A 72,089-nucleotide genomic window follows, 5' to 3' on the forward strand; every position below is an offset into this window, starting at 1 on the left:
AGGAAAGCAGCCACTGTATCGAATATTAGAGAGTGCTGTAAAGGTCAAAGGTCAAGCTGACGCTTGTCTTTACAGCAGGGGAAGGAGAGCTGGTTTACTTCCTTCACTTTAGAGGGAGGAGGCAGCCCCAGGTAACCGAGAACGTCACTGACGAGTCATTGAGCCACAGCAAACCTCAGGGTTCATAAGCTTTAAATTTAAAGGTTAAATTTAGGGCATCGTTGCCTTGGACAAAAAAGTTTTCCCCCCAAAAAATTATGCTTGATATGACAGAACATTGGGCAGCCTGGTGGTGCTGAGGGTAGCATTATCGTCTCGCAGGAAGAAGGTCCTCCCCCATGTCCATGTGGGTTTCCTGAAGGTACACCGTTTTCTCTCCACAGTCCAAAGACACCAGGTTTGGTTAGCTGGAGAGTCGAAATTGCCTGCAGATATGAGTTTGTGAGTGAATAGTGTGTGTGCCCTGCAGGTCCAGGGTGTATTCCTGGCTCTCGCTCAATGCATGCTGGGATAGTCTCCAGCAACCCCCCCCCTCACTCACACACACACACATACACACACCCTCCTGACCAGGAATAAGCAGGTTAGATAATGGGTGGATGGATGGATAGGCAAAATATTCCAGAACCATCCATCCATCAATACGCATAACCCATTTAAATAAAACACGCATGCACACACTTTCTGAGCTTATGATGGGACCAGATGTGCATTTACAAAAATGGGTTTCAGGTTAACTGCTACACAGGTCACTGTTGGGGGGTGTGGTGAGGGATGGGGGGTGGGTGAATTAATTAACTCAGTCCACAGAAACCCAGTGCTCATCAAGTCAGCTACCAACACCAAACCCAACAATTTACCGTCCCTAACTCAGGAACAAATACATATATATATTTTTTTTAATATTAAAGATTTTATTCAACACAGTCACAAGCTGCTTTCTAAGCACGTGCTACTGCAGTTTAGCACCTGACTTTCCAGACGCTGTGATCATGTCAGGGTGGTCGAAGAGAGAGAGAGAGAGGAGAGAGGGGGGGGGAGGGGGGAGAGAAGGGGGAGAGGAGAGAGGGGGGGTGGGAGAGAAAAGGAGAGAGGGGTGAGAGAGAGAGAGAGCGGGAGAAAGAAGAGGAGAGAGACAGAGAGAATCCTATTACTCCCATATGGAACCGTAGTGCGGCGATAAGCGAGGTCAGTTAGCGGAGCAGCTAAGCTCGCCCATTATTGGCTCCGTCATCAGGCTTAACCACCAGGGCTTTCATATACGTTTCCAGGGAGTTAAGCTCTGTGAAAAAAGGTGTGTTTAAGAACTGAATGATGTGTAAAAAAAAAAAGAGAAAAAAAAACATCTAAATTATACCCACTGTGAATCTTCGGCAGGTGGGGCAAGAGGAAACTTCCTGTGCTGACGGTGAAGAGAACCTTGGGTGGGAGGGCAGGGGGCGCAAAACTGAAACCTCCCGTAATTCTGCGGTGTTACCCTGCAGTTAATAACATTTATTAAAGTCACAGTCGTGACTGTGCCGGAGCGCTTTTCGATCGCCCCGGTGCCGTTCCTCATGCCATAACCACCACCCGATTCTTCGCCTCTTGCATTCAGAAAAAGACACCAAAATGCAACCACCTGCTGGAAAATAAAAGCCCTTCTGCCAGAGCCGCTGGGAATATTTATGTCCCGGAATTTATGTCGTTTAACAGCGTCTGGTTTAATGCCCTGCCGCAGGAAGCATTTTGACGGAGAAAAATGAAAAATAAATTTTGAATTCCCTGCCCGACTTGTGACGCGAAGTGCCGTCCTGATTTGGGGCTGTCTGGAAGATTGATGGCAAACCGAGAGCAAACTGACCTTAAAACATGCAGTTATGATATATCGGGTGTCATATGATGGAGGTGTACAATTTGCATTTGTAAGGAAGTACCAGAGACAGCTCTCTGGGTAGCTGGTAAGTTTTCAAAAAGTATTGGAGACTTTAAGGCAAGCTTATTACTCTCCTGGGTCCATCATGGAAGAAATCGAGTTAAAATTGGTCCCCGATTTAAGCTTGTCTTATTACCACATGCAGCCATAAGGTAGAACATCTAGGTTTCCTCTCACACACCCCCCTCCCCCTCCACCTTCACCCCCCCCCCCCCCCCCCCCAACTACATCTCTCATTGCTCTGTTTAATTGGGACACAGTACATTGGATCCTACTGGACTCCACTAGAGTTTAATTAACATTGAACATTCTACTGTGTACACACAATCTTAAATTAGTTAAACTCTTTTTGCGATGCCGTCCGAGGGGAACTCTACAGCTCTACGGCTCATTCTGTACGCCGCAGGCTTCATTATCCAGCGCCTGAGTAAAATTTGCGGCCTTGATTGTGCAAAGGTAGAACCGCGGCTAGCGCGTTCAAAAAGCTACCCCCTCCTGGGGGGGACTGTGTCGTAACCAGCGAAATTAAAACAAACCCGGCGTCGCATTGAAAGCCGCCGTACCCCTGGCCCGTTTCCCGCGGCGACGGCTGGACCCCGTGGCGGCTGAACCCGGCGGCCCGTACCGCGCGACGCCTGGCGTGGGGCGGAGCCTCCGCGGGCGGAGCTGAAGGGAGCCGGAGGGCTAATTAAGAGAACCTGTCCGGAACATTCCGCGGTTCACTTTTATTTCCCCTGCCGTAGCCGGCGGCAACGGTTTGCCAATTACTGCCACAGGCCGGGCCCGCGCTCCCTTTCCACGCGGCCAATGGGAGAGAGTCCAGCGCTGCTCTGCCAAAGAGCTCTTGGCGGTTAATGAACAGACTAGTTCTACAGCTCTACAGGAATGCGAAGGCTGAGACCAGTACTCCGACTAGGCCTGAGGAGTTCTCTCGCCTTGTCTCCTTGGCAGTCTGTTTCACCATGCAAAGTGGCTTTTTTTTTCGGACATCCCAAGCAGTCCAATCCTTCACAGTACCGTCGGACCTGAAGGACACGCCAGATGGAGCGTGTGCGTTTAGGCGTCCTCCTCAACCCGGGAAGCGAGGGGACTTCGAGAAAAAAAAGCAAAGACTTTCACGCCGAGCGAACAGACGGAGCCTGTGTGTGTGTGAGAGAGCACTTTGCAGGGTCTGCGAATTCCGCTCTCCAGAGAGAGAGAGAGACAGCAGGTCTCCTTACACGGCCTGTGAATTTCCGCATGTGACCTTATACCCAGAATACCATCTGAGCACTTGGGCTATCGCAAAATGGCCGAAAAAGATGGCAGAGACTTAAGAATTGCCCGAGGAGGTTCAATGTCTGCATGTGCAATTACATATATCTGTAAAAATGTTCAAACGTATTTTCACAGGCAAACAGATTGGCAAATAACAGACAATCCTGTGACCGGGTCAAGCTGACAGAGTTATAACCACAATATCATGTCACTGAGGTTATGACGCAGTGATAAAAAGCTTTGTCTCTCGTATGAAGTGTTCACCGGTGGCGTGGAGGGGTGGTACAGAAGGTGACAGATTTCCAAAATGTCAGCAGGAAAGAAGTCACGTCTCTCAAAGGGAGAGCTTGAGTCCTTCAAGCACAAAGCATATGGAGAGTCTTGGGTGGGGTTGGCCTTTTAAGGGGTAATCAAGGACTGACCCTTTAAAAGCCATTACCCAACTTCACTCACAGAAAAAGAAAAAAAAAAAAACCTATTAATTATTGAACGGGTGGTGAATAAAATTCAGGGGAGTGAAATGTGAAATGCCCCCCCCGCCCCCCACTACCCCTCCCCACCCTTCCTTCACCGCAGTTTAGCCAAATGTCAGCAGCCTCAACTTTGTTTATTACTGGTGTCGTCACACGCTTGTGCCAGTACTCTTTTGTTGGGGCCTTCCGAAAATATCAATATTAGAATTTCTGTCTCCTCTCTCCCTCACTCTCTTTTTTCCACTCTCAATTGACCACCCCCCGCCCCCCGCTGAAATTATATTATGTTACATTATATGCGCTGGAAACGAGGTGATTAGACCTAATAGGCCGCTATAAGGAGGTGGACAAGTGCCAACTTGGGTGGGCCAAATTAAGCCATTTATGTTCCTTTCATATATTCACTGCCATATAATGCTTGGAATAACATTCCATTTTGAAAATCGGTCGTTGCCTTTTTGTCAAGCTGCCAAAAGTTCACCCGCAGTCCCATAATTATTTACCCAAAGCTCACAGCGAATGAAGTCGCAGAGCTGGTTCACTGTGCAGGCGATGCAGCCGTACCCCACTTGCGTACCCCAGAACGGTAAAGACCGGTCTGAACTGGATTCCCTCAATTCCACATGGACCCGAGTCAAATATTTAAAACACTAGAACGCCTCGTGCTGCAGATCTGCTAAACGTGCTAGCACGTTTGCTAAAACGTGCTAACACATTTGCTAAAACGTGCTAGCACATTTGCTAAAACGTGCTAACACATTTTGAAAGGGGGGTATTTAATTTGACCCAGTGAGGGAACATTAACAGGAGTTGAGCCGTAAAAAAAAAAAAGGGCCCCTAGTGCAGTTATCCCACTACGGTGGCCGATGCATGTGTGTGTGCAGGTGAATACCATCAGTCTGTCACCTGACTGCTGCATTCCACAGTGGATTAAGGACAGTGAATTTCCTGGGCTCTGGCTCACCATCGATCACTCCTTGAATCAGAAAGCCCGAATCCAGTGGGTTTGGGACTTTGTAATATTCTACGTACGCTTGGTAGAGCAACCCTCATTCTTTAAGGTATAAGGTATCACTAATTTGTGATTACAGCGTTCGTAACTGGACATTCTAAATGCTGATGTAACAATCGCTACTGGTAACTGAAAGCAATGGCGTTCTAGATGACTGACTTATAATTTTGACAAAGAAAACATTCCAAAAAACAGCCCATTCTTGAAAGGGTTTGAAACAGGTAATGTCTGTGAAAAAGAACTATTAAATTTGATAAGATTTTTTTCTTTTTTCTTTTGTGAAATGTAATTGCATCCAAGTGGAAGCAATAGAAAAAAGCAAGTTGGCTGAATTTTCTCTTTTAACAGCCATTTGAGCAATAATAATTACATTAAAATGTTTTTGTCCACCCCCTCTTCTCTTTTGAAGAAGTAAAGGACATCTGTTACAACAGTCAGTGTTTACACCGGAGACTGATCTGCAGATGGTGCAGTATCATTATAAAGGCCGGGTGTTTCTCACAGAATATACTGGATGAAGTCATGGAAGAGTCACGGCAAAGTGACTGAAAATCACAGAAGACTGAAAAAAAAGTGACAGAAATCATGGAGGGTTTTTAAAAAAAAAAAAAAACCATGAATGTATTAAATTAAATAAAATCTGTTTTGGTACAACATGTACATTGTGAGGTTTGAGTCATTGATGGAACGCTTGCTGTTACTGACAGTATTACTGTAACGGGGGAAGGGGCACTCAGCACCAACACTGTCGACAGGAGCCGTCAAACATCTGATTGCAACAGATGACAAGGACAGGAATCTTGATCCCACGCAATCCAGATTCTCTGTACATTATCGCAATTCGTTTCTCCCAGCTGTTGGCAATACGGTTAACCCTTTAAAGGGTGATCACAAATACCTCAAATACGTGATTGGAATGTTCTTAACTGAACACTGACTGAGAATTTTGAGGAAAAAAAAAACATTCAAAAAACCATAATCTCTAAGGGCTTAAATTAGAGTCAACTGCCAACTCTAAGTACAACATTATCCAGCCTTACCTTCTCTCAGTATTAGGCCCCTCTCCCATGACACGTTTCATGTTGAACCACCATGTTTGTCATGTCGCATTAAACCTTTCCTGGTCGGGGAATCATAGGCTATTACCAAGAGGAACATGTGTAACGTTCCGGGGGCTTTCAGGAAGATTTAGGGGCCATCACAGGAGGGACAACGTCAATGTTGTGCCTGAGGAAAACCATAAATCATTTTAGAATTAAGGGGGGGCGGGGGGGGACATCAGTCAGGCAATCCAACGTCAAGACAATTTTCACAGGCAATTCAAGCAAAGCCATGTAGACAGCGGGTTACTAGGGTTTGAGGCAATGGGTAGGAGTGACCGTATTACCAAGGAGGATGAGGATGTAACAAGGATGAAGATGAAAAATCCCATCACTTCAGGGGAAATGCTGTATATAACCACTGCACTGAGGAAATTCGAGGAAATAAAACATTAGTTTATGGAGGGGTGGTAATATAATACTAGGGGTAAATGGCCCATCTTTATACTTTACTTTTTGGGTCAGGCTTATTGTCCATAAGCTTCAGAAAACTGAAATTAAGCATCTGAGACATGGTGGAATTCAATTGCACTGGACGAGTGACACAATTTTTCTTGTTTTGGCTCTGTACTCCGGCACACTGGACTTGCTACTGAAACAATGAATATGAGGCGGGTTAACATGCAGACTGTCAGCTGTAATATGAGGTTATTTACATCCATACCGGGTGATCCGTGTAGGAATTACATAATCTCCCATTTTAGGGAAGCAAAAGTGATGGGGAAAAAATTAGCTGTATTATTTCAAATTGGCTGTTTTATTTTAAATCCAATGTGCTGGAGTACCGAGCCAAAACAGAAATTATGTCATTCTCCCAGTGCTTTTGCATGTTAACAGTAGCCTCAGGCTGTGGGCAGACAAAAGTATGGACTCATTACTGTATCCATAACTGATAATAAACCCAGGAAACCTAAGAGGTACACAACTAACGATTTAGAGATTTTTTTTCCAGCTCACAAGATTCTCTCCAAATGCCCATCAAGTGTTGGAAATTAGCAGTAGCTATAAATATGTGTACAATGCATCGGACATTGCCCCAGCAACTGTTTTTGTACTTGTACTTTTGAAATAAACAAAATAAACAGTAACTGTAAATCTCCCACACAACAGGTGGTGTAACAGTTTATATTTCCTTCAGAGAGTGTTTATGTCATTACTGTTAATATTAACTTGAACAAATTGTTTTAACGGTTGTTTTAATTGTGACTACTTGACCCTCTATCACATGGTTGTGCAAACGCAACTGTGCAAATAATTAATTCGATATTTCAACACACACACACTCACGGTCACATGCACACACTCGCACGCACACATGCACACACACAAAGACACCATGGCTACAACCCATGTGCAAATTACGATAATAAAGTAGAGAATATTCACTTAAAACACTCCACTGGTTAAAATCTAAGAGAACCTGCAAAACTAGCTCTGACGATGATGATAATAATAATTATAATAATAATAATAATAATAATGTGATGGGTAGGAACGAGCCATGCAGATTGCAATGGCCAGTTTTATCCCCCTGCATGCAGGGCTAATCTGGTAAATTTCCATCTGAAATATAGGAATTTGGGAGCAAAAGGTAGGCGGTAAGCTGTCGGCAGGGAATTTAAATCGAATTATTATCCTTATGTAATCCTTTAAAAAGCTGACAGGATGTCGAGTCAATACTGATGTGTATCTAATGTGCGTTTATAAGCAATACTGGATTCATGAGAGAGATTAAGATTGTAGTTTATATTTGGACTTGGCCTCAAATATACTTAGAGTGAGGAAAAGCTTTTGACACCTCAAACATTATGGATGACAGTGCTGGTTGCAAAGCAAAAGTTTATCATGCTTTTGGTGTACATAAATCACAAGAAACTGAGAGAAGCTACCATTAGATTTATGGACGGTCATTGACATTCTCAGGCATCCTCCTGCCCAACTCAAAGCAGAAAAGGTCAAATCGCTGGTATCTGTCACAGAAGTCCATGGCTATTTGGACTTAGCTTGGGCTAAGTCAGAGGAAAAGGGAAATCCTTGCTGACTAAGCCAAGTGAAGGGCTTAGCACAATTCTATCTGGTCAGCCCTGGTCAGGTTCTATCTTTTTTCATTACTGTAAGCAGGACTTTTGTCAAAGTGTTTACCACCGAATATAGGTTTCTTTATATGCTTTTTTGTAAACATCTGCAGTCCGAGGTATGCGTTATGTAATGTGGGCAAATCGTGAGGAGCATTTCATAACTGAAGATTTCGCTCCCATCTGTTTCCTGTCCTCATCTGTTCAACGCCTCAGGTAGTGATGCTGAAGATCCAGCCAAGCATGCCTGACAAGGAGAAAAAAAAAATCTAAAGCCTTGTCCTTTTCCCACAAAGTCAGTCTTTCCACGGTCAGCATACGTCCATATTTGGGTGGTCTATCAGACATGTGGGTATGCTTTGATCATTAAATATCAATAAGATTGACGTACACACGTAGGCCAGCAGTCGATCTTGAAAACCTCTTTGGGTCTCTGGGAGAGGTTCGAATGATGAAGCAGGCCAGAACAGATATGGAGGTCCAGGAAGTTGCTGGAAAATTCCACTAATTGCAAAAGAGAGATTAGAAAGAGAGGGCGAGTGGCGAAGTCTGGGTTTCCAGTCTCTGCAAACCTTCCATTTTGAGACTCATCTCTACCAATTGGGCGATCCAAACAATTAAGTTGCAGCTTCGGGCATTTTATTTTATTTTTTCCTGTTTCTTATTCTTGATCTCTTTGCAGCTGATATGGCCGTTTTCCACGCCCGAACATTGTTTGAAAGGCATGAGGGCCCGTTCTCTGATGCATGAATGACAGGTTACCCCCACGATTATCGCGTCACATGTTTAAATGGAGATGGAAATAAATGCCCTTGAGGATTAAAAAAAAAAAAAAAATATTAAAGATCAGTGTTTGACAATGAACCCAATGTAAAGTGATTAGATACACCCTTGAAAAGCAGATATAAATGCTTAGCGTGTCCAGCTAACACTTCCAGAATTAAATTTCTCCCAGGATGATCCCACTATAGGTGCCTCTCTGGGTGTAATGCTAGAGGGCTAGATTTGAGTATCCATGCCTAATAACATTGTCGTCCCATAAACCTTTTAGCCACAGGGTGACTACTTCCACTGTAAAAAGTGAGAAAGAAATAGGATCGTCTGCTGACTACAGACAGAGTATGTCATACAGGGAGCACTGATCTACAAAACCTTCTTCCGGCTATTTATTTATTTATTCATAAAAAATATATATTATTCTAAATTGTTTGTGGGAAGACATATTCCAAACAACTATACTTCCAAGTTAAACGAGGATGAGCATAGCAACCTTGTGTGGTCATTTAAAATAGGACTCTGCAGCCAGGATATCAAGGATGCACACAGAGGATGTGCAGAATGCTTTTAAATTAATAGCACTCTTGTAATGATTTTCCTGGAAGTCAATCATGCCAATAAAGGACACTGCGGTAGCGAAGTCATGCTCGTCAAATTGAACTTCAATACGAGCTTCTCAAAAAGCCACTTTATTTCATATTAGATTGTCTCCAAGCACACACAAAACACACCGTGTTCCAGTGTATGGATATGCCCTCAGAATTATATTGACTTGTACACTGACTTCTGGCTATGATGTCATGTCTTCATATACATTCAGTGAGCATTCAAAACATTGCCGCTTGTAAAAATTTGGTGGGGCTATTAAAAATTTCAGTTAAAAAAAGGTCTGACCCCCACTATGACCCCCACTGTCTCCCTCTTGTATGAAATCTTATAACCTGAAAAAACTGAACATCCTCTTTGATGTGGGAATTATTGTAATTCTTTTAATTGTCAAGGTTTTCCCTTTTCAAATTCTTCACAGGCTTTAGTGAACTTAAATGGAGTGACCTGTAGGTCATTGACTTTAAAGTTTAAAGACATTAAAGTTAAATATTCAGTCCGTTTCTTTTTTTTTAATGCTTCATATCTATTAAGTAAAATTAAGTGCAATTAGACCCAGTGCTGGTTTCCCAGAGACTGTTACCAAGCGTAAAAGTGTATAAGGGTGTAAAAGGTGAATGACGTACAGTGTGTTGCGTTAAATTGGTTCTGTTCAAGATTCACCTGAATTACATAGAAGCCAAGCCTGGACACTGCCAGGTGGACCAGCATTTATAAGGCACTGTTCCAGGGTGTGGATGGACCCCAAGAGCTGGGTCCAACAGTCCTGCTGGACACCACATACCTGGCTGTAGAGCAGGGATCACAAACAAATCATGGAGGGCTGCTGTGTCTGCTGGTGTTTTTGATGTGTTCCTGCACTTAAGTGCTTAATCTGAGTCATTGATTGGCTAAAGAGTCTGCACAGCTTGTTTCCGAGGCCTAAACTTAGCTGCTGATTGAAAGGAAATCACAGAAAACCCAGCAGACACTGCAGCCTTCCGGGACTGAACTTAGAGGCCCCTGCTGTAGAGTCACCCAGGTGGGAAAGAAGTCCGTTAACCTGGATGACCTTGCCTCGTCGCTCACCACTGACCCCTGCTGGCGAAACGTGTGTCCACAGCCTGCTGATTCAAACTGCCCTGAAGTGTCTTCTGCCAACGGGTGCCTGTTCAAGCTCAGTCTGTGGACTGTGGTGTGAAAAGAAGCAGCGAGGAGGAGAGTGTGTGCTTGTCCGCACACTAATTTAATAGCGGTGAATACGGTTGGGTATTCCGAACTGAAAAAAGGGGTAAATAAGTGAGAAGCCTGGTCTGAGCGCAGATACCAAGCACTGTACATTGGTAGTGTTAGAAGGGAAACAACATCAGTTGATTCAGTCCACCTTTCGCAAAGAGGTCAAAACATGTGCTGATTTTTTACAGAGTACAGAGGAAACTGACTAGGGAAAGGGTGTGAGATTTTCTATCCAAATCCCCAGGACTGAAGTGAAAGGCCCACTGAATACAGCCGCGGAATGTCTAACATTTCACACACAAAAAAAAACGTATAAGACTCCCACTATGCCTTCTGTGTGAAATCCGCCGTTTGGATCTGATCCCCCGCAGCTACGGCCGTAACCGACATCCGTTCGCTCTCCTGCTAGGAACGAGGTTCCGTTCCTTTTCTGCGCTAATTAAACACTTTTCGTGGCGGCTTTAAAGGAATGGCCGTCCTCAATGAAGCAGCGGGAGGGCCCACATTTTTTTTTTCTTCATTCATTCATTGATTTATTCATTTATTTATTTATTTTAACGGTCCTGAAACGCACGGCGTTCAGGCTGCGACAGAACGACGGTTGAATTATCGCTAAGGTACAGCTGAAAACATGTTTAATGTATCATTCATTTGAAAGAGCAAAAACAATGTTAGACAACATAACCTTTATAAGTACAGTTGCTTTGTTGCACGGATTTGATTTGTAAGCATCACCCCCATTATCTATTGGTATTTCCGAAATCCTGAAATCTATTGGTATTTCTGCGAAGAGTACCGAGGGATTTAAAGTTGTTTTCCATTGCACAGATTCATATTCTGCCAGTAGCCTATCGGTCTTTATTTTCCGGGAAAAATTGATTATGTAGTTGAGTTTTTGAAGCGCGAAAGCACGCATGGAGGTTGGTTATTCCAGTAATCGGCAGCGACGGATGTCCATTTTACCTGCCTTTCCTTCCATCAACGAAGAGATGGAATATAAAAAGTTTTAAGGCATTGACGGCGATTTCGCTCGATGCCTGTGAAACGGGCATGGATTTTTCTGTCAGGAGTCTTTTAACCTCTTAAGGCACAAGCCAAATTTTGCCAATCCTTGCCCATTTAGGGGGTACCCTATTTAAAGCTTTATAACTCCAGACGTGAACACCACAGAGACTTGAAAATGGCTTAAATGAAGCAAGACATTTGTACAATTTACAATACTAACACAGATTAGTTTATATTCATAATTTTGGAAGAAATAAAGTGCCACAAATGCAATTGTTTTGACAAAAAATCCAAAATAAATTTGCACTTTTTAAGTTCGCAATGAAATACTGCGAGATTGAATATATGCAGGAGGTTAAACTATACATGTGCTAGGTCAAAAACTTCTTGACCACAAGTTCATAAAATCTAAGGGTGGATATGTAGAACTACTATAGATGTATGAAGCAAAAACTAAGCAGTGTACCCAGCATCTCCAAATCTATCCAAAATGTCTAAATTATGCATTGCTGTAAATCATAACATATCCATGTATTTCACTACAAATCAACTGTTTTGACTCAAGAAAATCACTGTTGCATAATTTTCAAATGGGAATTACAAGCTTTCAGTCAGTACAGTGGTCTAAAATAGCTAGGTGTCCAGAAACATATCCAAAATCTCTCCAAAATTGAATAAAATGTTTTTGTCCATTATAAAGCATATAAATGAGCCCCTTATGAGGGTTTAAGATGAAACATTGCTATCAGATTAAAAAAATAATGCAAAAACATTGTCACACAATGCGGTACAGTACCTAAATGTGTAATAATTAACTCGTGTGTATTTCTATACTCTGTACTCTCGTATGTTTTCTTGTATGGGGATGAGACAACATGAAAACAATTTTCACCCGTCCACCACGTTTTGGCAATGTTCCAGCTCTGACGTCATCACTGTTGCGTGCTTCACAAAAACTATTACACTTCCGTCTAACGCTTACATTACAGTGTGAAATATTTACATTATATAACACCACTAACCTATTTAAAAATACTCAATTTCAAAAAGAACGTATATAACCGAAATATTTTGAACGATAATACTTACATAGCAATGGTGAAATCTCCTCTATGTTCAGTAGATAGAGACAGAGAGACAGTATCAATTATATTGTTCTATTCGCTTCTGTTTTGCTCCAGAAACGATGTCAGCTAGGTCTATCAGCAAACATATGGCTTAGCTATGTTCAGAAGTCCTCAATAATAATAGTATTTTCCAAGAAATTACGAAATATCCTTGAACATGTTTCGTTAGGTGCATCGTATTTGTCTGCTAACAGAGTGTGATTGCGTAAGTGAATGCTATGCTAAGAATATTTTCTGTTACGCTGACCTATAAAACGCTATTCCGAAAGCAGAATTAGACATGTTATACATCGTTAGAAAGCTTATACTCTCGCCTACCGAATAAATGAATTGTAAATCTAGTCAGACTGTACTAAAAAGGGCGACGACGCCGTAAACAACAGGTGTGGTGTTACGCACAGCTATTTTGGAAGATACCCAGGCGTCACAGATGCGCCTGTATTTCCCAAACGGATTGTCCAAGACAATATATGACCACGCAGTCTCAAAAGGGACATCTCTACACGTAAAACCAACAGTAAGGTTTTATATTTATTCAATATTTAGTCCCAGATATTGACTGTAGAATGACATGGTATCATTTTAAAAAACTTTTTCTCGTTTATTTCGTTATTCAGTGAGCAGCGTTTTCACTGCTGTATAGGCATATCTTAGGGCTATTGTCGGGTTTATCTTGTTGCTATGACGGAATACGATTTTTTAGTGGTGAAAGAATATTTTTATGAATGCCAAGATAGACAATATTGTCCATTATGTCAAGGTTGGGGGGTGTTTTTTAGATGAGACTGCAGGGAGGGGGTGTGTGTTAAATGAACGACGGGAGCGACAATGGTGGGGCTGCGAAACTCCGTTTTCGGCATAGTTGTCATGTATCGTCTACTAATGAAACTGAAACAACGCGTTTCTGTTTTCATCTCACACTTTGGTTGCAGTAGCACGCGGGCGTGCCCACCACTAGGGGCTGTGCGCTAAGAGGTTAAGGAAGACTCACGGATGAACGCGAACGGCACGCCGGGCCTGGTTTTCTCGATCCTGAGGGAGGAGAACAAAAAAGGGACTAACGTGTCTCTCGGAGACGGGGAAAGGAGAAGAAGCGAGAGAGAGCGCGAGCCTTTGAATAAAATTAGGACACGTCGAACAGACAGACAGACAGCCGCCGCCGCCGCCGCCGGAGTCGTTTCCCGGTTAGCGCTCGGAACGTCTCTCTCTCCGTGTCACGGATTTCCCAAAAAAAAAAAAAAAAAAAACCCCCGCGCGCGTTTCATCCTCGTACCCAGACGTTCAAAAACGGCCCGTGTTAAAGACATGTACGATTTACTGATTACTAACCCGCGGTAGGAACGGCGGGCCCCCGTTTGCACTGCAAGGAATTAGTCACACCCGCGACGCTTCAAGCGCTGAGCTAACGAAACAAAAACATTAATAAATATGTATAGGATTTATGGGACTGCTGCATATGCATGTGTGATGGTAGAGTTCTACCATTCATTGTTCGGGCACTAAATGTGAAAGAAATTTGGAAAACTCAGTAAACGTGCTTATGAACTATGTTTACTGTACTAAGCCGGAAGGACAAAATGAGGAGTGTGAAATTCTAGTTAATTCTTTCTTTCTCCCTTTTATTTTTGGCACGAATACAGTTCATCACTCCTGTTTAGCTTCATCTCAGTGACCAGAAGCTCCAACATCATGTAGGTTGAGGAGAACAGATGGATCAGTACAGACTGGCAATATGGCGGACAAAATTCTCCTTTGGGTTTCGCAGGCCAGCTCTACCAGCAGCAGATGGGACTCCTTTTCTCGAGAATACACAGAAAACCGAAATAAAATTCCATGGAAACCAAGAGGTCGATCGTCTTAGAGCACGGGTGTCCAATCTCATTCAAAACGCTTTTCCTTTCAGCCCAGCACAAAGACGTGTCATTCTACTTGTCAGACTTTGGATTATTTTCGTTGAAGACCATGATTAGTTGAATCATGTGTCATAATGAAAATAATGTAGACGTTCATGTTTTTCCTCTTACATGTTTTCTCCTACGTTTAAAGAAAATTTCCTTTTGATGTGAACTTTGGCGTTTCTAAATAGCTTGAGGCCTGACAGCATGTCTGTGTAATTGATGGTCTACTGATAGTACTGCACTGCTGATTGGTTAAACCACCATGTTGTAAGTCTCAAAAAGACCAATATCAAATCATCCTGTAGTGAGCAGTATAAGAACTTTATTGGCTTGCAGAATTTTGTTATTTATTTATTGAATAAAACAAGCTTGACATCACAGCAATTCCGTTTTCTTTCGTTCTTTGCGTGTCACTACTAAAAAAAAATAAAAAATAAATAAATAAAAAATAAAAAAACGGAAGGATTTTGATTACACGCGGGGTCTTTAACGCGCACGCGGCGGGCCGCACCGCGGGAGACGACACCCACAGACTTCATTAGCCGGAGTGTTGCCTCCTCGCTGCCAGCTGTATCTGCTCTTACTGACTCTGATGTTCCCCATTGATCGCTTCAAAGGCCAGTAGATGCTGTTTAGAGAGCAGACTCTCGTTAGGCCGGACCCTGGGGAGAGGGGGGGGAGGATGGGGGGGGCATGCTGGCTCTACAGAACCAGCGGGTCTCTGAGCCCAACGCTGCGCTTTCAAGACAAAAAGGGCCGGCCTCACGAGAGGCTTCAAAATACCTACAGAGAACGAGCCCCTGCAACCCTAACTACACCCCCATGCATCCACACACACACACACACACACACACACACATACTACACGCACACACACACACTGTACTCCACCCCAAACGTGCACATGCATCCACACACACACACACACACACACACACACAGTCTGTACTACACCCCCAACATGCACATGCACACACACACTGGCACACACATGCACACACACACACACACACACATACTATACACACACACACACACTGTACTCCACCCCAAACGTATACATGTATCCACACACAGGCACACACACACACACATACACGCACACACATGCATGCACACATGCATGCGTACACACATACGCACACACACAGTATGTAATCCACCCCCAACGTACAAATGTATCCACACACAAGCACACACACACACGTGCACGCATGCACACACACACACACAGACAGTGTAGTCAGCAAACTGTGTTTTGATCAATGGTGTCATGACATCAGTCCATTTGACAGAAATATGAAAGCATGCTCTGGGAAAAAGCAAGTTTAGCATAATTCATCACAGATAAATTCCTCCTGCAGTAAAATACAGCTTCAGGGGGGAGAGTTGACATTTCCCTCAAAACAATATAAAACGGTGTTTGCAAACCACGGTTGTCCTCTCCTTCCTTTGCCAAAAAGGATCTGCAGCTGAATGAGAAATTAGAATATTTTTTAGAAAACTGCAGGACGGCTTTCACGTTGTCAGCGTCCCTCAGCATGTAGAAAAAAAAAAAAACCGTGCCCTGAATTCGGAGGGAGGGCCGGATGATCCATTTCCCCTCTCCGCTCGGCGATGACCCGTCTAATCTCGCACGGGACGCCCGGCGCAGGGGACACCGCTGGCGAAGCGGGAAATGACGGATCCCGGTCTCTCACGGCAACGAGCGCAAATATAATAAACCAATGGGAGAAGGCACATTCGCTCCGTCCCAGGGCATTACCGTCGCCCGTCCCAGACGCGCGTCTACAGACAGGAGATAATTCAACCCTGCGTTTACACCACTGTCCTGCATAACATGATCAGGGGGGGGAAGGGGGAGCAGGGATGGGCTGCCTGTAACTGCTGATTTATAAATCGGGGGTGGCCAACCCGGGTCCTGGAGAGCCTCAGGGTCTGCCGGTTTTTGTTTGAACTCTGCACTTAATTGATCAATTAAACAAGTTGATTACACAGTTAACTCACCGCACCTGGTTTCTGGTTTAGTCTAAGTGGTTGTTGTATTTAAGGTGGAAACAAAAGCCAGCACACCCTGTGGCTCCCCATGACCAGGGTAGGCCACCCCCTGTTCTAAATCAAAAAGAACTTAATAGTGACAGAATAATGGGGGAGGAGAGTGAAGGACTACCATTTTTATTGTGTTGACTAGATATACAACAGTATATCTGAGTTGTTTTTAGAACACTTTTCTTTGCTCGTGTTGTTCCCAAAAGGAACAGGTGTGAGCATTTTTTTTTCCAGTCTGACTCAGGTGGAAGGCAGTTCCCCCTCAAGCAGAGGATGTCAACTCTGCAGCGGGGAAAGAAAAAGAAAAAAGAAGAAAAAATAACAGCAGAGCGTAACGGAGATAATTTGAAAGTTAATTTCTCTCGCTCAATATTATTCATGCTTGATTAGCTGAAAAGTGTTGATGCTTTTCTGTCATTTCGTTTTAGTTTTCCTTCATTTTCAATATCTTAAGGCATGTCACAAATCAGCGAAAAATTCTAACATTAGTGCCGTTTCCTCTGATAACTCTTATAAGGAATCAGGGAGGTACTTTGAATTACTGAGGTCGCTTAAGAACACACCTCTTAGCACAGTTCTCAAATGTGGTTCTGAGGATCCCTGTGAATGCTAATTGTTTCTCACAGCAAATTTCTTGCTAAGTCAAGGGCATTGAACATTGAACACTCTCAGGTGTATTTTCTTTCCTTAAATGTGTTAATACAATGCAGTTTGGCTTATTTTCATTTGCATTGTCTTTGAATTCTTTATTATCCACCAAATGTAATTTTAGGCCCAAGGTGTCTACACTTTAACCTATTAGAGGTGAATCAATAGTCATCGATCTATAATTTGATTAAAAATGTTTACCTCTATGTAATCGTTGGCAACACAATAAGCACAATGAAAATAAAGGATTTTTATTCTTCATGGCATGTGATTTTTTTTTTTTTTAATGTGGCTTAAGACAGTAAATCCCTCAAAACACAAAAAAAGCTTCCAATTAAGTAAATTAACATCTTAAAATCTTGTGATTGCAATTGTGGTTGGAACAAAATACACAGGGGGTGGCCCCAGGACTGAGTTTAAGTACCACTGTCTTGGCACACCCTAACAGTTTTATTCCAGTGTGAACAACACTTACTGATGCAGAATGGAAACCAATATGGTCAATCTGTATGGTAATTCAAGGAGAATACCATCAATCAGTGCGTGCCCTCTATATTAAAAGAAGCACCTGCCTTTACGGCCAGGAAGCGATTTTTCATTTCGAGATTAAGACCGCAACCCGTTTTCGCCGCGACCTGAATTTAGCAAGTTCCAGGAACGCGATCGCCTCTGAATTAAACTGAAACTAAGGGGTCAATTGCAATTCAAACGAGATAACAACATGCCAAAGGAGGATTCGAAATTGAGTTCATACCCCTTATCCATTAGAGCAGGGATACTCAAAACTGGCCCTCGAGGCCAGTAGTTTAACCGGTTTTCTTTTCTATCGGAGTTAATTGATCAATTAATGCCCCTGATTGGCCAGAGATTTAACCGACCTGGTGTCCCCTGTTTAACTCAGTCCCTGATTAGAGGGTAAGAATGAAAACCAGGAGGACTGCTGGCCTTGAGGGCCAGATTTGAGTATAGAGTCATCACCCTGTAGAGATGGGGTCCCTAAATCCTGTCCTAGAGGACTGCTGTTTCCGTAGACTCCCCCTTCAAATGAGCTAGTTTCAGTGCCAAGGTGTTCCAGTGCAGAGGACTGCAACCTGGAAAACTGCAGGGTCTAACCTCCCCCACCCCCCTCCCCCATCTCAACCAGCAACCGAATCAGACTCGAGACTGGGGGATGGCGAGTTCCCTGTAATCCACTATAATAAATTAATCCATACAATTCATATTTCATATAGGGAGGATTTCAGACTCTAAACCAGAGTACAATCAAAAGATTTAGCTCGGAAACAATGCAAATTCAAAAAAAAATAAAAATAAATTCAGACAGCCTCAGGCCTGGTTCCCTTCAGTCCTAACAGATCCATTTATGGCAGAGGCTTGTGAAGCAATTGATCTGTCAGTTCTGCCTTTATTTCCTCCATAGAGCCATTCAATGATTTCAGCAGAGAATTAAACTACAGTCACACTCGGCTGATGCCAGAGCTTCATGTCTGTTTCTTACCATTCCCCATTAATTACTCTGAAAAAGATCTGAAAACTCGATTTTAAAACCACAAACAAGCCCACAAGTCATCTTCAGATGAGGCTTGATTCCTGAAACCAGACACAGGATTTCTCAATATCCCATGTCACAGGACCGCTTCCTGTTTTTTAGGATACTTTCTTTTTTTTATTTTTTTAAACTTGCCTCCTGTTCGGTTTATTTGATACATTAAATAAATAAATAGACAAATCCAGGCACTACAAATAGCATTACACCTACAGCAAACTGCAAATTCGAACAGAAAGAAACAACCATGCGTTCTGTGGAAAAAAATAATAAAGTCAGGTTTTCCAAAGTAACACACTTCACTGCTTTTCACATGAAGCTGTGATTCACTGAGCTCAGTTGTGGGCAGGCAAGTCGTCCTCATAAATAATTGTAAACAAGATGCCACATTGCCAAATAGCCTTATATTTTATTCATTTAGTTTACTGACTATTGCAGGCTTGCATGAAGTGGAGTCTAGCGTTTCGGTCTTAATTTCGGTAAGGCCAGGCTGGTCCGTTCAGTGGGCGGGGAGGCCCGGGGTGAACCCTAAGCAGTTCATTGGCTGCCTGTATGTATGTACTCTCATTTTCTGAAAAAATTTCAAATTAGCTTGACTGAGAAGCAGAAGCCATGACAAAAAGAATTAAAACATTCAAGAAGAATCACTGGGCCTGTGAGTTGGGTTTCCAGGGGTTTTCTCATTATTATTAACATTATTATTATTGTTCTTGTTGTTGTTGTTGTTATTAATATTATGCAGTAGCTGGCTGCAGGAAGTGTTAAGTCTGGTGACCTCATCATCTCCAAGACTGACAGCAGGCTTGCACTTCCAGTTATATCTGTCCGGCACCTTTCAAAACCTGCAAAGAAGACGAGGGAAAGGAGGTATGTACCTCGCGACAATTTGTGAGGAACGACAAAGCAACACCGCCCCCCCCCTCCCTCCCTCCCATCCCTCCTCCTCCCCCCTTGCTGCTGTGACAGCAGAGATCTGCGGATGGCTTCGCTCCAGGACTCCGGTAACCGTGGCAATGTTTTGAAGGACAGTTTATACCGCCAGCCGCGGGAACGGGGCGCGTTCGGCCCGACAGCTGCTGTCCGCTGACAAGGCGGGGATTATTCCATAAGACCGAAACGGACGCTGGGAAGCAAAGGTCACTCCGTGCTTCTTCCGCATCCAGACAGGCCCTTCACCGCAGCCTTCTTTCCCGTACAGCCTTCTGTTTTTTTATGCTAATGATTTTTTTTTTTTTTTTTTTTCTCTCCCCCCGCCTACATTTTGAAAGCAGAACTTGCTAACAGACAGGTTTTGCCTGGGCCTAGAGGGCTGAGTTACTTGTTTTCGGAGCAAAATTCTGCCTGAAGCACTCCTACGCTTTTAACCCTTTGAAGACTTTTTCAGATCCACAATGTTTTATCAAGATTTTAGAGTCCGAATTCTAGAACTCCATTGCTCTCAACTACCATTAGCGATTGTAACATCAGCATTAGAATGTTCCGTTAAGAAGATTCTAATCACATATTTATGTTCTTACATTACAGGGTTAATTTCATTGCACCTACTGTTCTGCTCATAGAAGAGTGATGAACACAAAAGCCCTGTGGAACAAAAAGATATTGACTTATCAGGGTGGGAAACTCCAAGCATGCACTGCAATAACGTGAAACATATTTCCTGTTCTCTAGACAGCTTCCCCCCCCAAACCAAATTAATTCCATTAGACAGTGTCTCTGATTGAATACAAGATATTGATCCCCAAAGGGGGAGCCATTTTCCCCCAGAATCTATTCAAATTTCTCATAATTTAACCCAGCACGCCGTCCCCGTTATTAACTAGAGGAAATAATTTTCCAGGTCTCTCAGCCGGGGAGAGGCAGTTTACCGCGAGCCCGCGGTCTTTAAAAGAAAATCGACGGAGCGTTCATCAACGGGAACGGGAAAATTGAGCCTTAATTTGGCCGACGAGGAAGGGATTCCTCAGCACCACGGGGGCCAACTCTGCCATAATCGCTCATCTGCTCTCATGAAGAACCAGGAGGGAGATGAGAGCAGCAACTGAAGTGAGACGCCATGTTTGGGGCCGGCCCTCTTAATAACGGGGAAGGTCACCATCATCATCATCATCATCCTCATCCTCATCATCATCACAAAGGTAACGGAATCAGGAGATAAGGGGTGCCAGGCAGAGCTCACCTGACCACACAAAGCCTCTTAAACCAAGGCCAGATGCACGGGGGAAATGCAAGTTTTCACTGCTCCCATACCGTCAGAACCCACAGACAATGAATTGTGCTTCACACTACACCTCGTGATAAGCAAGAGTCCAGCAAGACTGATGTTACTACTGCAGTTAAGCCTTTGAAGAGCAGGCTATTTGGAATGTTTTTCAATATTCTAAGTCAATGCTTTGTCACCAGTGGTGATTGTTATATCAGCATTAGAATGTTCAGTCAAGAACATTCTAATCACATATGTGTGACCCCACACATGAAGGGGTTGAGAAGTTGCTTTCAGTGCAAACCCCTCCTCAGTGTGCTCAGTACTGTCTACTTCTACCCTCAACTAATAGTACAGTGTGTTCCTGCTGAAGACAGGAAATGGAACCGTTTTGAGGTTTCAGAGGAACCTCCAGGCTCTTGGCTTCCCAGCTGCGTCGTCCGCGATTAACGATGGAGGTCGATGCATTAGCATTCGCCTCATGAAAAAATTATTTGAAAACTGGTAGGTCTTAAAACATGCTGGACTCAATTTGCCAAACGTTTATAGCATACGCTTAGCAGTTATGACATTTTCTTTTTTTGCGAAGAAGCACTTAAAGCAATATATTTCTAATCAACACGATAGTCTTACATCTCTGTAAAAAAAAAAAAAGAAAGGAAAATCACTTACAAATCCTCAGCAGTTCTGAGAAATGCATGCTAGGATTTGCTGTCACCATTTCCAAGAAATTGTGTATCAAGTGGAATTTGCTCAATTTAGGCATTGGGTCCGAATGTTTTAGGATTTAAGCTAACTTTCACAGGTATGGAGTCCAGGTTTCCAGTCAATGTGTTGATATCATAAATACACACACAATTACTATCGGCTGTATTTTATCCATACGTTAACAGCACAGATCACGACTTAAGACTTAAAATGAATTAATTTTTAATAAATTCATCTTTTATGCCAAGGTTACATAACACATAATCACTGTCCTCCTGCATGTGTCCAGTGATTCTAATAAAGCGGTTATTTAAGCAAAATCACAGAGCGCAAAGTGTTCCCTCGGGGGTCCGATTCTTCCGTTCAAACTGAGCTGTGACAGGGGAGGGGGGGGGGAAGAGGGGTTTTCTCACATCAACGAACGGGCACGCCTGTTTGTAACACATCGCTCTCTAGGATTATTTAATCATCATAAAATAACACGCACAGCAGTGGTGCCCATCCTGGAGATCTACTGTGCTGTAGGTGTCCACTCCAACCCTAACAGAGCACATGTAGTAGGCCAAGTGGAGAGTCAGAATTGCCTGTGTGTATGAGTTTGTTAGTCAATCGTGTGTGGGCCCTAAGATGGAGTGTCGGCCTTTCCAGGCTGTTTTCCGGCCTCTTGCCCAATGCATTCTGGGATACGCTCCAGCCCCCCCATCCCTCGCAAGGTATAAGAAAAATAGAAACTGTATGGATGGAAGTTTGTTCATTACCTGTAGACAGTACAGGTCAATCCAGTAATATAATGTTGGAGGTTATTGAATGACTGTAACCTCAAGAAAAAACAACAGATCCAGGTAACTATTTTATTTGCAACCATCATACACATTCATGGGTCTATTGGCACTGTAACACAGGAGCACAGTACAAGGACATTCACTGAGGTGCTCTTCGATTCTTCCTCTTCCTCTAACTCTTCATCCACTTATAAGGAGGTTAGCAAACAGACCTTCTGTGTTTAGGAGCCAATCCACAAGAAAGGACACATTACGCAGTGGTTTTCTTTTCTTTTTTTTGAAAATGCTTACAATCAGTGCAATAAAAGCAAAACCTTCACCTCTGTACACATTGATATGTTCATCCAATTACATCAGAACAATTAAAGAGTAAAAGTAATCAAGCTGTACAGTGCAACGTATTAATAATTAGTCTTGCAAATACTGCACAATGTTGACACACAGGAATTCAAAAACGAATGTATTGAAGACATTGTTTCTTTCCTCTCCAGTTGGGCTTCATATAATTTGATCAAGTCAATTCTGTGTCAGGTAGAGTTACATGTCAGATTACAATGAAGCATTTCTCAATCTTCATACAAAAGTTAACTTGGGAATTTCTGAAAGAAGAAAGTTTGCTACAGCAGTATACAGTATACACACAAATAGTACATCATAGTTTGCTTTATGGCCAGCAAATTACTTTTTAAAATAGTGAACATGAGTCTTGGGACACTACTCTTCAGTTTTTAGAACTAAACCCACCTTTCAAAATGGTCCAATCACTTTTTCCTCCCGTCAATAAAGTTTTCTCACAGAATTTTGTTTTAAATCCCTGTGTTTAACTGCGTAACTCCATCTACATTACCATTAGGACGTCTTTCAATATAGACAAAACAACAATTGTTCCAAGACTTCCACGCAGACATTCGGCGATAAACGCGAAACCAAACCGACAATTAAATCGTATTTAATGAACATAATTGCCTACTCCTGGGTGCAAGTTCGGCAAAGATTTTTAAATGCGGCAGAAGCACGGCGCCTCTTGATTTCTGAGGCCCATTTTCACCGTAGTCGAGCCATTATCCAATCTGAAAATTAAGAGTCGAGCCCGTTTCTGCAAACGCGCTTTCCAGAAACAATGCGATAATCGCAGCGCAGTGGGGCTGCACACTGCGCGCAGATGCAGGATGCGCGGTTTGCGGTTAATTAAGTCACGCTTCCTGCGTAGCGCAGCTAAATGCGCATGAATATGCATGCCTATTTTCTCCCTCTTTTTTAATGGGCAAAACAAGTAAACGGCGCTCCCTATTTAACTCGCATTACGCGTGGCAGCTCCATGTTAAATCGCACGGCCACTGTGGATTCCATTCTGCAATTCCCAGTCACAGTTAATTCCCAAATTAAATTTTTCCAGGGATTCTTCAACTCCTGAAAAACAGGGGCCCTTGCGAACTTCATATCCCACTTTAGCTACAAATCCAACTTATTTTTTAAAATACAGACTGACTCTGAGGCTTCTGTTACTGACCAGTAATTCGCCATTTCATATGTAGAAGGAATTACACACTTCAAGCGAAGGGCAAACAGTGTAATGTGCCTGTAACGTGAACGCTAGGGGCCTGATTTACAAAGACCTTGAGCACGTGCAAAACTAGCAAAACAACCAATGATTGGTGCAAAACAAACACAATGACCAATCACTGGCCATGTTACTGGCTTTGTGTGCGCTAAAAGGTTTTGCATACGCTAAAGGTCTTAGTAAATCAGGCCCTTGGTTGATTGTGAAACTGCATTGCTCACACAGTCTGTACCTGCAGGCACTACATAACCCATCAGAATTAGAGTTTCACTCCACTAACGTCCGTATGGAAATCCATTATAGCCCTGCCATGCATATTCACATATTCCTTTTATTGCAATTAATAAGTAAGATTTCAAATATATAAACATATACTCAACATATACCATGTGATTTTTCACCCGGGTCAAAACAGCAAAATAATCTTAAATCTTATGACAAATAGGCTACTTTTACTTTGGTGTCAAATTCCATGATTGCTTTTCAAGGTTTCAAAAGTACTACTTGAGGGGTAAAACAAAGGTAGAAAATAAGATGAAAATGACAAATGGTTCCTGAATTGGTATTGCTGCAATGTGCAAGCGCTTCACTTGTTATCAGAAAACAAGCATTAGGCTTGAAGCGTTAGAAAACAATTACAACAGAGATACGAACCGCTAGGGAACAACTGGCCACACTGAGCGGGTATGAAACCGTGTGTATCCCATGCAATAATCATCGATGCAAAAAAAGCAAGCGCTGAAACGGAAACAAGTCACACTTTCCATCGAACAGAAGCTTGTAAATGCTTAGACAGGTCCCTAGCACTATTGCTAAAGAACACAATGTTGAAAAATTTCTAATTTCATATAAAGGGCAAGAACAAAATCAAGCAGTTAGCAAATGAGGCCAAAGATTGTCAGTGTCAATGAAACTGATATGAATCATTCAGAAAAATGTAAATAAATAAAAAATGTATGCACTTTCTAATTAGGTCCAAATTGCCGTTTTTTGGATTATTAATAAAATTAGGTTTATAGCTACAAAGTTTGAGTAGCCTATTTAATAAAAATAGACTATGGTGATATACAGTAATGATTTCTATCAATAAAAGATTAGCTACAATTTGCGTATTTTTATGACTCAGACAAAGGTTCAAAGTTCCGAGTTCCAAATTTCCAAAGCAACGTATCTGTTAGGTTCTATCATGAGTACACTGATAAGAATAGCACTGTATTAGTTTCCTCACAAATCTAAATATAAATTTTAACACAGGAGAATCAGTAGAAGCATACATGGTGTAATTCTATAGTCTATATATATACCTATTTACATATGTACATACACGATGAGAGAGCAGAATCCACAGCTTGCTACTTTTTACCCTAGTGCCAAAAAGAATAAATTTGAGGAGTGACAACTTCTCAAGCAGTTCCTATGCTGCAATTCTGTACAGCTATACAACACACAGCTTAATCAAAAAATATCTCTTAAGACTTTTTAATGGGCGTGGATCAATTCGTGGGAAATCTGCAGATCACTTTGCATAAAAGGTACCACTGGCTCCAATTGATGAGTCAAACCAATGACCGGTACAGTTAACACACGGGACAGTTTCCGAAATCAGTTACACAGGGGACGGGCAGATTAGGATTAGGATGGAGGGAGGGAGGGCCCGGCTAGGCCTAGCAGGGCCCCCGGGGTCGAGTAATCCCATAGGAAGGAGCCGGTGTTGGCCCCCGCACCGATCTTCATCAGAACCAAAGCAAGAGGCCCAGCAAAAAACAAAGAAGAATGGGTGTGAGAAGGTCAAGACCCAAGAGAGAAAGAACAATGAATGACTAAAAAATGGGGGAGAGGAAGGAGCAGGAAGGTGAGGATTATTCTAGGGGTGGGGGGAGGAGGGTTATTTCAGTCATAGAACATGAGTTCAGAGATATACCTCCTTCCTTCACGCCCTGCCCCTTGGGTATGTGAAAAAGAAAGGGAGGAACAGGAGAGAGAGAGAGGAGGGGGGGGGGTCTTCAGGCGTAGAAGATGAGTTCGGGGATCTGCCCCCCCTGCACGCCCGTCCCGTTGGTGCTGTCCGAGGAGCACTGGAACTGGAAGGTGACCCTCCCGCACTGGACCTCGGTCATGCCCTCCTGCCCGAAGTAGCTGAGCTCGTTGCCGTCCAGCACCACGCTGGCCGTGTAGAAGGTGTCGGGCTCGATCTGCACCGGGTACTCGAACCACACCGGGAAGGTGTTGCTGGACCCGTCCGAGAAGTACTTGCTGAGGTTCTGGCCCAGCGCCACGCCCTGCCGCTTGAGCTCGATCTTGGCGCTGTACTCGGCCGAGCCGCAGCTGGACCCGTAGAGCCCGAAGCCGGCGATGAAGACGCGCTTGTCCACGGCGAACTGGATGCTGTCGCAGCGGCCCCGGTAGCGCCACTGGTTGCTGCGGTAGGCGCAGGACTGGAAGCGGTGGCACCGCTGCGGCGACAGCCCCTTGCGCGGCTCGCTGGCGAACTGCAGCTCGGGCTTCTTGGCCGCCGTGTACCACAGGAAGATGTCGTTGGTCTCGGTGAGCGTCAGCACGCCCGACTGCGCCGCGCCGTTGGCGAAGTCGTCCAGCGCCATGGTGGGCACGCGGATCAGGTAGACGGCCTTGCCCAGCACCTTGCGCTTGTTGTCGATGGACGGCGGCAGCTCCCGCCGCTGGCACTCGGCCTCGGCCCAGCTCAGCGCCGCCTCGAACACCACCAGCTCCTTGGCGTTGAGCGTCTCCCGCAGCAGGATGCTCTCCAGCGTCTGCGCGTCGATGTCGCAGAAGCCCTCGGACCGCAGCGCCAGCTCGGCCTGGGCGTCGATCACCTCCCAGCAGCGCTGCGTCAGGTCGGGCTCCTCGAACAGGCAGCTCTGCGACAGCAGCACGCACGCGTTCTTGGCGCTCAGGCTGGTCTCCAGGAAGTTGACGCAGGCCCGCGCCAGGTGGGGCACGATGTACTTCTTGGCGGCGTACAGGGTGGCCAGGACCGTGTCCGCGCACAGGTCTATCTCGTCGCAATATATGTACCTGCGGAAAGGGATAAATGAAAAACAAACATTAGCGCGTGCGCTAGCAGAGATGAAGAGACAACTGAATGACAAAAGGAAAGCATTCAAGAAATCTGAAGCCGAACATCTTATTTACATCCTGGCAGGAGAAAAACAGCTAATAAAGAGGACAGAGAGAAAGGGATGGTGGGGGAGAGTGATAAGGAGAGAGAGATGAAAAGAAAGAGAGAGAGGGAGGGAGGGAGGGAGAAAAAGAAGGAAAGAGAGATGGAAAGCGAGAGAGTGAGAGAAAAAGAGAGAGAGAGAGAGGGAGTGCTGCCTCTTTGCCGGAAATGAAACTCTGGCTGTGGCTTTGAGTGATCTGTGATAGATTTGACACGGCACTACCGAGTTTGGGGGTGGTGGGGGCAGAGGGGAAGGGGGGGTGGGGGGAGAAGCACCGCAGCGCAATCAGTGGGGAGCGACGGCAGACGAAAACATAAAGAAAATTACAGGCTCCCCGCGGCAAACCAGCGTGCGACACGTTCTCACTCAGCTCCGACATCCTGGTGTCAGCCGGGTGCTGGGAGAACAGCGACGCGGGGTGGGGGGGGTGGGGGGGTTGGGGGGGGGGGCTCTAAAAAAGTGTGAAACAGGCGGCGTTTTGATTGAGTAGCGCGCGACAGAGCATCTCCGTAGGGCTGCATAACCAGCTAATTGCGTCCTTGTTACCGTTCCCCGCAATGCAAGCGAGCGCTCTTCACCCCCCTCCCCCATCCCCCCCGGAACATGAATGCAAATACGGCTCGCGCGTCTTCTTTCACTCTGACAATTATTGTGCATCTCATTACACTTCCTCCTTTCTGCCCCGCAGAGAGCCCTCGACTCCCCCAAAAGCAAGGCGCAGTTTGAATAGGTAACGACCGCGGCAGGTGTGGGGAATCCTGTTCCTGGAGAGGCCTTATCCATCTCTGGTTTTTGTTCCCACCAAAATACATTACATCTCAGGCGTTTAGCCGACGCTCTTATCCCGAGCGATTTTGCACTGCTAATGTTTTTTTTATATGCGGTCCATTTATGCTGCTAGTTAGCGGGTTAAGTACATCGCTCATGTTTACAATGGCAGTATCCCACCTGGGAATCAAACCAACAGCCTTGGAGTTGTAAACCCAATTCCCTAAATGCTATACTACAGTGCTATACCCACAAACGTTGATTCCATTCTTTTTTTTACCGTACTGAATGATACTGAATTGTTTTACAGTACAGTACCGTACAGTAAAACGTTTAACTGTCTGGACCCCAAAAAAGCTGGCTTCAGCTCATGTACTCATCAGTAAGCCAACAGCTAAACGCGGAAGTTGCCATGACATCCTGAACAGTCAGAGCTGTCCAAGAGCACCGGGATCCTCTTCCCTGAACTAAATCGAGGCCAGCAGTCCTGGAGTGCTGGAGAGCCACTTTAAAATATTTTTAAAAAACCAAAGAAACCCGGCGAGTAAAACACGGAACCGTCTGCACCAACTGATCAATTAAGAGTCGAGCGATAAGAAAAACCATTTTCCTTCTGGTGGCAGCACAAGCGCGGAGTTTCAGTTATCCTCAAGTGACTCCTTCCCTCGCAGAACAAGTGATGTCGGCCGTACACTAGACTACAATAACTTCTAGACAGCTCTAGAAGTCTGCCACAATCTCACATTTAACAATAATGTGTCCCAAATCGTTGGGTTTTTAGTCCTAGAGGTGCACACATCTAAAGAGTCTGCAAAGACTGTGACACAGCTTCACACTTTATAAGACTCCAACAGGATTCTTTTTGAGATTTGTTTTATCTCAGCCCTCCCTGTGTGTCCTGATGTCAGACAGACAACGCAGACAACCGATTGGCTGCTGGCAGCGTAGGATTGTAAATTGCGTCGCTGACCATCACGAACCTTTTGAGACTAACAATTTACGACTAATGACTTTTGAATTACAAAATCAATGCGTCTGATTTTGTTGGAACGACCGAAACGAGAAAAATAAAAACAGTCACAAACTTAGCCAGAGCCATTTTAATACAATCTCACACTAATTGTGAGTTGTGATGGATTTTTACGACTTCTAAGACATTCTAAAATGTCGTCGAGTGTCAGATCGGCATAAGACAAAGCTCCTTTCATCAACCTCAAAGCCGAAAGTTTGAGAGACTCATGTTAGCCTGCAGCAAGGGTGTCAATCTTCCGTCCTGGAGGGCTGCAGGAACTCCTGATTTTCGGTGCATTTCAACACTTTCAAGTCGCTGTTCCATGTCACCGGTGGGCTAAGGAGTCCACACCCTATGTTCCCATGGCCTAAATTTGCTCCCAATTGAAACATACTTTGGATCTCCAGGGCTGGAACGTGAGACCCCTCCTCTAGGGGATTGCGATGGTCTATGTCAAAGGAGTTCCGTCTGCAGATTGTTGGATGGAGACAGAAGAGGTGGACCGAATGGAAGGCCAAAGGAAGCCGAAAATGAACCGGCAGACACCGTGGCCCGACGGGACGGGCGTCAAACGGCAGTTTGGCCCCACGGCGGAGACCCGGGCGCGTCTGCTTACCTGAGCATGGCCAGGAAGGAGGCCGGCTCCACGTCGGGGATCCGTATCTCGTCCTTGTCCTCCGCCAGCTCCCCGTAAAACATGGCGTGGAACACGGAGCTTCCCACGGCCAGGACGTACTTCAGAAGGGCAGGCGAGAAGGAAACGGGACAGAAAGCGGAACACAGAGGAAAAGTTAACGAGAGGTTAACAGGATGTCCACCATGCACACTGCAGGAAGTGCTCAAGACCATCCCCATGCACATTACAGGAAGTGCCCAAGACCATCCCAATGCACATTACAGGACGTGCCCAAGACCATCCTCATGTACACTGCATATTATTCATTTCTGCAGCAAGGTCCACAGGCAACTTACACAGTTTACAAGTCTTCACACACAATCCATTTATATGGCTGGATGTCAAATGAAGTAACCTTGCTCAAGGCTACTAAGACAGTTACTCCAACTGGGATTTCAACTCGCAATCTCTTGACTTAAAATCCCAGTTCCCTAACCTTTAACCCCAGCCTGGACATCCAATCAGGACTAAGCCACATGAGCTGGGAGTACCAACAGGGCCAAATGTCATTTTCCTGGTCCTTTCTTTCTTTCTCCTAACTCATCCTGTTTGGGCCTGCTCATTTCCTGCTTTTCCCAACAGCATTGTACAACCTTTCACCCAAGACCATTTAGTCAGTCTCTCTTTTACAAAAACACCCAGGCCCAGTAAAATGGCTCAGGTGTGTCTGGCACCCATTAACGGCTCGATACAATAATAATAATAATAATAATAATAATAATAATAATGATAATAATCATAATAATAAATGTGCTCTGAGAAATGACAAAGCTGAATTGCATTTCGTAACTGTCTGAGCTAATATCAGCACGATGGCTTTTCTTTCTCACGAATGACTAAGTAATTCTCTCCCCCCCCCAAAGTAGTCTAAGCATGAAATCCACTTGAGCACGTTATGCACACACACATAGTTACGCTTAATTAATGGCGCAGATTTTTCCCAAGGGATAACGAGGCATATGAACATGGTTTCTGTGGGATGACACACACCCACTCACGCACACAAATCTAATTTCCGCTTAAGAAGAAAATGATTTTGGGTGAACAGTCAGGGCAGCGCATTTACAGAGTACAACAATGGATAAAAAAAAATATTAGGCTACAAAAGAGCGAGGAAAACTCTCAGTCAAAACACAAGGACTGCAAGCTCTTCTATTGTGCCTCAAAGTCATGAAGGTCACCTTTTAGTTAAAATAATAGAACAAATGTGGTGTCGACAATGGCTATGACTCACCACAAAAGGATTCTAGAAGCTTTGCAAAATTCTGAAAGCATTTTACAAGGTTACACACAATGCACAAAATTCTGATCTAGCCGTACACTCTTATCTTCTCACTGAACGCACCGAGGTACAGTGTTAAACAATGTAAAAAAAAAGGACAATAGCACAGGAGATTAGTCACTACTCAGCTCATTGGTAAACGGACTGCAGTTTGAGAAAAGTAGGGGTGATTCAGAGGAAGGTACTGAACGAGTGGAAACACTGAGCGTAATGCATTATAAAGACCGCGGTTCTTTCACGGAACACGGCCCGAGAGACAATGTTCTGGGGGAAGTGGGGTCTGCTCGCCATCCCTTGAAATGTGGGAGCAGACCGCAAACACAACTGTAGAATAATATCAAATCAATAATCAGAGATTGCAAGGCTGACATTCTATCCGTGCGATTTAATGTACTTGCATACTCAACAAAACAACGCATCCTCGGGCTGTAACCCTTGGCCAAGCTAAATCAAATATGTAATCTTGAGGGATAGGCTAGAGGGACTGGCAAGACGACGTGGCACTGGAGATTGTGTGCACACGGCCAATTTATTATAAATGATCTGGGATTGCAACCCTTGTGCGCAAGCCCCACTTCAAAGATTGTACAACGAATGCAAAAGCATAACATGAGAGCAAAGGCAATCAGAGAGCGTCATTGGTAAAGGGCACTACAAGGCACAATAGTGTTTCCCCCCCATACCAATCCCTAATGCACAAACAGAACTGTTGGCCTGAATTGGAATTTGGAATGCTCAACAAAATCTACACAATGTGACCGACCTAGAATATGGAATGCTCAATGAAATCAATAGTATGGGCCTGAACTTGAATTTGGAATGTGCTATCAAATTTAAGGGCCCAAACTGGAATTTTGAATTCTCAATCAAATATATGGGTCTAAATTGTGATTTGGAATGCTCATCAAAAGGTCATTGTGTGAATGCTAATCAATTCGGGTCATGATTATGGCATCAATCACGTGTCTACGATGATCCAAAGCATGGCATGATCAACATCACCAATGGTCCATTCAACAATCTGTGGACAGATCTCCTGGGACCTAAAACCAGTACGAGGAGTCTCAAATTTCAGCCCTGGAGCTCCACAGTGTATTCCAGCCAGCAGCCAATTTAGGCAGGCTGTCCTGGCACCAAATATATAAAAAATTGATTATATAAGATTGGATTAATTTGGAAATGATTCACCATAATGTTCGGTTTGAGGCACTGCACTAGAGTACAAATCCTAAAACAGGCCCTTGCCCTATAGCAGACATAGGGCACTGCTTAGAAGGACAAAATTAACAAGCAATGTAAAAAACGAGTAAAACAAAAAAAAGAAAATTCTGAAATTATGATGGTGGTTTGTGTATGTGTGGAGAGGCGGGGGGGCAGGGGGTGGGTCCTAATTAGAAACTGAAGGAAGTCACAAGAAATTACAAGCGGTGTCAGCTGTTTTACATTCATTTCAATTTCAATTCATTTCTTTCATCCCCTAACCTCATTTGCATGAATTATTGAGCGGAGCGGCGGAGAGACGCGCCGTTTTGAAAGCGAAGCCGCAAACACAAAGGGACCTGGCTTTCATTACCAGCCCTAATGAGGCGAATAATTTATATGATGATGATGACGATGACGAGGATGATGCGCGCGCGTGCCTCTCTCTCAGTGCCGAGCGCTCGGTCGTTCGTACTTTCCTCTCCTGCACTTGTCGTTTTTTTTTTCTTTCTTTTTTTTTTTTTTTTTGGGGGGGGGGGGGGTGGTGGTGGAGATAGGCGCTTCCTCCCGAGCTGTGGGAGGTATCCAGGAAAAACGGCTGCCAGGGAAGGGTGTAGGGGGAGGTTGAGGCGGTGGGGGTGGGGTTTTGGGGGGAACGGGGGGGGGGGGTGGCGGGCGGGTGCTGTCAATGCTCACTCTGTGTCCGGGTAGGCGCTGAGTCCCCCCAGGTGGGCCCACAACAAAGTGAACATCTGCCATCAGCTCATTGTTAAACATCACGGAATTCCTGCAGAAAAAGAACACAACACACAAACATCGTGCTTGTGAGCCGCTGGGAGGGAAGAGAGAGAGGAAAAGAAAAAAAACACACACACACACACTTTTTTGTTGAATGGCCAGCAGTAATAAAGACATCTACTGTGAAGAGTCGAGGAGACTGGTTTTCTTATTTCAGTGGTTTAAAAGAACATTTTTTATTTAATTTATTTATATTAAAACAGAATTAGCTTCTGGCAACAGGAGCGCTAAGCGGAAGCGTAACCGTAACCGACGGCAACTCGCGCGGGTTAGCGGGAAGCCACTCGGAGCCGCGCATCAGACGGTTCCGGCGGCAAAAGGGCGAGGGCTCGCCGCATCACAGACCGCCCGCCGCGCCGGTGTCAAGCGCTCTCCCTTTCAAACCGCTCATTAAAGAACGAAATCCACCCCCCCCCAACCCTCCCGCCCCACCAAAGCATTTACACGAGCCCCCAGCCTTCTGAGAGCACCGTTCAGTTTTCACTATCTCTATTTCCTCCAACAACCCCCCCCCCAAAAAAAAAAACCCACCCCCGCCAAAGCATTTATACGAGCCCCCAGCCTTCTGAGAGCACCATTAAGTTTTCACTATCTCTCCTTCCTCCAACACCCCCCCCCCCCAAAAAAAAACACATCACAACCCCAGAATTGTACAAAGCTCCATTAAGGAGGGAGGGGTGGGTCAAAAAGCATTTATATAGGAGGGCAAATTAGATGGAATATTTTGGAAAATTTGGAACTGTGAGCTCCTGTGCCGGTCCCGCTGGCAGCTGTTACAGTTTCACTTGCCGGTGTGGGTTGGTTCAAGGCCAGCTCCGTCGATAACATTACCGCTGATAACAGCGGCATCCATACGGGTCTGTCAGCCAGCCCATTGATATACACCGATAAGGTCTGTCTTATCTCTTTGCCCAGACAACACAGCCTGGAAGAGTGAAATCAAACCTGTGTCTGTCAGTCAGCCAGGCAGTTAGCGCTTTTCATTTAACTTTTCCCTTCATAACAAGAGCTCAGATAAACCACCGTGCGCAATAGGTAAAGTGTATACCGTTCAATGCACAGGCAATTGCCAACACATTAAATCATGATCTCTATCCGTTCCAGCGATGCTTCAGAAAACAATTTGGTGAGCCGGTAATTAGCCATAAAATATCAGACGGCCGTGCACGTGAGCTTAATTTTAAACAGCAGGGAATGCCTTCATTTTATCAAGTGCGCACATATCAATGAGGGAGAATAAAAAACAAACATAAATAAATCATTCAGTAAGTAGCCTGCATGCGCTATACATAACATACAGTGACAGGTTGGTAAACAATCTGCAACGCTCTGGAAAGATGACAAAGCGACGACTGAGTGGGCACATTTGCCGTTGCCGGAGTGGCGGGGTGGCAGGGGGGAGGGGGTTTGCCTTTGAAAGGAACATTAGCTTAACGGACGCTCTCGTTGGGGAGCGCAGAACGCGTCCCGTGAATATCAACCGCCGGCGGCGGCGTCACCCTCGTCCCGGCGCGCGAAGCGAGGCAGACGCAGCCGGCCCATAATGCCGCATTAAACTCCGGGTCCGCCACGTGTCCGCGAGGGGGAGAGCGCGGCAGAGACCCCGGCTGCCAGAACGGATGGCACGCGCGCGGGCATCCCCCCCCTCGACCCCCTAATCGAATCCTGAGGAAGAGATCTCTGTCTGGGGCATCCGGGAATTGCAGCCAGAGCAAGTGTCTCTCGGGCAAGCTGGCCCGTCTGCGTGACTGTCTAAAACCCCGCGTGCCCTTGAAAGACTATCGCACTTCCACGCTCGCACGCTTTTATAACCCCCCCCCCCCCCCGAGAGCCATTTCAGTCACACTTCTTTCTGCAGGTAGGCAAAGTGCACGGGTATGGCTCAAACTGAACAGCAGATATTTTTTTGAATAACCATGTCTGCATGCTCCCTCCTCCCCACCCCCCCCCCACTCTGCAAAAACATAAATACAGAAGAAACTTTGCAGATTATTTCCCATGTGTAGCTCAATAACCTGAAAACCTGGGGGTTCCCTTTACCACTGTTTGCACCCCCCTCCCCCTGCCCCACAACTAAAAAAATAAATAAATACAGAAGGAACTTTGTAGAAACCTCTTGCTGGACTCCCCCAGTAAATTAGGGGGTTCCCCCCTGGCACCTACCTCTCTCGGATAGTGGGGTACAGCCCCTGCCAGTTGCAGCCCTGGATGGTGTTGTTGTTGTTGAGGTTCTGCTGCTGGTACTGCTGGACCGTGGTGGTCGACGCCGACGCCGCCGTGGCCGGCTTCTTGGTGGGGAAGATCTCCGCAGCCATCTTCTTCTTCTTCTTGGTCTTCAGGGTGATGATCTCATAGCAGACGGGGGGCAGCTTGGAGTTTGTGGGGCTGCCCTTCTTGGGCCCCTTATTCGACCTGATTCTCACCGACTCTGGAAGCATCAAGAAGAAAGTCAGACATTTCATGTTCCGTCCCTTGGCATCCACCATGAGTCCCGGCACCTGCAGAGCAGCGGAGCGGCATACAGAGAAGAGCTTTCCGGAAGGAAAAAAAAGGGAACAGGACAAGACAGTCTTGCAAAAAGCAGAGAGGGGGAGGAAAAAAAGTGGCAGCCAGGCACTTGATTCCTCTTTTATTTATTATTTTTTATTAGCTCAATCTTTTCAGAGTGAATTCACTTTATTCGTCCTCCACCTCACTCCCTTCTTTCGTTCCCCTTGCTCGTGCGTCTCTTCTCTTCGTCCTTTTAGAAGGATCGCTCCTGCTGCCTCGGTCCGATAAAGCCAAACTGCTTCCTTCCTTTAAGTTTGATCCGACGTGCGACAGTCCCCTTGGCTCTCCATCACTGGTAAGTTACCGAATGGGTCGACTGCTCGACTGCTGTCCCCCTCCCCACCACTCTCTCTCTCGCGCTCTCTTCCTCTCTCTCTCTCTTGCTGTCTCTCCCTATCTCTCTCCCTCTCTCTCTCTCTCTCTCTCTCGCTATAGCTCTCCTCCTCCCTCTCTCTCTCTCGCTATAGCTCTCCCTCCCTCTCTCTCTCTCGCTCTCTCTCTCCCTCTCTCACTCTCGTGCACCTGACAGCCCTGGATACAGCGCAGCTGCAGCCGCAGCGATGCTGGCAGCCCGCCCCCCCTCCCACTCCCAGCTTCTGCGGGGACGAGGCTCCCGTGGACGTTGCTCGGAGACGGCGGTCGACGGACGGACCCCGGCGACGGCTCGTTTCTACTCGACCGCGGGCGCTGAACGGGGCGAGAGGAGCGCGGCGGAGGACGAGAGCAAACCCCCGTGGACGGACGCAGGGCTGCCACGGAAACCGAGCCAATGGCTGGATGGAGAGGCTCCCCCCGATTGGCTGAGGCTTTAGCGCGCGGCACCTACTGGAATATGCAAAGCTCCTCAATTAAAGCGACAGCTTTTTTTTTTTTTTTTTTTCCCGCTCTACGCTCCCCTCTCCCGTCCCACAGTGACATATTCATCTGCAGTTTGTTTTATGATCATATTGCGCTTCCTAAACCAGGAGCACCAGAGGTTCTGCATGCAATATGCATCTGTGTGTGTGTGTGTGTGTGTATATATATATATATATATATATATATATATATATATATATATATATATATATATATATATATTAGTTCATTGCAAATGCCAGAGGTTATTTGTGAAGGCAGAAGACCTAATTAATTTATACTCCCACACTCTAATTTACATGCTCCAAATATTATTACAACTGTATATTCCCCATAAAAAATCATGCACGGGAATCGTGATGAAATGGCGTGTTAGAATCCCTCGCGTTCTGACAGATCTGCTTTGAATCTCTTTTTCACGAATTGTGGCTGGCAGCAATTTATCATATGCAGGAATAACAGTTTCCTCTTCATAAATTGTACGAATCTGCTTCGACCAAGAGGTTTCCTTTATAACAACTCATATCAGCAATAATAGCAAGTGTTTCTGACTCTTTTATATCAGGGTGTTTGGTCCCATTTTAATAAAATTGTCAAATACCAAAACTATTATGATTACATGAGTAATAGAAGATTTTTTTACTATTTTCTTTGGTTAGCAATACAAATAAACTAAGGAGATTTTCAGATAAGTTTTCAGAAAGGGAAAATCCCCAGGGTTCGCATAAAATTGCACTCAAGGCTGAATTTGTGCAGATAACAATATAAAATCATCATAATGCCTAATCATCATACATAGCCTACTCCTGATCTATACAGTTTTATAGATAAACTGGTGCATGATCTATTCTACTGCATTAAGCTAAACCCAGAGGAAACCCCATTTTATAATTCAGCCTGAACTTACGTCTGAAATCAACTGCATCATAAACCAACGTTATGATATATACAGTTATGTAAATAATTTAGAGTTTAAGAGCATTCGTCTGGTAAATGTATAATAGTAAAAGCTTTATGTACAGCTTTATGTAGTGCAAAGTGAATGGGGTATTGAGATTTAAGTGAGTTTATACAGTGAGTTCACTTTAGTGAGTTCATATTTAAATTGGAGTCATTGCCACACGCCTGTGTGCTCAAGCCTATTAGCCTATACTGTTAAATAATCAGGCAGTAGTTACAGGGACAGCATTTCAGTCATCGATCGCCTGTCCAATATTGACACACGTGACTAACATATGACTCCACTTCTGCTTAAAGGCAAAACAAACTCAACCTCTGCCTAGATGCTGCAGTTCTAAAATGGCTACCGAGCCCTGCCTTGTACCCGGATCTCACAGCCCTCGATTCGCTGCAGGGTCGGGCCAATCAGGATGGATTTGGCCTCGCTGGTAGCCCACAGAGGACAGTGGAGAAGCAGAAGGCTTAATTAAGCACTGACCGGTCCTGGCCTAGTGCGAGCCCTTGCGGCCCCAATTCTTGGCTTCCCTCGTCCCCTGATAGGGGAACGACCTTCCCCGGGCTGTCTGGAAGGCAGGTTCTCTGCCTGCTTTCTGCAAAAGTCTAAAAAATACCCCACCTTTTCAAACTACACTTCACAGCTCTTAAAACTTTTTTTTTGTTTGTTTTAACTAATCTCCTTTTGCTTGATAAATGTTTACACATACACTTTGACCGTGGCATTTACCCCTACATAGTTATAACTCTGCCTATATGTCTACTTCTAGTGGCATTCTTCCTACCACGTTGAATTAAAATTTGTAAATCCCTTAAGTATATATGCACCTACCCAATGAATTATGAATGGTAAAACCAGCCACCGAGTCCCATTTCATCTAAGCGTTAGCTAGTTCCAAGTCTGAGCCACCCTATCATTGGACTACGATCAGGAGTCCACATGGACGGACAGAGCCGGCCGCGGGCATGAACACTCTACGCAGTCGTTTAGGGCCACAACCGTCCGTGAGCCGCACAGTTCCAGTTTAAGTGGCGGGTGTGATTTATGTCGGAGCACTCCGGGGCCACAGCCACATCGTTTAGGGGTCACCTAAACCCTAGGGTTGTCTCTGCAGATGGGACGCAATTGCTTCAGCTCTGCGAGCGGCCAGTCAGCGGGAGAAGGGCCTCTCTGGCAGGCATTAGCTAATGTGCAGCACACTGTGTGGCGTGCAGTGTTGACAAGGGTCAGTGGCTTGTGGGGGGAAGTGTATCAGAGGAGTGCGCACACTTCAGTTTGAAGAGCTCTCTGGAGTGGTTGCCAGACTGGTGATGCAAGAGAGCATAACTGGTGATTCCGAATGGGAGCGCTGGGGGTAATGGTAGGCACAAGCAAACCCGTCAGATCATCAGATGCATCAAGCATTTCAGAGCAGAACTGCTGATTTAGGATCAGGTTCCGCCCACTCCATATGCCAACATTATCCATTATGAGGTAAAAGCTGGAAAAAAAAACGTATGAGTTTCAGCATTCCTACTCTGGGAATATGAGCCGCTTTTGTCTGGAGTCTTCCAGACACAATGTCATAAAAATACTCATTCAACACCTGATGTATTTGTGTGGTGGGTAAAACAGAGCTGAAAGGCACAAGTCTCTTTTTTCTAAATCCACAGATTTTATGGCACCTCCTCCCACCCCCCCACCCCCCCAAAAAAAGAAAAATTCTGTTTGGTCCAAAGCCTTGTTGAATACTGTCTGCAGAGACTGGTTAGTTTATTTCTGGGGCAGGTTTGCTTTGTCAGCTGGTCCTGTTATCTTTGTTGGAATCAAGGGAATGGTGGATTAAAACTCATAATAGGGCCATTTAGCTTAAAAAAAAAAAAAAGGTTTCTCAGCAGCAAAGAAGAGTCAACATGAGACACTTAAGCATGATTTCCCAAGACACACATCCAACCTTACAAAGGAATCGTTACCGGAAATACAAAACAAAATAACGCTGTGTTGGACAGTTTCAGTCTCAAATCTGAGTTCTAAAGCAAAAAATATAATACAGTAATGGACAATGCCCTCCAGAGACGTTGCAAAACCACAAAAATCGGCCTGTTAAATTTGCTACTACACTAAGTTGACAGTACACCCAGTGACCTCACAGTTGTTGCTCCGAGTGGAGGGCCATTTTATGCATTGTACTTTAATACACTGGCCTAAATTTGATTTGGTGATTTGAAAAAATCGTGATTTCCTTAACGAGAATAAAGGACGACATACGTGCCACGAACTACCAGCGACATTAGGAACTTCACTTCACATTATGACCTGCTGGTGAAAAACCACCAGCGAATCCGAGCTTTCCGGATTGGTCGCAAGATTTACGAAATAGCTCGTACTTTGTTTTGAAAGGCTCGTTTAAAATGCTATAAAAACATGCACGTGAATTGGTACATTATACGTAAAGCTAATAACAACATTTCGAAGTATCTTACTGCGTCTGTGTTTTCGTTTAACCTAGTATACTATAAGACCCATAGATATATTTTATTTATTTATTTAAATTACAGTAACACAACCGTATCTCATTTTCATTGAAGTAGTTTAACCTACGTAGGCTACAACAATCTTCGAGATAAGTATTTTTATTCAAAATATTGAAGGGAGAGAAATCCATAGTCACACATAGCAGTGAGCAAAAGAATATAGGTTACTGTACACTAAACATGTTAAATGTTAGACAAGCAGCTTTAGAACCCGCACTTATAACAATAACAAGCCAAAGCAAACTTGCGGAAATGCACTAAACAGATCGTGCACTTATGTATCAACAATGCTACGAGTTTATAAGCAGCACGGAGAATTGTTTATGCACTTACCCGGCTCATTTCCGTTTGTTTTCGGTATTAAAATAGCCAGCCAATTCGCTAGCCACCCTATTAGCAGTCGCCAACCGGGTCAGGAAATAGATCCATCTGTTCAGATCAAGCGAAAAGAATCCAAGAATACAAATGCTAACGTCGGACATTTATGTTAGTTTCCAACATTTCACGGCACAGGAGCGTTAAAACCTCTTGCGAAAAGTCCACAAGCGCGAGAACTGTACGAAAAGTTGGCGAAACAGTGCTCTACAGCCCAACGGAAAAAAGTTAACTTGTTTGCACCCACACACCAGTCAGGCTCCCTCTATTGTTTGGAAAAGGGCGAGGAGCAGCTAGCTCCCCCCACAATGGCCCCCTTCCAGATTTCTTTCTTTTTTTTTTTTTTGCCTGTTTGTCCTTTGCATTGGCAAAGCAACAGCAATAGTGGGAAATTACTAAAATAGAGAACTTGTGTGTTAAAGGGCATATATATATATACACACACACACACACACACACACACACACACACACACACTATATCTCCAAGCATAGCTGTGAAATTTGCTCAAATCCTTTACTAATCTTCCCAGATTGCTTAAAAACAATGTTTTCTCTTTTCCCTTCTTGTGCTACTTTTCCCAGTTTGACCCATTTTCTCCAAACCAACAAACAGCTTTTCCTCCTGTGAGTGTCAATGGATTACTGTGTCTCCCATCCCCCCTGGCTGTGTTCCTACCCGACTCTGAAGAGACAATTAATCATCAAAGTTGAACTTCCAATTACCTGTATGCGGAACTATAGGGCAATTGTACAGTCGTTGCTTATTTTTCAACGCAAATTAAGTTTTCCCTCCTAAATGTTATCCTGAGAAAGCCGTGATTTTAATCAGACGCCTTGTCGTGCGATGGGGGGTCGGCCATTAAATGGCTCTGTACTGTACTGTCTGAGTTATCTACCTCAGAGGTGGGATTAAGAGTTTCCCCCCCCTTTTCACTCAGCACCGGTTAATTAAAATTAACAATGAATAACAATTCAGGAGGAGGCCTCTTATGCGTTTAATTAGAGTTTGTGTAATCAGCGGCGCGCCAGCGTACTGTACTCGAATAATGAGGCAAAACAATGCACCGTATAAGGGAATACAGATAACATTCAAAACAAAAAAACAAAACTATTCATAAAAGAAATGAATGCGGATGAAAATGGAAAGCTGGAATTGTACGATGTGAGAGGACGATAAAGCATTCATCTGCTTTAACGACACACTGATTGGCAGATTGGCTTTGGGCGGGAATATGTCGACCAATGAAGAGCTGAACAGCGGTTTGTCGGAATCCGGAGTTCACACATGACTGATATGGGGACTGTCAATCACCCGTCTGAGGAGAAGATGGTCCTCAATCCCCCTTTTTTAAATTCAGAGGTACGAGATGTGACACCGCCACTGCTGCCCCTGTGCAACAGTTTGATAAAGGAAGCAGACGAGACTTCATAGGATAGGAGTAATATTCATATGAATAAGGAGATGGAGTATTAAGGCACATCCATCCTGGTTCACCCACAAAAATAAATGCAGCAGTTCGATATAGGAAATAGATGAATATCAAGAGGACTAATATTCATATGAATAAGGAGATGGACTACTAAGTGACATCCATATATCTGGGTTCACCCACACAATGCAGATTGCTATAGGAAATAGACAAGGACTGCATCAACAGGAGCAATATTCACATGAATAAGGAGATGGACTTTTAAGGGAGATCCATTTATCTTGGTCATTGGTAACAGTGCAGGCCTAAAAGAAAACCGAACCGACCCTTTACCTTGGATAACCCCATCGAAAGTGCACGGGACAACACCGCTCTGAAATACGGCCTCGGTTTCCCATTTCCCCATATGCCTGGCTGTAGAAAGCAAGCCGCCACTTGCCATTAAACGAGATATAAGAAAGGAAATAAGACCGAGCCCTAAGCGTGTGATGCTGGCTGTGCTTGCGTTGGACTGGTTTTTCCCTTAAACAGATGGGCGGCTCAGAATCTGATCCTGCCCAGAAACAGGGCGGCTTGGAGCACCACAGCTCCTTCAATCAGCAGTTCATCAATCTAACGATCAAGGAGACAAGTTCAGTAATCTTTTTATAAGCCTGCATCGTCTTCACTTCGAGCACAGGTATCACCTGAAATATTCCAACCCCCTCCCCCTCGCCCTCTCATACTCCCACCCCCCACCCCCCCACAACTTCATTTCTAATTCATCCTGGTATTTTATCCCTGTGACTTCATCTCATTTTAAAAGGTAATACATTCTGCGGTTCAGGGGCAACTTTAATAAATCTCCAGAGTTATGGAACACATCTTTATTAAACATTCTTTCAGCTGGTAATGTTTTCATTTGGCAAATCGTAATGAGCACGCCAAGCAATTACCGTGTCTGACTGCGGAGACAGAACAGCAATGAAAGCTTCATACCGCTGCAACATTTGTTATGGCTGAGGATAGAAGAAGACATCAAGATTGTACTTATAGTACAATATAGCTCTGCAACACAACCGCCATTGTGGAATACTTGCAGAAAAGTGCTTGTGAGCAGGTCCTCTTTGTTTCCTATGTATCGTTTATCATAATTTGAGAAAAAAAAAACACCCACAAAGTTATATGTCTGGTATGTGTTTGGTTTCCTACTATGTTTGCAAATATTGCTATATTGCTATATCAATATGCGCTAAATGTTGATATTTTATTTATACAACATTGGGCCTTTTTAATGATAAAATATGGTGCAATTTTACTGCTGTTGTTTTTCTTCAAGCATAACATATATATCCAGGGGACTATAAAAAGATTTAAAGCATTGCATTTTTCATTTTTTAAATATTTCCATTTATTATTTGATATTTTACTTTCACACCCTGATAAATATTTAAGAGCTGAAGATATGTTTGCAATGAACCAGAGTAAAAGTTTTTCAGAGGAAAAGTAGTTATTTATTTTTTTTTTTTACTTCTGAAAAATGCAAACCAGTGCACCTCGAACACTCTGTCAAATATTCTCTGTGGCAGTGTTCAGATTACACTCTGGGGTTTTCTGGGGTGGGGTGGGGAGTGAGAGTCAAAACTGAGATCCGCGGTTGAGGGGTGTGGGGTATAGGGGCGTTTCTCGAATTGCTTTAGATCAGAATCTTATCCCCTGTCGGGTGCCCCGGGGGGCAACGTTCCCCCCGAAGAAATTTTTTCTCGGGAGCCGAGCTCCCTGAGGCACTCCCGTGTTTGGAAGACCGACGTGCGGGTATGAAACCTAACCTGGCAGACAACCGAATTCCGTCGCTCCTCCCCGACGCAATAATCCCTTATTAATGCGACGGCTAAGAATAGCTCAGTCTTAAATGGGCCATCGGAGCACAGCCTCGCCTCGCCACGGCAACAAAACCTCAACTCCCCGAAGAGCCGGCTGCAGTTAGGCTTCGGAATAAAAACCCTCCCCGAACGGCGTCTGTGCCCGTAACGAGCTCCTGTCCTGTACCGCCACGTTCATTACCCCCCTGGGGGGGGACGGAAGTGGGGGTGGGGGTGGGGGTGGGACGCCACCCTCCAGCGCGGCTTTGACGGAACGCCAGTCTGCGGAGGAGCACCGGCAGAGGGACTTGGCGGAGAGAAGTGGAACGGGGAATTTTCGGCTACGGAGGCTGGCAGAAGAGCCGTGGCTGGGGGTCTGGCAGAGGTGCCCCCCCCCCACCCGCGAAGACATCTCTCAGACGCTTGCTAAGAAGGCCCCTACCTTCAGGAACTGAGCCTGCTTTCCGGGACACGGAATTCATAAGCCACCCCACCCCCCATTTCCCCCACCAGTCTGCATTGGGGGTTCCCAGAAACCCTCACTTCTCATAAACGTCATCAGGTGTTGATGTATGCGGGCTACCACATCAGGTGATCAGCTTTTACTTTCACAGGACACGGGTTGTGCTCGTCCTCGCCGTCAGAGACGAGACAAACGGTGTTTTTCAAAACGAGTCCAATGTCCGTAAAAAAAATTTAAAAAAAAGGATGGGCCCAGAACGTTAGGAGTCGTTCTGCCGGCTGGCTGAAACCAGATGTGGCTAAATGAGAGAGAAACAGAGATAATTTGGCTGCCTGGCAGGGTTCTGTGTACTGTAATCGATAATGCAAGGAAACCCATCATGGCTTCCAATTCTAATGATTTATTTTAAAATAAATAAATAGAAAACATATGCTATAGTATAATATAGTTGCTCTTATAGCCAATGAAATGACTGCTTCATTCCTCATCATTATAGAATAGCTTAGATTCATTACAAGAAAATCTCTGTTGGGTATTTGCATTCTGAAAGTGTGGATCATGTACATCATCACATCATATATCAACATTTAGGATAAGGATAGCCGCAAAAAAACCCTGGGTTGCAAGAACTAAAAAAATTAATTTCTGTTATGATTGTGTATTGTAATGCAGACTCTACGGACCTACAAAAAAAAAAAAGAAAGATTTTATGCTATGATTTTATATTGAACATTTATATTTTGTTCAGGAGATGCAGGGATGTAGAAACATTGACTGTGCTACACCCCACTCTCCCCACCACATCCACAGTATACTTTCCCATCTGTTTCCAGACACCCCCCCCACCCCCCCCACTCCTCCCCCCACCTTAACACCCCTATCCTGCTGCTCTGCAAGCTGCCAAAGCTGACTTCTCAAAGTTCACAGACACTACGCATATAAAACACTGCATCGATAAGGCTCGTCTAATGCAATGAAACTTAATTAACATCAGCATCTGCGATAGACTGATGTCAGCAAACTCTGGGGATGCTTTTGCTGAGTTTGTCCAGGCTTGGCTAATCATGAGGTCATGCCAAAATGAGCATTATAAAGTGTTTACAAGTTGTTTTGCAAAAGATCATCACTTTCATTTTTAATATTGGTTACCTGATAAACACAAGCAGCACATCTACTACTATAATCCATCCATCCATTATCTAACCAGCTGACTCGTGGTCAGGGTTGCGGTCTTTCCCAGCATGCATTGCACTAGAGGCATACACTACAATATACACTAGAGGAATACACCCAGGACAGGTCTCCAATCCATTACTATTCCTCGGATATGGGGAGAACATGCAAACTCCACACAGAAAGACCCTGACCAGAATTTGAACCTGGGACCTTCCAGCTGTGAGGCAAGAGGCATTATACTATTACCTTGCAATGCTATAACGCGAGTTGGTATTAATTTAAGCCTACACTCATCTGAAGTGGAATTAGTTTTTCCACAGGACTGAAGAGAATATTGTGATTAATAATGCAGCTTATACACGCTGCTATAAACTGTGATATGTGTCACTGTGTCTTCATTAATAAAGGTACCAAATAAATGAAAACTAAAGAACCTCCAAACAACTGAGATTAGAGCAGCTACACATCACCGTCAGTAAACAACCCGTAGATGTGCTCGCATCGCTGGCAGGGGATCTGACCTTTGAACTCCAGGCAGGGGGATGGGGGATGCGATGTGATTGGCTAATGCTACCGGAGAGCCCTGGAAACCACTTACACGATTGCTTTTTTTTCCGGGAACGTTCAGAGAGAAAATGAAAAGCGAGAGAGCCGCTTCCCAATGGAGGTGCAACCGCCTCCACCCTCAACCCCAACCATCCCTCCTTCCTAAACCCCCCCCCCCCCCCCAAGTATTAATATTAATAACAATGATGGATTGAATTTAACACAGTTTTTTTTTTTTCTCACTCATGATATGAAAGCGCTTTACAGTGAAGGGGGAAAATTCACCTCCAACACCACCAGCGGCCACCTGCGTAGAGGCCACCTGTGCCAATCGCTCCATCCGTTCAGTAAACTCACGCTGTTCCTTTTTAGTGTACAAGTCTTTTCCCCTTTATACGCGAGGACTGTGCTTGATCATCTCCACACCTTACCTAGCAACAGCGCAATTGTACATTGCTGTAGCTAAAAAAAAACGGGCCTGGTTCCACTGTTTCTGGGTCATTTTTCCTTCTTACACAAATTGCGGTTTATTGCAGAAGTGTGTCTTTTATCTTGTGTCTTCTGCCCTGGTTACTGCTGATGCCGATCGCCGGATCAATGGGACCTTCTAGAAAGGTCCATTGAAGGTTCTCATTTTCATCCAGAGGTATCAGAGCGCCAAGCTCTCTTGCCACAGAAGAAGAAGAAGAAGAAGATCAATCTGAATTATGTATACAGAGGGAAGGGGACCGCACGCATCACATCATCACCGACCCCTCAGCTTCTTCTTTTCATTACCAGGTGCAACAGGATCTCTCTTGTCTCATCTAAATCAGTGGCGGTCGAAGGCAAGGACATCAGTCAACTTGCACATGCTTGGGGGGGGGGGGTAAGGGGGGGTCGGGGGAGGCAGGGGGCGGATGTGGAAACATCATAGGGCGCACGCAGCACGGCTGACAATAGAGAAGGATGTGTTTGAAAAGACTGTGTTTGAACAGCAGCAGACTTCAGAGGGGGAAAAAACAGAAACCTTGAAATCTGTGTGTTTCCCTGGAGCCTAACACAGTAATAATATCTATGAACACACTCTCTCTCTCTATCTCTCTCACAACCACACATACACACACATACATGTAAAACACATGTTGGTTCCCACATTAGTACTCATACAGTACCATTGGTATAGCAGTAAACAGGCAATATAATAGAAGAAATTCACTCAAATGATCTGTGTTTTTCGCAAATATGAGTACAATTTTAACACTGTACACTCCACATATGTACAAGTGACATTATGAGCTCACTGAATACGATACTCTCAAAAGCACCACGGAAATTACATTTTCCTCCCATACGAATGGTAGTGGGAAGACTGAATTTGCTGGGAGTGGGTTTCATAGGGTCAAAGTGTGAGATGAGTTTATCTGACAGAGTAGCATCCCTCCATCAGAGAGGTCTGTTTAATTGCCTGACTGACTACATACAGGCAGAACTCCATATCTGGGCAGGATAACTATCTGGACAGGATCTTTTTTCCCCCCTGCCTTTCTCTATGATTAATGCTTTCTGAGCCAATAGCTACTCATCAAACCATCTCAAATTAAGCACATTAAGAGGTGCAGGCTGATCCATGGTTTGGGCGCCGCAGATTTTTCGAGTTTCCAGCCTCCCACGTTCCAGCTAATGGATCTCGCCATCGCGGACCCGGGCCGCTTTAGCGAAGACAGCCACACACACACAGCGCTTACCCTTCTAATCCGTAACGACTTCAGCAAGAAAAAGCCTAATAAGGGCTGTCAGCCCCAATCTGACCTTTTCTGAAACAATTAGAGACAAAATGGCCGCCGCGACGGTAATCAGGCTAATGAGGTGTAAACACGGAGGAAACATACTATGGAGCCCACTTGTTACGGGCGCCGACGCAAAAAAAAAGAAAGAAGAAGAAGAAAAAAAATGTTAGCGGGACTCCTGACAGCCCGGAGAACACGTGCGGTACAGAGCAGCCAAGAATCCGATACAAATCTCTTGAGAACCGATTAAAAAAAAGAAGGCACTATATTCAGACATGAGAAATGCCATACACCAAGAAATAGAAAACCAAGTGTAGCACATGTAAAAAAAAAAAAAAAAAAGAACTATAATATATTTTATATACAGAGAAATGTACAAATAACAGCAGGTGCCCACCAACAGCAGTGCTTCACTGGTATCCAGAAAGATATGAAATTGAATCTTTTTATTTTCATTGTTTTTCAGTGACCATAAAAAGCTGCGTTCACTGACTGCATTATGAATGTGCATGTAATCTGCTAGGACGACCGTATTGACATTAGTTTACACTCACAAAGCAGTGATGGTTCCTCGAGGAAGTCAACAACATTTTCTTTTTTTCTTTTTTTTTTGGCTGAAGTGACTCATGAATTTTGGCAGGTGCGGGCTGCTGGGGAAGGAATATCAGGGTCAAAAAACGAGCAGGACAGAATCCTCCACGGGGGTGGGGTTGGGGTGGGGGATGGGGGGGAGCAGCCTATGTGTGCACGCCTTTTCCACTTTTTTTATGTGCTTGTGATACCAGGGTGCAAAAAGGGTTTCTGGGGGAAGAAAAAAGTGTGACCATAGAATATGAATAGCGGAAAAGCAGCAAATTGACTGTAGGGTCAATTACAGTGTGCTTAGCTGGAGTTTTAACCTCAGGTGAAACTGGAACTGGGACACCTATGCAAAGCTGTGGAGTGAGGATCAGCTGTTCCAGTTGTAATTCAGTTCTGTGGTCTAGAGGTTGAAACCTGAGGTCTAAACTCCAGTGAAGCATACTGCAATTGACCCGCAGGGCCCAAGCGTTGCGATTGTGGTCAGCTACATTAGCATCGCATCACAAAGGCAAAGGAAACACATTGCTAACGGAGTCCTGTCACTTTAAATACAAAATTATATGTGCCCATCGGCCAATTAGGTGCAGCAACATGGTAAATTGAATATTTCAAGGAATTTTAATCTAATCTTTTTTCTTTTTTCTTAATTCATGTGATTCAAGCCCTAGGCCCTCTGGGTCTTGTACCGCACTCGATTTTAATTATTTCACAGAAAGGTCAAACACATATTATGCATTGTTGCTTTAAGATTAGAATTTTATTGCAGACGGGTCAGAAGCTCATCAGAATCTTCAAATCAACAGTGCTACAATTTGCAAGGTGCAATTTGGCAAATGCACTCCAAAAATAGGTATGTTTTGTCATGATGAGTTTTCTCTTTTAACCTGAAAAACAAGCACTTTATTCAGTTTATCCACCCACAAGCAATTTGAACACAAGGCCAGGAAAGTACACATTTCCCGTAATGGCACTGGCTAAACAACAGCAACAACAAACAAAAAATAAATAAAAAACTGCCTCTGCAATTCTTCACAAACTCCAAAAAACGAATAAACTGTGTTTATTTTCAGATTTAGAGATGCGGGCGTTCGACACTCCCTGCATTCTGCCATCTGTTGCTAAGAGCTGTGCGCCAGAGGGTATCACAGCACAAGAATATATAATGACAAGAAAAGGCCACTCAGCCCATTTAAGATCCACTCTACAGCAGAGTAAGATCGATACGAGTATTCCTCGCGCAGAAGAAGAAGTAGCAGCTTCGGCATCTACCTGGCCACCACCACGGAGGAAGCAGCATAGCACAGATCTAGCTGCAATCGCATAGCGAGCTCGTTAGCACACCGAACGCTCAGGCTCTCGACAAAACAGTTTTTTGGATCGCTTCCGAATCACCAGGTTATATTTTGATACGTTCAGTGTGTTAAATATAAGTCCACACTATCAGAAATGAGGAGAATTATGTTATATGATATCTGGAGTAACCCTTGTTAACGTGGGAACGTTTCCAATGTGCACAATAGCATATTAGCTGTCAGTGATTAATTGCACTGCTTAAGCAGTTGATTTTACTAATTTCGTCGCCAGCTGCAATTAATTTCCCGAACTGTCCGTGCTCAACAGAGGAAATCAATGGCCCCGCTCATCGCCGTCGTCAATAACAGTGAATTACGCTACCGACCGGGCTGGTTCTCATGCCAAGCGACAGCCGGGGCAGGCTCGCTGTAGACCAGAGAGACGCACCGCAGTCGGGCCGTTCCCATTGGCCTTACGGGTGCCTGGCAACGGCCGGCTGTTCTCAGCGCGCACGGCAAGGTCAGAGCGGGCCGGTCGCTTCCGGTTTACCGCGAACCTTCCGCGAATCGAAATGCGCGTCACGGTCTAGCCCTCCGCAAGGCACGGAGGGCGGCCATGTTGTTTAACTACTCGTTGCTCCCGACAACCTTGATCACCAATGGGTAAATGAATGGGTGAATGAGAGGCATTCATTGTGCTTTGTGCAGGTGCTGGAAAATGCACTATATAAAATCGAGTCCATTTAGGATAACTGGTTCATCGACCTTTTAACACCAGGACCCCAATTACAAATACTTTTTTTAGTATCAGGTCCCAAATTATTAATGAAGTACCTTTCAGGGACCCATCAAATAAATACCCTAGCATAGCCTGGTGGAGTATGGTCTCCTTCCAGGACCTACCTTGTTCAATCCTGTGACTCATTTTGGGTCCAGATCCACACAAGCACTGCATTAGAGCAAACAGAGTGTGACTCACTGCTGTAGAGTATCTCCCTGGAGAACTAGCATGACGATAAAACAGTTAATATAGCTAGCATTGATATTTAGTCACAAAATATTCAGGAGAGCATCAGACAATTATAGATCTGCACAAAAGATAATTGCAGATTTGTCACCAGGGGGTTTTCACATACCACGAAAACAAACAAGGGATTTTTATTTATTTATTTGTTTATTGGTTTATTTTTAGTTACATGTCACTGTCCTCTAAGGCTAGGAATAACCGGGCATGGCTGTGGACGTCCTCATTGAGCACACTTGGCAGATGCATTCATTCTCTGGCCGATGATGTCATGGTTTTGGTTGATGCCACCATTTCTTTTCCTTCCTGCGCCTTTTCTTCAGTTATTACGGCCATTGGTTTTTTCATGCGCTTTTTCTTCAGTTATTACGGCCATTGAGTTGATTGAATTATACACCTGCAAATTTCCTTTTACAAGTTGCACCTGTTGGTGTTCTATTTAAACCCTGAGCAAGCCGATAAGCTTTGCTTCAGTGTCACTTATGTTGCACGAGAGCCGGTATTCTGTCAAGCGAGGTAAAAGGTAAAAGGTAAAAGGTAAAAGGTAAAAGGTAAAAGGTAAAAGGTAAAAGGTAAAAGGTAAAAGGTAAAAGGTAAAAGGTAAAAGGTAAAAGGTAAAAGATTGAGCTGCGATATTGGATTGTTGTGGCTATAAAATTAGCACAACAGTCTTTAGCTTTTTTAGATTGTTGGCAACAAGTTAGTGCCACAATCTAAGCTCAGTATTCTTTCTTTAGGGTTTTACTTTTTCAGCCTCGGTTCGAGGTCTGTTTTCTTTGAGTTGCCCCGTTTTCTGCTCCGGCAGTTTTGTTTTATTTTCATACTCCTTAAGCTTTAGTTCTTTTTTTACCCAGTACGTGGGTTGTGTAGAGCTTTTCTTTGGGATACTCTCCCTAAGGAGTATTGTTTTCCTTTCCCTTGTCTCTTGAGACTTTGTGGCTATTTTACCTCTGGTTAATAGCTTAAAGAACCCCCTGTTCAGTCACGGTTGGTCTCCCAAAACTCCAACTCCCTCACAGATGAGGCAGCCTGCAGGTCCAAAGTAGCGTCAGGCTAGCGCGTGGCAAAGCCAGCAGCACAATGGGAACAGTACTAAACACGCCTTCTGGGACGGGGGCAGGAGGACACTGCTGCTTTCAGCAAAAACGCAGGAGAAGTGTGTTAAAGTGAAAACAGGTCCCCCATGGTAATATGGGCTTTCTATAACACGAGGGATTTTTTTTGACTGGGTTCATGACTGAACTCAACATCCATGTTGAATGTTTCCTTTTCCCTTTCTGTTTAGAAGGACCAATCAGCTGCTTCTAAATACTCCACACCACAAAATGTTTAGTGTTTAATAAAGACTGATAGAGTACATTTAACACTAACAGAGTACTTGTGGTCCCTACTTCCCAGTGAACACTATTATGGTGAAAAGTTGATGAAACCCCGTCTAGGCGTTCAGGTGAAACACTGGCTACAATCGATTGAAAGGTGAAAGTTTTCTAGCTGACTAGGACATACCCAGGATATATCCAGGTAATACCTCAGCTATATTGAGATTAACCTAGTCCGTTTAAGTCAAAGCAGTTCTCAACCTAGATTTCCACCCCTCTAGAAGTCTAGATTCCGGCTTTTGCTCACTTGGTTGTCCCTAATAACCTCTGTTAGAGTTCATCGTACGCAGGAAATGGATTTCCTTTTCTCTGACCGTTTTTATCCCGTATGCCCGTGTGTGCTGTCGCTCCTCGGGAGGGTGGCACGTACTCCGGCAGACAAATTTCTGGAGGAATGAACTTCAAAGCCCAGCTCAGTAGGCTCCTCAGCATATCTATATTTGGAATCTGAGCGCCGTGCAGCGAAAAATAAAAAATAAATAAAAATAAACGGGAGCAGTAAGACATCACGGACGTCTCGTAAGGTAAAGCGCGTCTTTACCTGGTAGATATACGACGGCGGGGAAGGGTTAGGTATGAAGAAGCACGGTCCTTTCATTGTCACGGGATCTCCGTGTGTAAAGGTGCCCGGACCGAGCTCGTGACTCGATTAATTCCGCCTAATTTTTACTTCACGGAACTTGCAGTTTAATCACAGCTAAGAACGGCCCCGTCACTCCGGCGAAGACTAGAAAAATAATGGCGGCTCAGGGGATTCAGCTGATAGTGGCGGGCCAGGTCTTCACCGCGCGGGTTCTTAATAAATGGAGTTTCGGTGGAAATAAACACATCCAAGGCATTCCTCCGGGTAGGTTTGCCAATCTGATCCGGCGTAACAATAAGTGAAAAGAATATCGAACCCTGTGAGAGAATCAGTCATACCATGAAATGGCATACACAAAATTTTAAAAAAAAAAGGTGGAGGGGGAGGGTGAAGGGGGGGATGTAATCAAGAGCTGGCGTTCAAGAGGCACTGTATCAGCTCCTCCAATCAGACGAAGGCGCTATTGTGGGCGTCGCCCCAGGCGGCAATGTAGAATAGAATCGAAAGATCTCGACAGACACTCGGGGGTTTCGCCTGAAATGACATTTGGAGAAGATGGAGAGCATTAAAGTCCGATTTCCATTCTAACCTCCCGCTGTCCTTCCGCCCGTATCCCCTCGAGAGAGGGGGGGTCAGTTTAACCCCACAGACCCCCCTTTGGAGGTCTCTCCTTTATTTAAACAGTTCTGTTACAACTCTGACACCTCTCAATTTCATTTCAAAATGCATGCTTATACCTTATAAATACTTTAGTTGAAGTATAGTTTACATATTTTTATCAAACGGTAAGAAGAAGAGTAAGAACGATAATAAGAATAATGCACCCTGTTGAAGCCTAAAGTACACGCAGTAGAAATAAAAACAATCGATCAAAGAAAGCTTAGGGCCGATTTGAAAAATGCTGTACAGCGCTACGATAAGCATCTGCTTTCTGGGATGTTAGTCAAGGGCTTACACGTTCGCCTGGACAGGTTCGCTTCGTTCCTTATGAAAAATAAACAGCTTCGATATTCTCTGTTTCTATCTTTTTTCCCACGTTTATTTCCAGGTCCTCGCTCGTTCGTAATTCAAACGCGCCCCCGATAGCTAGCGACTCCGGGGTCGAATCAGCGACGATTCAGGCCCAGCAGTGCTGACTCCAGCCCGGAGTCACTTGCTATCCGGGACGGCAAACGAGAAAGCAGAGCTGTTCAATGTGCCGCTTAACACCTCAACGCCAAACCCTGCGGTTAATGCATCAGAATGTGGACTGTGTTAGCGGTTAAAAACCGGCAGAGTGCCACGCCCGCGAAACGGTGCGTTTTCGTACTCTGGCCGTGAACGAGGAGGACAACCTCCGTCACCGGGAGCTAATTCACAACCGTCTGGTCTTCCAAGGACGCCAAGGTAACGTGACAAACGGTCGGGGGAAAAAGTGTCAACAGGCTTGGAATGGCGGTGTTTTTTTTTGTTTTTCTTTCCCCTCCCTGCTCAGACGGGAGTTTCGGGGCGCGATGGCGGCGGAGTCGGGTGATTAAGGGGAGATTTACGCCCCCCCCCGCGCGCGTAAAGCTCAGGACGGCTCCTCTCGGGTAATTTGTGTTTGTGCATCTCCCTCTCCCTCGCCTCGCGTTCCCGGTGGGGGGGGGGGGAGAAAAGAGGCAATAAGGAGTGAATTGCGAGGTGTGCGGGCAGCCGGACCCAGAAGCTCCGCCCCCTCGGGGGACCGTGAATTAAAGGCTGGCGGCGTAGCGCTTCCCGCAAACAAAAAAAGAAAAAAAAAAAAATCCGCGTGCCGAAAATTTACAGCGACCTCGACGATGGCGAACACCGCTCCGCCGGCGAAGCAGGTCCTCGGCCTCGTAACTCAAAAGACACGACGCGGACCCGAGAGCGTGTGTGTGTGTGTGTGTGTGTGTGTGTGTACTCTGCCTTACCAAACCCCATTATTCATTATTTACAATCCCCTTAGACACATTACAATTGCATTGCGAACAGGTGGCACCCAGGACATCGCAGGTATTTCTGTGTTATCGTAATATTGTAATGTAATTGCAAGGCCACATGTGGGGAGAAAAAGATATTTAAAAATAACTGACAAAATATCTGCCGGTGAAAGGCATTTCATTTCAATTCATTTCCACTGCAAACTGTCCCATACGAACGAGTACATAAAAACACATTCATGAATAATGGTGGCCTCGTTCAGGGGGTTCGTAGATAGGCTGTGTGTTTGCTCCTAACGACATGATATTCATTCTAATGAGCGCAGTCAAATAACTTCAAGGGGTTTCATAAATATTTCCATTAATGTACTGCGTATTGGACTGGTACCCCTGAATGACCTTTCTGTCATGCAATTCATGGCAGTGTGCTCTGTCTCACTATGGAAAAGAAAATGAGATTTGAAATTTCCATTTTTTTTTCACAATGCATGCGGTCTTCCTCCTCTCTTTTTTATTCATTATTTTAAAAAATTTAGACACCCAACTTGGGGCTGAGCATGACCAATTCCCACCTTAATTTGAAATGCCAAACTGTCTGCAACTGCAAGCGTGTTCATGCTGCGAACCACACTGCCGTTTCAGCGAAGTGCGGACAATTGCAGTTCTCCTCCGAAAACACGTGGTGTTGCCAGCTGCTTCTTTTCACACCACAGACTACAGCCGAGCTCACACAGACCTGAGTAGGAGGAATACCTTTCATATGCGGCTTTGACATGCAGTCCACAGATTGACCAGCGGGAGTCGCTGGATAGCAGTGAAAAGCAGACCCCTAACCAACTGGACGTTCCACACCCTGGGCGATGCAATCGCCAATTGTGCATCGGCCTATGTCACTGGCCACAGTCGTCACCGGCACGCTCCTGATTTGATCCAAAATGTTGGATCTCATCCCTGAACCACAGCGTGGTGCCTCAACTGAAAAAGCCCCCCAGCCCCCTCCCTCGACTCTTATAGCATGAATTTTAGAGAACACTGGACTGTGTGAGTTAATTTACCTATAACAGAAAAAATACATCTATCTTGGACCAGACAGTCGATTAACGGTCTCCATGTTCGCATACATGTTTTTAGAGGACAATACATCATTACGCTTGTACATGTGGTCCATTAGAAGTGGCCTAGAAGATACGTTCTCACTGATGAAACTCATACAGGAGAAGTAGCCAAAGTGACCATTATGAAATTATGCTTGTATTTTTTGCTCCGGTATTTTCCCTTGAGCAAGGTACTTAGGCCCGGCCTGAATTGCTTTAACAATTATTTAGCTACAGAGTCCTGGGCCCTAATGCATAATGTAGCTCATAAAAGTCACCCCGCGAAAGGGCACATAAATAATGTCATGTAAATGGGTATTAATTTATTTACCTTGTAATGTGAAACATGAATAACCACAACACCGCTGGCTGCACTTTTAAACTTTCGAGATGGGCTCGGAGGGTCGAGTCGCTGAATCGTTTAACCTTTTTTTGTTCTTTGTTTGTACGCGGCTGTGGCGCCGATTCTGCCCCCCCCCGCACCCCCCCCCCACCCACCCACCCCCCGGCCTCCCTGTAGCACACATGAACACGATCGTCTGCCTTCTACCAGGGGACTCGGCGAAGAACAGAAAGAGCCTCCGCTTTCGATCCCATTCCTGGGAGAACCACAGCAGGCCTTTTCAGCGGGACAAGCAGTGAAAACCAAGAAGAAGAGAAGAAAAAAAACAAAGCACAGCAAAAATAAATTTATAAATAAATAGACTGACTTGGGAAAAACGAGGGGGATAAAAGTTGTAATAAGAACAGCAAGTCCACTTCAAAGAGCGGGTTGGCTACTCCCGGTAGTGTTTCCTGTGCGGCAGGTGTTGTTTTATGGAAGGGAGGAAAAGCGTGTTCTCTGCTAAAAGTAAAACCTTTTTTTATATCTCCCCGCTGAGATATTTCAGACTCTAAAAAAAAAAAAAAAAGATTTTTATTGGTGGAAATCACACAGTAGCGTTTGCCCATTTTTTATGAACCGTTTATAAAAACAGGAGTGGTGTTCTCATTTCCCCCCCTCACTCTCTGGGTGTATATGGGGGGGGGCACATCCCTTCAGAATCATTATTTACCTGAAAGACGGCACCTGATAAATTGGTGGCAGATGTCAGTGTGACATCTATGTTGTGAGAGGGGTTGCAGAGAAAGAATTGTGGAAGGACCCAGTTCACAGCCATACATGGCTAATTCAGTTAAACATTATTATTATTAATAATAATGATTATACCCAGATACAAAAACGCTTCTACCAAAACATAATTCTGTGTCTGCACTCTGCACAAAGCCATATAAAGTTAGTATAATGCCACCCAGCTGCAGTGAAGGGCGAATCTGCGGTCAGCGTGAAAGGGACTAATTGAGAAGCAGCACTCTGCGGTTCGTTTGCCACATTAAAGGGGGCTTTATTGGAACGCATTTACAAGCGCCAAGCGGCGGTAATGTTACGCATTTGGCTATTTTGCATACATGATGGACAGCGAATGGGACCCACTTCAAAGTCATTGTTTATGAAGTACATCGAAACACCCGCACTCCCCCACGCCCTCCAACAACATTAGTCCAACCGCCCCCCAAACCACCCCCCCCCCCCCCCAACTTGGCAGTAGTGTCCATTTTGTGATCCTGCCAGATGTGCCTATCAGTATTTCGGGGGGCGGGGGAGAGGCAGAGAGAGGTCTCCGGCCAAAGTTTTCGGACATAGACCGCCCCAGCGGTAGGGGGGAAACTCAGGTAGGCAGTCCGAAATTGAGGCCCCCGCTACTCGCTCCCTTTATGGCCCTGTAATTGGTCCGCTGGCCTGCAGGCTCGGGGGCGGGGTTTCTCGCACTGGCACTGCTGCAGAGTCCTATTATTAATTTACCATACTCATTTTACACTGCGAGATTATTCATCATTTTTTAGTAAGAAATATACACAAATGTGCAGAACAAAATCACAATGTGATTGTACTCTGTGGTCAGCTAATAGAATCTTGATCACATGATCACAGCGGTCCGCAGGATTGTTTTCAGATTTTACAGTCGGCTAAAGAGAACACGAAGAGTTTAAAAATACAGATGAGCACCACTCAGATTATTCTGGTTTCAGGTTCTACATAATCACATGTCCCAAGAAGGAACAAAGCAGTGTTTGGTGCAGTGTTCAGATCTGGTGCAGTGTTTGATGCAAGCATGTAGTTCTGCCACTATGTGCTGTGCAGTGATGCAGGTCTGGTGCAGTGGTGTGTAATGTGTGGAGAATAAGATATATGCAGAGGTGGAAGGTTCAGGGGTCAAAAAGTAAAGTCCTGCCATGTGTTTATTTCTGAACTCTTTTCACTAATTAAGTTCTGACTCTTGGCTAAAGAATTGTGCTAATTAGCAAATCCAGATGTTTGGAAAAATACTGCTCAAAATGTATCTCTCTCCTTGTTGATATTCCTGAAAAAATAGAACCATTAAGGTACACTTACGTGTCAGATTCACGGAGAATAAACAAAAACATTTTTCTGTCCTCAGAGTTAGAGGCAGCGCTTTGTTGAAACAGCACTGTCAAGTGCTGCAGCAGTTACACAAACAACAAACATGCATTTTTGCATTATCATATTTGAAAGGAGGTCACCTCGGATAATGGAGGAAAAAAAAAGGCACAAAAAAAATGAGATACGGTAGTCAGAGTCCATAAACATCCATGGCTTCAGTGCTGAAAGGGGCCGTGACTGCGGAATGCTAAGCAATTTAAAAAAGATGTTTTATTTCACATTAGAGAAGGTCAAATTTCAAAGTCAAACAGGAGCCACGGATGCCTTGAGTGTGTGTGTGGAAGTGACCTGTGCTGTCATGACCGTTATATTTCTACATAAAATAATGCATATGCAAATGTATCTGTGAGCTGTGAGTGCGTGTGTGTGTGTGTGTCTGTGCCTGTGTGTATGTGTGTGTCTGTGTGTGCAGGTGTGTGTGTGTCTGCGCACGTGTCTATGTTGCATAAGTGTGTCTCGTTGTTCGGAATTGCCATTTGTTTTGTCCAAATATTTAATTCAGCAAATAACCATCTCTCAGACCTTGCGACAGGCTTGGCAAAAAATGGCAGGCTGTGTGTTGGTCCAGCTTTGTTAAGCAAACTATTTATTCCCCGATATATTACCTTCCCTACACGCTAATTCTGTGTGTGGTCCTCACTTGGTTTGTTTACTCGCACCAAAAATACCCAGCTGTTGTTACACCTGAGTTGTTATTATCTCTCCTAGTGGTGCAGGTCCCTTGTTGTTATGATCGCTTAATGCTGAACATTTACCTTAGGTTTACTGTCCTCACTAAGGCACTAGAGAAACATGCACCTTAAAAGATAAGCAAAGAAAATCAGCACAAGTTAAGCATTTGGTTAAAATTAGCAACACTGCCGTTGGGGTAAAGCAAACTTACATTTTTTGAAAAAAAAACAAAACTTTCATTTTTCAACCAAATGCAGCCAAGTTTTCACCTGAAAAAGAATTCACTCTGAGCCTTTTAGGTGCACTTCGGATAGGAATTTCTGCTAATTGCCTAAATGTAAATGTGAATAATGTGTTTAGGAATGAGACAGAGAGAGGGGGGTGAAATCGAGGTCACAGGAAAGCAGGTGAAGGCGAAGGGAACGGGGGTCTACGGAGCACCCCAGTGAGCGCGGCGCCAGCTAGCGCTCCGCTCTGAGGCTAGCGCATCTCGCTCGGCTGTCAGACTGGCAGGAGACCCCCGTAGGGCACCAGGCGCGCCAGGCGCCAAGCTCCTCGGAGGCGCTTCAGTCTGCGCTAGCTTGCTAAGCCCTGACAACCGAGCATGTTAGCCTTTTTTTTTTTTTTTTAAACGCACATCCGCATAAATGCGGCATAGCCTGTCTGTTTGCGTGGCGGGGTTACTCTAAAGCCAGGCTGGCAGTCCGTAGCCGTGCAGCACGTTATTCGTTCCAGCAGCTGGAGATATGTTAGTTTAATTTGGGTCAAGCGCCCCCGTTTAAAAGGTTTAAGCTGAGAGATCCTGCTCGGGATTTGAAACGGCAACCTCCACGGCTGCCAGCCGCGGCTTTCGCTCGGGATTTCACACGCAGAAAATTTTTTCAACATGAAATTAATTTTTAAATATGTTGTGGGTTTTTTTTTGTTTTCGAAATACAGCATAAGAGGGAATCTCTTATCTGTTATCTCTGCAAGTGTATGCACCCCCCCCTCCCCCACCCCCCCCCGCCACACCACACCACAGAACACACACGCACACACACACAAACATACGCACACAGAGATAAACTCGGGGTAACACAGCGACTGGCTCTGTGCTGTCAAAGCAGCCGTACAGCAGAGACGTTCGTGAGCAGCCCGTTGTCTGTCGCTGGGCGAAGCCGTCTCAGTTATTCACACAGTAAAGTAAAGAAGTAAAAAAAAAAAAAACGTCCGGCTTGTGATGTTTGTTTTACATTCTGCAGCGCGCGGGGATTCAGCGCACTCGTCACGGAGACGCTCCTTTCAAAAAAGGAAGAGAACCATCTCGCAGCGCAGTCAGCCCCGCAAATGAGCGGGTCTGCTCTTCGCGTCCCGATGAATGCAGACTGCACTTCCAAGTCTCCAAATGCTTGGTTTCAGTGCGGATGTAAAGCCAGGAGGTCTCAACAGAGAGGGCCTTTATAGCTCACATCCACATTAACCTCACTGCCAACAAATATAAACTTTGATGTGCAGATCACACTTAATAGAGATATTTTATGATGCACTGTATAATGGCTGCATGTATTTAGATGACGATTCATGTGTGTATAATCAAATTTATGAGTATTTGACCCATAAAACAAGACTGTTATTATACACACACGCACACAGGAGGAGGCTACATGCTTGTGTATGCTTTCTGAATTTAAGGAAGTAACTAGTTATACTTCCAGCCTCCAAATATTATTGGACATTTGACATTTGAATATATTTTTTTATTTTAGGTCTTCATTCTTTCAATAAACGTTTAAAAATAATTCAGTTTATCATAACCTCTCCCACCATGGTTATTGCCCATCCAGAAGCTGGAAAGTTTTAGGCATTTTTGGTCAGTGTCTGGGTAAGACTAGAATTCTCTCAAGATTCACTCATCAGGTCTACAGAAGAAGTGACTGATGATTGGTTTATTAGCACAGCACACTCTCTTGAATTAGGGTGGACTAACCTTACATCATGGTGCCCACTTGGGCAGATTCATAGTACTGTCGGGCTAAGAGCCTGGCAAGTGAGGCTTATTGCACTGAAAGAAATGCCCAAATACCATGCATGGATAACCTTTCCAAGTAATGTGCTGAAAATCACTTACCTTCCTGGACTGGCGGTGATGTAATGGAAATGACTCCGTAGGGCACTGATCTGCAGATCATGCAAAATGGGCAACGCTGCCCTCTTTCCTAACACCCAGAAAAGGTGCACTGGCCCGAAAAATAGCCTGGTGTGGCGCTGACCCCTGAGCAGAATGGGTACCCGCTCGAGCGGAAGCTGGAGTGGGGAAGGTGGCGCTCGCTTGCCCTTATCCGAAAAACACAGAGGAGCGAGCCTTGAGTTAGCTCGTGCTTATTTAGCGGCAAAGCCGAACAGGATGATGCCCTGATGAGCCGAGCGGGACGTGAGACTGGTGCCCCCCCCCCCCCCCACCCGTTCCTGACCTGTGACCCCTGCTAGGGACCAGTGAATGGCTGATGGGGGCAAGGAGGGAGCAGCAGCCCCCCACCCCCCCCCCCCCACCAGGGGTCCCAGCACGCACGTGCCAGCAGTGAAAGGTCCCACCAGGGGTACATTGTGATGGGGGGAGTGTGGGGGGGGGGGGGGCATTTTCACGCTCCCTGAGCAATTTGCACACTGTTTACCCCCCCTGTCTGAGTGGATCGCCTCCGCCAGGCGGGAGGGACACGGACAAGAGACCGCGAGACACCGCAGTCTTTTCATGCCACAGCTCCTCACATTTTCCACTTCACTGCCAGAGCTTTTCTCTTCTTTTTTTGTGTTTAGGGCTTTAGTTAGAGCTCTCTCTCTCTCAATCTCTCTCCCCCCTCTCTCTCTCTCCTCCTCTCTCTCTTTCTCTCTCTCTCCCTCCCTCCCTCCCTCCCTCTCTCTCTCAGCTGTGCTGTGTTCCCCTAAATGGAACCATGTCATTAATTTAATTTGCAACGAAGGCATGTTATTTAGTCTCTGAAAATCAACAACTACTTAGACACGATAAAAAAGTGAATAATTACAAGCTGTCAGTTTACAGATTGCTATATTTATAAGTATTATTTTGGTGGCTATAATTGTGACTGTGGTTGCAGAGTGGTAACCGGATTGGGGCGGACTGATAACTGACAGGATCTCGTCCTCCATATATGTGAAGGTATCATTAAACTGCTTGAAGAGGACAGAAAATTCTTCTCTTGAATAAGTTTTCAATAGCGAAGGAGATCCTTCCACTAGAAATAAAGAATATGTTCAGCAAGGAGGACATTGCCCCAAACAATTAAAAATTCACCCTTGAGAGCACAACATGTATGCAGAATGTGTTCTGGATAACCCACCAGACAGACAAATAAATAATAAATACAAAATATATATTTTTAAATAATAATGAATGTCATACTCAAACATTGCATATGTTATACTGCCACATTATAGCATTGCAGTTCTCTTAGAAAGAAAAACCTGTTTGGTTCAAACTACTTCAATTTTAGTTTTACCCCTTAAAAACTCTGAGAGAGAGAGAGATGAGAATTCTATACCGTCGCCACGGTAACCTGCATCTGTTGCTGGTCCTGGTCCCCAGGGAGAGTTGTTCCTGGGGGAGGGATGGGCTTCTGAGGGGGCTCAGATCAGGAATCCCACAGCACTGGGATGGAGCAGGTGAGTGGGGGAACAGCAGGTGAGAAGGTGAATAGCAGGTGAGAGGGTGAATAGCAGGTGAAAGAGTGAACAGCAGGTGGGGGGATGAATAGCAAACGAGGGGTGAATAGCAGATGAGAGGATGAATAGCAGGTTGGGGGAATGAATAGTGGGTAAGGGGTGAATAGCAGGTGAGGAGGTAAATAACAGAAATTTGATGAACTGACTTGGTGGAAAGGTGGCATTATATGATTGAGATTGCATGGCTCTGGACTTGATTTTATGCTCCTGTTAGCAAAAGGAGTAGCTGGAATAGCCAAAACCGCTACTTATAAATGGTGTCCACATACCTTTGGAAATGTAATGTATCAACAGACAGAACGAGAGAGAGAGAGAGGGAGAGAGAGCAGGTGATTTGTGCTTTCTCGTGCTCTGTCCATTGCCAGATTGTACAGTTTTTTTGTACATAAGTACACTTCATATTTTATTAATAACACTAAAGCAACCCTTTACAGCCAATTATTAGCCATCACAAGGCCCTTGATATAGTGTGTAGGCAGCGTATATGTACTTTTCTTGTTTGGTTTATTTTTTTGGCATTAGGTGGGTGATGATGAGGAGGTGGATATTTTGGATTGTCAGGTAATTTAACAATCAGTAACAAGCAACTTGAAAATATTCAATGCCATCCATTTAAAGAACTTTACTTTGCAGCGAAGTAGAGCATGGATAGCAATCTTTACAGTAGATAATATTTAGGGCATATACGTCAATCAGGTTTTCCCAGTGTTCTATAAAAGTATGGAACAGTACAGTGAAGATTGTTGTTTTTTCTATATACTTAAAGCATTTGTATTTGAGATCAAAAGATGAATATGAGACAAAAGTACTAACAATCAGCTTTAATTTCAGGGCATTTACATACGTATACTCTACATCCAGCTAAGGGGCTTTTTCTATTTTTTCTCCTCAAAATCCAATCCAAATGATATAAACAGACAGAGACAAAATGACTGGCGCGTCTTTCCCCTTTTAGCTGATAAAGTCACTTGAAATGTGTTAAGAGAGGAAGTGTTGATAGGTCAGTGGCGTACAGTATGTGTATGTAAACTGCGCAGTCATTGGTCAGTTGGCCGGGGGGGCAACGAGGCGACGTAAGCACTTAAGCCCTGAGAATTTCATCCAGCTGATCGCCAGGTTCTGAGCTCCCCTCAGCCTCTCTGTGTCAGTTTGGCTATTACTGTACCTTCCAGGGGGAAACACTGCCCCCTACTGGTCCACCAACACCCATTATCAGGAACTCATCTCACGTGGAGACTGAAACGTTCAATTCCCCCCTCCTCCCCCTGTGAGACTCTCTCTCTTTCTGCCACCTCTCCCATCTCTTCACCCCCTCCCAACTCTCCAGGTACTGCCCCCCCCCATAATATGGTGCATATTATAGGATTCCCGGAATATGCGAACCCGGCGGGGTGGGAGGAGAGGGGGGGTAGCGGAGGTACCTGCCCGCCCAAACGCTAAAACACAGGAGCCGAAACGCAGAGACCAGCGGGGGGGGAGGGGGGGAGGGGGCGTGGGCTGTGTGGATAAAAAAAGGATTTCAAATCTCCCAAGACCGCTGCCTGCTAATGGAAATCTATGGTATTTTTTTATTACCAGCGAAACTCTAGTTGTTCCCCAGTAAAATAAATAATTAAAAAAACACCTCCCTATCAAAGGAGGACACGAGGAATTCTCTTGCGTCCCTGAATTCAGGATGTTTCAGTTCCTACCTGCCCGTTGAAAATTGTCGGCCTATTTCTCATTTTTCTTTCTCAAATGTGGTATGAGAAATGGATTTCAGACAAAACTAAAAATTCCCCTTCATTGTTTGTGCTGGATACGCAGGCCGGTCTGCAGATTAGTTTTGTTTTAGCCGTGAAGGTCACCCTCTGGCACGCAGGGAAATGAAACGAACTCGGTGCCAGGCTACTCGCACACATTCGCAGTTCCTGTGTATGCGCTGCGGGGAAAAAAAGACCCAGCGAAGTTGCGAGCGGCTCTTCGCGTCTCTTTGGAGGCGCAGGTGAACTTTTTTCGCGGTGAGCCGCTGGGGTGTTAAAGCAGGTGTAAAATCGCGTTTCTCGGCCGTCCGAATCGCGGCGGTTCTGACGTCACCGCGGTCCCGGCGTACCTCCGACGGGGTTTCGCGGGTTCCCGTTCCCCCCATCTCCGGCCTTCCGCCCCGCCCCGGCTGGGGCGCTAACAGCCTGTTCCTTAAAGACGCGACCGACGCAGCGGAGGCGAACGCGAGGTGCAAAAAGCCCCGCTAACCCTCGCGAAACCCCTCGCCGAAGCCGCGGAAGCCCACAGCGCCACCCGCAGACCGGGGGCCGTCAACACCTCACACAGAACTGGGCCGCCTCCCAGTCCAAACAGTCCCCCGCCGAGGACCACCAACACCTCACACAGAACCGGGCCACCTCCCAGCCCAAACAGTCCCCCGCCGAGGACCACCAACACCTCACACAGAACCAGGCCGCCTCCGAGCCGAAACAGTCCCCCCGAGGACCGCCAACACCTCACACAGAACCGGGCCGCCTCCAAGCCCAAACAGTCCCCCCCCGAGGACCGCCAACACCTCACACAGAACCGGGCCGCCTCCGAGCCCAAACAGTCCCCCGCCGAGGACCGCCAACACCTCACACAGAACCGGGCCGCCTCCCAGTCCAGACAGTCCCCCGTGGGCAGAACCCCATTGTAAGACAGGCAGGAGGTGGATGGAGCGATGTGCCATGCTGAATTAGTGCAATGAAACATTTTATTTAAATGGCCCTGATTATACTGGCACACGTAGACATAATGTATAGACTCTCTGCTGTAGTAGGTACTGGCTAATTATATTCAAAATTGAGGATATTAAGACTCAGGGGGGTCCACTAACCACTGAAGTATTCGAGAAGTGGCCTACGTATTTAATATTTTACATTTTTTTAAATATTTGTTTTATTTGTATTATTCTGCCAAAGTATAGATCTGCGGAGGAAACCTGATTAGCCTATACATGGTATCTGGTTGTTTTTTCTCTTGCCAACCATTTATTCAGTGAGATCTCTACTACCATCTGGTGGTGATGGGAAACGTGCCATACTTTACTCAGTATTTACAGAGCGATAATCAACTGGCAAAATACTGCATGCATACCGGAGAACTGTGTAACGTTTTGTAGTTTGTGTTCTCACAGAGGCTAAATTCTGTCTACATTATCATAATGAATAACTAATAATCTGATCACCAGGGCACGAACATGGGAACATGGTAAAGAAATCCTAAAATCTAACAGATGTGCAGCTTATGTTGAGTCATAAAAAATAAAATAAAAAATAATAATAATAATAATAACTCATTTTTGTCCTTGTATACTATATGGTAGATTGTATAACAGCCTGCTAGTCCAGAAATCTTTTTCATCTTATTTCTTATTTCAGTGGCCTTTCAAGTAGTCTAATGCTTTTAAGTTCAGATATTGGAGGTGGCCACGGGTGTTTGCCGGCCACTCAGGACATTTACCCATTAGCTTTGTGCGAGCCACAGCTTTGATGTGTGCTCTGTGTGATCCGAACGTGAGACGGCACAGTCTGTCCTCACCAAGGCGTTTTTTTGGAGTTGAACCGCGGTGGAGGCCTGACACAGACGATGGTGGCATGTGCTCTGCGCTCAGACCGTCATAACTCGAAGGCTACAGGTTTGATTCCCTGGTAGAACACTATAGATGGAACAATCGATCTGAATCGTTTCAGTACATATCTAGCTGTGTAAATGGATGTTGTAAAAACAATTCTAAAAGCTGTGGAATGGTTCATACTGCCATTCACTTTATTTCTGTCCACTAGTGTACGGATAGTTAAATATTTATGGTGGTGTAGTGTAATGCATATGGGACTGAAAATGTGACACAGAGGTTGCAGGTGCAATTCCCCAGATAAAACACTACAGATATAACACTAAATCTGAATCATCTCAGTACATAACTAATTGCTTAAATGGATGTTTAAAAAAATGCAGAACGTTGTGGAAGGTGCTCTGGATAAAAGTGTCTGCTAAATGCCTGTTAAATAATTGCTAAATACATTCTTAAACATGTCTCCCCTCATCAGCTGCAGAAAAACACAATCACCCAGAACCACAGTCAAGCTTATATGAAGTAATGTAAATATTTACATTATGGTGATTTTGGGCTTGTAGTCGGCTCTATAAATTGTCAAGCACAAGCTATTTTAATATGCATGGACGCCCTTTGGCATTTGAGGGATCTTTTCAGTGGCCAGAAGGTGGCAGTGTTTCCATTTGCACTGGCTGCAGACGGCTGACTTCATTTGGGTGTGTGGGAAACAGAAACAGGCCGGAGAAGCCAAAGCATCGGCGCTAATCAAGACAAGATCAAGATGTAAATATCCTCGGGGCTTTCGCAAATGTCTGCTGCCTCCTCTTAGCGGCAGATTTACGGGTTTAAAAGGCCTCCACTTCAACCCTGCGCGAATGAAATCGGAAGCCTAAAGGGTTTTCTTTCGCCCCCTTGCCCCCCCACCCCCATTCCCCAGACCGCGACACAGGGGTTTAATGAATTTGGGAGCCCTGTGAGTGGAAGCAGGCCCCTGGGGCAGAATTATCCCACGCAGGGCGTTATTAGCAGATTTCCCCCGGGACTGCGAGGTGACCAGGCCGCCCAACTTCTGGTCATGTGACCCGCCGAGACGCGGATCGTCCGAGCGGCCTCAGCACACAGGTCCCAGATCAGTGGCATTGAGTTTCAGCAGCTGAAACTGGTACTGCGCTGTTCATGTCGCTCCAACACACTGATCTCTGATCAGTCTCAACAGCTGATATTGGCGCCTTCATTGCCCCAGCACCCAGGTTTCAGACCAGGGTCGAATACCGTGTTCCCGTCATGTGAGAGTTCCCGAATTTACCTCCTTCCGGCTGGAAAAAAACCATTCAAGTCAACCTAGGAAGTATAGGACCTTTCTGACGGTTTGAATGTCTCTGACCGGACAGAGTGTAGAGTGCGTGAACACTTTCGAGTCGGAGCGACGGGAAGTCTTCCGATCGTTTGAGAAAAGCGAGCGACGGAACGGTGGCCGGCTGTTAGCCCCGGCGAGTGATGTCACGGATCCAGAGTCAGCCTCAGGCGTGTTCTGCGATTTTCAGACGGGTTCGCCCCGCCCCCTTTTTGAATAAGCCGTCTGTCACCCCCTGGCACGATGAATCGCGGCTGGTCTTGCGATGCCCGTCCTTCCCACTTAGTCACTTTCCCCCCGCCCCCCGCCATCTGCGTTCGCCCGCGCGCTCACCTGCCTGATTCACTCCGAACCCGCAGCCAAGCCACGGCGACTCACTTCCTGCCGCCGAATCGAACCGCAGTGCCTCTGCATTCCCAACGCTCGCTGCTAATCTCGTTAGACAGAGATACCTGTAATGGAATTACACAACAAAAACACGCAGTCAGTCACAGCGTGGTGTGCAATACCTACAGCAGGGACAGCCCCCCACCGCTCACCACCCCCTCGTCCCCCCCTCCCCCACCTCTCCCCCACCCCCGTCTGTCTGAGCCTTCATTACAGCAAATGCAGTTACAGCTGATATCTAACTAATCAAGTTTGCCGTTTTAATTAGCGTTGACATCAGCAGACCCAAGAATAACAGCCAAATGCTTCAGATTTTCATTGGGGACTCAAAGGTCTCTCAGTGAGATGGGGTTTTCCAGGACCCCTCTCTGCCCCCCCTCACTACCCCCCCCCCATCCCACCATCCCCTTAACAGATGTGCTCCCTGAATTGAGCACCAGGGCTTAAGTGGCTGCCTAATTCCCATGGAACCAAAGCAGAATCCCTTTTGGCCGCTTCCTGCGTCGGGCTCCTGCGACGCTATTGGCTCCTCTCCACGTCTCCGCCGGGCAGTAATGGCACGTGAGAATCAGACGTGCCAGGTCCAGGGCCTGTCCCGTCCAGCCCCGCCCCGCCCCGCCTCGGTCCAGACGCCCGGAGGGAACGTCCCGGAGTCGAGCAGCCTCCCCCTTTCCCGTCTGAACTCCTGGGCCGGCCAGATATCCACCTGGACTTCCCGAAAATTCCCCTCTATCCTTCAGTTATTGAGTCAACATTTGCCGCAGTGAGACAGGAGCAGACGTGAAAAATAATACAAAAAATTAAAACACCCTCCGAGCGTCTTTTCTGCAACATTCTGCAGATAGACGTTCCGGGGGTAAATTTAGACAGGGGTAAATTTTATTGGCCTGTTTGGGATTTGCTCAGGAAACCAGAGTTAATACCCCCTCCCTTCCCCTACTTCAAAAGGATGCCAAGAAGTCTGAAACGTCCAGGGAGAGAAGACCATCGGAGAGAGAGGTCTCATCTTTATCTCTGAAAAGCGGGCCCTTGATCCTAACCTCTCACCCGCAGATGGTCCAGACCTGAGCAAAGATAACAAGATTGAAAACTCTCAGGGTGTTAAAGGCCGAGCTTAACACAGTGTTGGGGGCACTGTGGCCATTGTACACGCTGCAATGTTCAGTGCTAGTTCAACATTAACCGTGTTCACACACAAGGGGATGAAGATGTACTCCATCAGTGTACAATGTAGCCTATCAGAATTGATCTTACATGAATAATTTGGCTGTGCATGGTGAACCTGGATGAGTGCAGAACCGGCCCTAGGGTTTTGGTGGCCCTGAACAAAAGTGTTGTTGTGGCCCCAAAGTGCTCCAACATACAGTAAGTCACACACACCCTGAACTATGTCGCTCAGGGATGGATGTGGCCCTAAACAACTGTGTGGAGTGTTTATGCCGGCTCTGGCCAAACAGTCTGTTCTCCATGCAGAAGCTTCCTGTGTTCCTTCTGGTTTACGCGTCTGTTTTATTCTCACTGATGCAGGGAAATTTTCCCAAAACAGAATATCAGCGCCTTACTTTCTTCCCAGGGCTAAAGCCCAAAACGCTGGAACCAGGGTTAGCGTTCACTCTGCCTGATCGAGCTGTAGTGCACTAGACTGTTCCCTAAGTGAAGTGGACTAGCTCTGGAGACGAGACCTCAGGCAGTGGTACAGACCATACTGAGGACTAGACACAGCAGGAAGGCGAGGCCCTGCTGTATGTCATAGCAGGGACGACCTCCCCCCCCCCATCATGCTTCTCTCCCCCCCCCCCAAAACCATGAGATTTTCAGATTTCAGAGATTGGGTTATTTTTTTACAATGTTTTCAATGCAAAGAGGGTGCAATGTTTATATTATACAGGTCAATAAAGTTTTTTTTTTTTTTTTTCCCCACAATACCTTGTGGGCATTAGTTTATGAGAAAACTTTCAGTCGTGTGAAGGCATGAGGTGGCTGTTCTCCCAGCTTCGCCGAGAGTCCCTGCTTCCGCATGAGGAATTATGAGGCAATGAGTCACGGTGCCTAATAAAACCAGGTGGTGTCTAATAAAAGCAGGCTGGTTCGGGGAGACACTGACGATGCGTTGATCATGCCTCATAATGCGTCTGCAAACTCGCTCATAAAACATGCGTGTCTGCGCCACTGTGTGCCTTTCGAAATTAAATATATAAAACATCCGTGTCTGAACTAGCTCAGCCAAAATAGCAATAGCTTCTTCTCAATTTATGTCCAAAAAAAGGCACAAGTGAATGCTTGAAAAAAAGCTAAACCGTCATTCTCTTGCTGGCACAGGAATAACCAGAAAAGGGTGTCTGTTTTCATAAGGCGGGTTATGGTTAATACAAGCCGTTGTTGTGCCTGACATGTATGGCAAACACACTCAGTCACACGGTTTATCTTCCCAAAAGCAGCAAAAGGCAATCAATGAGGATCTGGCCTAATCATGCTGTTTTAATTTGTTAATTTACTTGTTTCAAACGAGCTCCGGCATTGTGCAGCATTCATGCTCTGTTGAGGTACCCTGTCTTTCGTCTGCACAAGCATCAGTGACAGATGATGTATGACGGCGTGCTCTCTAGATGGCGGCTTTCGGGATCACTGGAGGACTGCCAACAACAAGGGCCGCGATTAAAGCCTTTTCTTTTTGGCCGTTCCTTTCATTTCTTAAATATAATATGTCAGCTATTATATTTAGGCAATTATGTCATTAATAATACTTAAGATAAATATTAGACAGCTTATGAAGACTATGAAGATATAGTCTATTCATGGGGCGGGTGGAATTCCTACACAGTAAAAAGTCCAGTGTTAATTCAACTCTTAACATTGTTAGTTCATGTCTAACAAATCTGGTAGAGTTGAATTAACAATGGACATTATACAGTGTAAAAACAGTACAAGGTTGCCAAGGCTCTAGGGCATTATGACGTCACAGTATAGAATCATTATTCTTTTAAGCACGGAACACCTGTGCAGTTCTCTGTTCGCTGGCCTCCAGCACTGTTCTGTCTCCCTGTTCCTAAATATGGCATTATTAATTATGTCCAAGTGACCACCCCCCCCACCACCCCATCCTCCTGGGGGCTGCAATGTACCCCATGTACCCCAAGGCCAGGGTCGTAGACACTGAACATTCCTTCAGAGGGTCGAAAGGCAGCACCCAAAAAAAGGCCCTACAATATAACAAGAACATATCAAGCTTTTGTCCAACGGCATGTTGGTTGGTCATATAGGAACATAATACATTTTTAAAAGTTTGCTTGGTCTTTTTTTAAGTCAGGAATTGTGTCAAACTGAAAACCTTCTTCACAGCTACTATGAATTTAGCAAGGTTACTCGGAATCAATGTCAAATACAGCAAAAAGTATTGAAGTGCTGAAATTTTAGAAACCCGCCACTGGGTTTCTCAGGGCTTCTCTGAGAGAAGGTATAACTGGGTGTGGTCACGAAAACACTGCGCAAGATTCTGACCGATGACGACGTTCATGGTAATGATCATGATTACTATGTTAATTATACGTCTGATTCTGGCACGAGGGTGTGGATCGTGAGTGAATCAGGTGTTTGGCAGGAGTGTGTGACTAAGAAACGATCCTGACAAGGGTTAGGATTATTCCTGTTTCAAATTACAGTAAGAAATGTAAGAAATATTACAAATTTAAAAAGTTGAATTTCTTCTCGGTGACCAAAAACAAATGAGCTTTTAGCAGCCCGTAACCATGGTGACAGACCAGATCTGAACGTTTACTGAAGAGGGAGATGTTTCTCTGAGGAGAACGGTCCTCTTGGTTGTGCCACAAAACATTGCCCATTTATGGATTTTTTAAACATTCGTACCACATCTTTCTTTCATTGAAGAAAGAACACTGGACACTGTCTCCGCCAGAGTATCTAATGCGCTCCGATAGCCTTATCTGTCTGTGTGCAAATATTTATATTTGTCTCTGAGAAAAGGAATCAGAATAGTCTGATATCACTTTTATGGAAAAGTTTCTTGAGAAGCTGTGATCTGGGTTCATCGTTACTCAGGGACAATATTATTATTATCATTATTATTATTATTATTATTATTATTATTATTATTACTCATGGATTTCTTCAAATGACTTGTTTCTCCACTTGCATTAGAGCTTGCATCAGAGTTGAACCTTGAAATGAGGTCAGCTCGGGAAAACATAAAAGTACACATCAGACAGAACATGCACACGATGTTACAGTGGATTAACACACTTAAACAGGTTGCACAGGCAAATATCAGAGCTGTTGTTTTTCCCTCTTGCTTAAAAAAAACACAGATATTAACAAGCTTTGTTTAATTCATGAGAACCGATTATTCTGAACCCTGGAGCAGGAGAGTTGTACTCTTTTATGATCTTTATTATATGTCAGCCAATGCTGTTATAAATAAACTATGACTATGATTTAAGATCTACACATTTTATTTTATTTTTTAATGTAAAAGCTGAAAGCAAAATACCAACAGTAGAATCCGGATCCTAATTAAGAGGGAAAATGATTGGTAAGCCAATAAATTAACAAATAATTAAATGCCGAAGCATGACCTTTGCATATTTTAACGTGACCCAAAGTTTTTATGAAGCAGCTTTACTAGGGGGATTCCAAGGGGAGTTGAGT

General features: G+C 45.0%; 1 protein-coding gene across 2 annotated transcripts; it reads right to left on the bottom strand.

Moving 5' to 3' along the window:
* Positions 1–22,448: 22,448 nt before the first annotated feature.
* btbd3a (BTB (POZ) domain containing 3a) lies at positions 22,449–40,406 on the bottom strand. 2 transcript variants are annotated; one of them, XM_064316862.1, is made up of 5 exons: positions 40,082–40,406; positions 35,036–35,300; positions 32,771–32,861; positions 29,533–29,651; positions 22,449–26,990 (listed from the first exon to the last, which is right to left on the bottom strand). In XM_064316862.1, the coding sequence occupies exons 2-5, from the start codon at positions 35,185–35,187 to the stop codon at positions 25,958–25,960; spliced, it is 1,395 nt and encodes a 464-aa protein (XP_064172932.1). In that variant the 5' UTR covers positions 35,188–35,300; positions 40,082–40,406; the 3' UTR covers positions 22,449–25,957. The 2 variants fall into 2 exon arrangements, with proteins under 2 accessions (XP_064172932.1, XP_064172923.1); XM_064316853.1 differs by lacking the exon at positions 40,082–40,406 and having other exon boundaries at positions 35,036–36,281.
* Positions 40,407–72,089: the final 31,683 nt, after the last annotated feature.

Source organism: Anguilla rostrata, chromosome 2 (genome assembly GCF_018555375.3).
Source record: "Anguilla rostrata isolate EN2019 chromosome 2, ASM1855537v3, whole genome shotgun sequence".
NCBI lineage: Eukaryota > Metazoa > Chordata > Actinopteri > Anguilliformes > Anguillidae > Anguilla > Anguilla rostrata.

Excerpts from the sequence above, each read along its gene's own strand:
- btbd3a (XM_064316853.1), bottom strand. The coding sequence starts at position 35,358 with ATGGTGGATGCCAAGGGACGGAACATGAAATGTCTGACTTTCTTCTTG. Across the intron at positions 32,862-35,035 it reads TACCCCACTATCCGAGAGAG|GAATTCCGTGATGTTTAACA; the intron begins GTAGGTGCCAGG and ends CTTTTTCTGCAG. Across the intron at positions 29,652-32,770 it reads AGCGCCTACCCGGACACAGA|TACGTCCTGGCCGTGGGAAG; the intron begins GTGAGCATTGAC and ends GCCCTTCTGAAG.